This window comes from Polypterus senegalus, chromosome 4 (genome assembly GCF_016835505.1).
Source record: "Polypterus senegalus isolate Bchr_013 chromosome 4, ASM1683550v1, whole genome shotgun sequence".
NCBI classification, from domain to species: domain Eukaryota; kingdom Metazoa; phylum Chordata; class Cladistia; order Polypteriformes; family Polypteridae; genus Polypterus; species Polypterus senegalus.
This window is the reverse complement of record NC_053157.1, coordinates 251,949,686-252,014,603: the sequence shown is the minus strand read 5'-3', so window position 1 is coordinate 252,014,603 and position 64,918 is coordinate 251,949,686. Positions and strand designations below refer to the sequence as shown.

At 42.8% G+C, this 64,918-nt stretch overlaps 2 protein-coding genes across 2 annotated transcripts; both read right to left on the bottom strand.

Moving 5' to 3' along the window:
* Positions 1 to 17,601: 17,601 nt before the first annotated feature.
* LOC120528493 (E3 ubiquitin/ISG15 ligase TRIM25-like) lies at positions 17,602 to 19,457 on the bottom strand. Its single transcript, XM_039752672.1, has one exon. The coding sequence runs from the start codon at positions 19,337 to 19,339 to the stop codon at positions 18,905 to 18,907; it is 435 nt and encodes a 144-aa protein (XP_039608606.1). The 5' UTR covers positions 19,340 to 19,457; the 3' UTR covers positions 17,602 to 18,904.
* A 15,297-nt stretch (positions 19,458 to 34,754) lies between these two features.
* LOC120528461 (tripartite motif-containing protein 16-like) lies at positions 34,755 to 64,634 on the bottom strand. Its single transcript, XM_039752620.1, has 6 exons — positions 64,006 to 64,634; positions 44,971 to 45,066; positions 43,371 to 43,604; positions 40,757 to 40,916; positions 37,573 to 37,638; positions 34,755 to 36,327 (listed from the first exon to the last, which is right to left on the bottom strand). The coding sequence occupies exons 1-6, from the start codon at positions 64,582 to 64,584 to the stop codon at positions 35,780 to 35,782; spliced, it is 1,683 nt and encodes a 560-aa protein (XP_039608554.1). The 5' UTR covers positions 64,585 to 64,634; the 3' UTR covers positions 34,755 to 35,779.
* Positions 64,635 to 64,918: the final 284 nt, after the last annotated feature.

The window sequence follows — 64,918 nt, the reverse complement described above, 5'->3', positions numbered from 1 at the left end:
TATCCACAACCTTCTAAATCAGTCCTTATTATATAGCGCCATCCTTTCACTGACCAAACATAAGCCACTTTGCTAAGCACACATATGAATGTGTTAATGTGCTGATCAGCTCCATCATGGTGTGGTATGTGGACTGTAGTGCTGCGTATCACAAGTTACTACAGAGGACTGCTAAGACAGCTGAGGACGGACTTCATCGGTGTGTCTCTGCACTCCATACAAGACACCTACAGCACACACACCTTCACAAGGTGTCCAGCATTGTGGCTGACCCCACACACCGATCACATGGGCTCTTTGAGCTCCTGACGTCTAGCAGATGGTATTGCAGTATCCGAGTCAGTTCATCCAGACTGTGTGACAGTTTCTTACCCCCCCTGCTGTCCGACTCCTTAATGTCTGAGCATCTCCCACTACTCAAAATTGAACTCTGAACTGTGAACTTTACACTATTTGCACAATTGAAAACTTTCTAAATGAAATGTACACATTGCACTTAATGAGTGATAAACAGTTACTAGATGTTTAATGTGTATTAGTCGCCTGCTTATATTTCACCTTTTTAACACAGTAATGTCGCCTCTTCTGTTAAGCTGTTACTGATCCCGTTAGAACTGATCTGCTGGACGTTATCCTACCGTTATCATGTCAGTTTACTTCACACTGTCTTGTCTTGTTGCACTACATGTTGAATATTTGTACGATGGTCCTAAAGACACCCAATTTCATATCAACCTGTATGATGTACTGTATTTGGATGGGATGACAATAAATTATAATTTTACCATTTATAATTAAAGGGAACTGCGGTACTCCAGACATCAGGGTGGGACAGGTGTGTCATTGAAATGACGACCAGGACAAGGACAAGCAGAACTGTAAGGGCAACAGACCCAAAGTGACTGAGAATGTGTAGAATGTGCTCATCGACTTTAAAATGAGATTCTGACCTGAATCACTGCTGATGTGCAAATGTGATATGCATGTGAGTGACCACAGAGACCAATGGCTTTATGAGGTCAGACAATAAAAACTGACACAATGGCTGAAGTGAAATAATGAGATATATCGAGAGAAGAGGACAGCAGGGTTTGGGTCAGCAGTGAAGAGCACATCGTGTGACGGCCTGTCTGATGACCAAGTGATTAAAGATTTTAGACATCAGTCACACATCAGAACACAGATTTGATCAACAATGAATACAATCTGTGATCACAAGATGGCTATCAGAGTGTGCCTAGTTAAAGAAGAAAATGTCATACAGGAAGAAATAATCTCAATTCTTTATTTATCAAGTTTTTTTTTTTTCAACAGCACAGACCCACAAGCAGCACACTTGTAGCGGTGCCACATAGTTAGTGTTTAAATGTCAGTTCTGTGTGTGTCTCGTTTCATTGTCCCATTGACTGTGTGTATGTGTAGCAGTTAATGTTGTCCCCGTAAAGGAGGACGGATGATGGGAGGAGTTCACAACCATTAATCTGGAAAGCACCTGTGTATCAATCAATCAATTATTGCCGTCACGGACTATTTAAGGAGACGAAAAGAGAACTAGCACGAGAGAGAGAGAGAGAAAGAGGAGAACCAATATCGCATTCACGACTACAACTTGCTTGCCGATTCATTTTCATTGCGCTTGGACCCAGTTTGTTTTTCATTCATCCGGACTGCCTTTCAACCTGCTTGCTGCTGAAGACCCCGGGGTCGAATCATCATTCGCCACATGCCGAGGAATCACGGTGAGGTTGTTCCAAACGCCGGGAAATACAAACGCTACAATTGCCGCTAATCAGTATCCGTATTCAGGACATTTACTCACGTATCGGACTCAAGTTCACAATCATTCTGTTTGCTAGTCATTTGTCGTTTGTGTGGTGTGTGTTATATGTTACGTGGACAAGGGAGGGGACTTGTATATATATTTTCGGTGTTGCTTTGGGATTGTTGGGGTGGAGGAATATTTGGGTGTGCATTTGTCTTGTGGCGTGTCTTGTCTCATTTAATACATTTATTCCTGTTTAATTTTACATTCTGCCTACTGTGTCTTTGCATTACAAACCGTCGATTGGGGGAAAAGTTTATCTGTGTAGGAGTACGGCTGGACAGGAAAGGCTTCTCAGTAAATTATCCAGGCCACAGGTCTTGGAGGTGTAGCTGCTGGCTGGGAATAAGGGGTCGGCCGTTACACACTCACGTGATTCACTCAGCTCCTTGAGGTTGTTCATCTTGCCCTTTCTCCCCAGACACCCTCCTCTCTCACTATTACCCCTCACTCCTTCTCTAATTTCTCCACTTCCTTTTGACCCCCATCTGGCTCCAAGAAGATGACAGATTTAGAACTCACAGTCTCCATCTGCTGCTTAGGCCCGTAATACAGGCGGACAACCGGGACCTCAATCTGCCAGTTTATACAGACTGACATCAGGTGACATGCAGAACATTCAGGGGTCCTAAGGGAATTGTGAATTAGGGTTAGATAAAAGTGTTCAAAGGTATGACATGTGATGGGTACTTTAAATGTTGACAGTGATGGTGAAGTTAGTCAGCTGACTCAACTCCTTAAGTTTAGGTGACTTTGACAAACCTGAGAGCAGGAAGGAGGAGGTGCAGTTTAATGTCTACTGTGACTTCAAGTGCCTCAGTAAAACACCAAACTCCATCAGTGTGCCTGATACCTGAGAGACCAGTGAGTCCTCATCTTCAGATATTCAGAGGTGATGGTGTCCTTGAGTGACCAATTGAGGGGCAATAAATGTCTGGTGACAGGACAGCAGTCCAGATACCTTTGTCACTCGTACACATGTCTGTCAATAGCTCTTTATACTGAGGCCTTTATAAAGCCTTTCATTTGTGTTGCTCCAGCAGGTACTCGTGTTTGTCCTACCTAACCGGTGATATTCAGGGGACACAGCAGTTATTGATGTCTCAGCCTTTAATATATGTACTTTAGCAAGACAAAGTAAGTGACCCCTTTGGATTTCCATGAATTTGATTTCTACTAAAACGTGCTCTGATCTTCATCTAAGTCACAATTCAAGACAAACACAATCTGACTAAATTAATAACACACACTTACCTTGCCTTGTAAATGTAGTTGTAAATCAACAGTGACCCCTGCTGGTGAGACTGTTATGTGTATGTCTGAGGGGGCACTGCATCTCACAATGACACACACACCTCATTGGCTACCCAAAGATTAAATCAAACCCAAAAATAATGGAGACCCTGACAGCAGCACTCACCCCGAATTCTCCTCCCCAAATTCTGTCACATAAGGGCTTATCCCCACCCATCCTCTGAAATAAATTTTTTCACTAAACCACAAAAAGAAGAGGACCTGCACTTGTGGAAACATCAGATGACGATTGGAGGGTACTGGTCAGTGGTCACCTTGTGTCAGATGGCTGATTGTTACACTGGAGACACAACCAACCCTAAACCCTGGATGGAAGGGCTCAGTGGAGGAGGTGCTGAACCTGTGCAGGAGGGTCATTGTGTGTGAGACGCTATAAAATGACAGAGAGCCAGCAGGCCAGTCCAGATACACACCTATTCTGGAGCTGTAGGGGGCGCTGATTACACTCTGTTTGTTACTGTGACACACAAAGTACTGGGAATGAGAACATAAACTCCAGGACTTCTTGTTGTGCCCAAGGCAGCAGTCCAAACCCCATCCTTTCCTTCTCATTTCTTTATATGTGACTCCTATCCTCAGACCAGTACACTCCACCTCCCAGTAGCAGTGAGTCCCAGTCAGCGCATCTCTGCACAGAACTTGAGGCCAGCAGTCAAACCTCTCAAGATGATCAGCATATTTGGCATTTGTCCCCTCACATGTCACCTCCTTGTTCTCATCAGACAGACGGAGGTCTCTGTGTGCCGTGTTGATGTCCAGTGTTAGTGAACAGAAGTCTGAAAGTCGAGAAAATAAAATGAGTGAGAAAATCTGTGAGTCTGTAACAGGACTGGGGGCAGAGCACAACATAGAAAATTAACAAGAACCAATCAGGAGCTGTGCTGACGAGACTCCAATGGGCTGTTGATAGCAAAGAGCTCATCTAATTGGACAGAATCCTGTGGGGATTAAAAAGAAAAAAACAAAAAAATGACAACAAAGGCAAAGACAGGCAAGCCGTACATTTGGAAAGAAGTCTCAGTCGTCTGGAATTACGATATTCATCATAAGATCACCATTGAGGACAGTTTTAATGGACAAGTCAGTGAGGAAAATGTCTGACATTTTCAAGCTGCTACACTTACTCAATGTGTTCTCAAAATGACCACAACACTTATTTGAGTTTCTGCTATTTTCAATAATAGTCAAAATTCACTTTAATCTTTATTTTAACATTGATTATCTTTATGAATATGTATACTGTATGTTAATGGCAGTGGATTTTGAAAATTGTGTTTCTAGCACATTGGGTTTGATTCATTGGATAAAATTCACAACATAAATAATGATTACAGTATTACTATTAATATCTTAATTAATAAGATTAATAATCACCTAGACAAACCAGGAGTAACTCTCAGGATTATGTTCTACGATTTCTCATGTGCCTTTAACACCATCCAGCCAGCCAGCCAGACTGGGGAGTAAGCTATTGGAAATGCAGATGGATGCTCCCTTAGTTTTGTGGACCATGGACTATCTGACTGGAAGGCCACAGTTTGTGCGGCTACAGGGCTCTGTGTCTGACACTGTGCTGTGTGGCACTGGTGCTCCACAAGGGACAGTTCTGTCACCATTCCTCTTCACCCTGTACACTACAGATTTTAGTTACAACACAGAGGGCTGCCATCTGCAGAAATTCTCTGATGTCTCTGCAATAGTTGGTAGTATCAGACATGGAGACGAGACGGAATACAGGAAGGCAGTGGACAGGTTTGTTAACTGGTGTTAGCTCAATCAAACTAAAGAACTGGGAGTTGATTTAAGAAGATTGTGATCTCCAGCCACTCCCCTGTCTATTAAGGGTGTGGAGGTGGAGATCGTTGAGGAGTACAAGTATCTAGGGGTGCATATGAGCAATAAGCTAGACTGGTCCAGGAACTCACTGGCCATACACAAAAAGGGTCAAAGTAGGCTGTATTTCATACGCAAGCTCAGATCTTTTAGTGTCAGCAACCCTATGTTGCGGATGTTCTATAACAGTGTGGTTGCCAGTGCTATTTTCTTCTCTGTGGTATGCTGGGGGAGCATCATGAAAGTGGCAGACATCAGGAGACTAAACAAACTAATTCAGAAGGCTTCCTCTGTGGGAGGAGAGAAACTGGACAGCTTGGAAACTGTGGCAGATCAGAGAATGTTGTCTAGGCTTTGGTCTATTGTTGAAAATGCTAATCAGCCACTTCATGGTGTTGTGGTTGGACAGAGGAGCGCTTTCAGCAGTAGACTGACTAGCATCAAGTGCTCCACTGAACGTCACAGGAAATCCTTCCTCCCCACAGCCATCAGACTCTAGAACTCCTTTTCCGGTCGCTCACCCACACTTTAAGTTATTACCCTTTTTTCTTTATTGGATATTCAGGTACATTTTTTCAAGTACTTGAAATGTGCAACATACTATCTGTTCTTGTGCAATAAATTGTCTGTGCTTCACATGAGGATAACCTTATTTGTTTTCAGAATGTGCAATATTAACTGAAGGTGCAACACTCTGTACTCTAGTTTGATATTTACATTTATTATACTTTATTTATATTTACATGATTGCTTTATACTTGGTCTTAGTTTAACATGTCCCTTGTCTGTTGTTAAGTTGTAACATAAGTAATTTCCTTCAGGATTAATAAATTTTTTATGATTCAGATCTGATTAAAGGCAAACAAGCAAAACAGTTGTTTGTAGAAACTAGAAAATTAAAAGTGTAAAGGAAAATGTGCTAAAATAAAGAAAATAATAATGCATTTCTTGAACAGCTCAGGGAATGTCTCAGTGGGCTTTAACTGGCCTTGTTTCTTCACTGAGAAGACAAGGAAAATAAACGAATGTAGGACTTGGCGTAGTCGGCAGGATTTCATTTCATGTTTTGTGTTTTTAACCTCCTGTGAATTCAGTTGACTCTTAAGGTTGATTGATTCAGTACCAACAGACTGCTTTGCTACATCACAGTCCTGAATCTGACATTCCCATAATGCACCTGTCACAGGACCCCCCATCACTTTCAGCTCATCAGTCACACAACATTCACAGCACACGTTCTGCTGGTTACACTTTCATATCATAAGCCTGGACTGACATATTAAAGAGAAATGATTTCTATTGTGATGATCCATTTAATCAAAGTACAGACTCACATTGTAAAAACTCCTCTCTGCTCTGATGTTCAGGAGGCTGGAGGGTGAAAACTGGAGCTTCACAACCTGAAAATACAAAGAAAAGAGAAGAATGGAAACTGTGAAGATGACATTGTGTAATGTTAGTAAAATTTCTAAACACACTTTACAAATGAACGGCAGGGAAATAAAATGCAAAAATGATTTGCAAATAAAATTCAAAACAAATTCATGCAATGACAATGGATCTTTGTGAAATTAAAAATAAATAATTAAATAATTAATTTAATTATATTTTATTGCATGTTAATGTAGTTTTTGTTATTATTATTATGAAAGCCTCAGTCTCACTAGCGATCGATGCAGATCAGTGATCTTCTTGTTACAGTGCTTTTTGATATGCCTTTGCTAGAAGAAAGTTAGCTTTGTTGATTTGACCTCGATTCCCTGCACATGCGTGACTAGTGAAGAGCAAGCAGCTTCTAAAATGGCATGTGGGGAGACACCAAAGTGAATGTTCAAAGCAAAACTTTTATCGTGCTATTGCTGAATTGGATTCTGACTTTGATGCAAGTGATCTGGAGATGGAGATCGAAAACGATATGAATCACCAATGGCAACGTTTGCCTGGGAAGACAGACACTTATGAAGACAGCAGGTACAAACAATACTCCGTCTCACAAAGACAGCCAGGCAGCCAGCCCACCGTACATTCCTGCTGGTCGTCGGGCCGCCCCCGCGCTGCTGCTGCAGCAAACTACAAAACAGGCACCGACAGCTGGCACAACAGGTAAAACGGGCAGCAACAGACATTTAATGTTGATGTATGTGTGAAACCATTGCTTTGTATGCTTTTCAGAAAACTGAGTGTTTTGGAAAAAATGTTAGCCCTCAAAGAGTTGGTACCGAACATACGACTGCTTATGCTGCTCCCTGGTAAAAGAAAATGTTTCTGCTGGTATCTTTTCAGATAAATAAGAAAACAAATGTAGAAATGTTCATTTGCTGTTGCTCGGAAAGTGCCTGTTATAATGTTGTGATCGCGGCTCTGGACTCAGAGGGTGACTTGTTTTTCTATAACAAACTCGATAAAACGTTAATGCCCTGGCAGTGGCAAATAGCTTGGGTTTTATATTTGATTTGATTACATTAATGAGATTTGCAAACCAAATACACGCAATACACTACTTTTGATTTCATTATTGAATTTTGAGTATAACAATGTGATTATGTGATTAATAGCGATTAAAAATTTTAATCATGGCAAAGCACTGTTATGTGTATTACTCACTATAAATGTAGTATAAATATATTTAAATTACTTTGTGTTCCGTTTTCTTTTTATGATTTAATTTTAATTCCCACAGATGAGCTCTTTACTATTAGTATCTCGTCAGCGCAGACTCTGATTGGATCTTGTTAATTGTCTGTGTTGTGCTCCGCCCCCAGTCCCGTTACACACTCCCAGATTTCCTCACTCGTTTTCTTTTCTTTCCTTTCAGATTTCAGTCTCCTCAGACTGGACATCAACACGGCACATAGAGACCTCCATCTGTCTGAAGGGAACAAGAAGGTGACATATGAGGGGACAGATAGTGAATATCCTGATCATCCTGACAGATTTGACCGCTATTCCCAAGTTCTGTGCAGAGAGGCTCTGATTGGGACTCGCTGTTACTGGGAGGTGAAGTGCAGTGGACGTGGATTGGAGTCGCATGTAAAGGACTGAGCAGGAAAGTAGAGTAGAGTGCATCTTTGGAAACAACGACAAGTCCTGGAGTTGGCAGTGTTTTAATTTCCAGTACTCTGTGCATCACAATAACAAGGGGATGGTAATCAGCGGCCCCTACAGCTGCAGAATAGGTGTGTATCTGGACTGGCCTGCTGGCTCTCTGTCATTTTATAGCGTCTCACACAAAATGACCCTCCTGCACAGGTTCAACACCTCCTTCACTGAGCCCCTCTATCCAGGGTTTGGGTTTGGTCTTCACTGGAGTGTAACAATCAGCCATCTGACACCATGTGACCACTGACCAGTACCTTCCACCAGTCACTTGATTCCCCACAAGCACAGGTCCTCTTTAAGTTTGTAGTTTGAGGTCAAAACAACTTTTACAGGATGGATGGGTGGGCAGCACCTCTGCGACTATATTTGGGGATGAGAATGTAAGTCAAGTGCAGCTGTCAGGGTCTTCATTATCATTAGATCTGAGTAGCCAATCAGGTGTGTGTCATAGTGAAGTACAGTGAGTCCTCACACCTACAAATACCAGACTGACCAGCAGGGGTCACTGTTTTTTCACAACCACATGTCCTTCAGGCTGACACCCAAACAACTGTTGTGGCCTCTGAGTGTCACTGAATGTCACATGTTAAGTCAGTCAATATAGCGCCTTTCAGTAGTGCTGCTCCAGCAGGACCACATGCCTGTCTAAGTATCAAGAGCAACATTCCAGTGACTGTTTAAGAGCACAGAGTGACAGAAGTGACAGGAGTGCTGGCCTCTGAACAGACATTGTCTGCCCCTTTATTAGTTATTCAGGTGGTCTGTCACCTCTGAATGAATTCACTGTGAATGTCTAAAGACAAGATGAGACATTAAACTGCACCTTGTTTTTCCCACTGTCACCCAATCTCAAGGAGATGAGTCAGCTGACTGACTTTACCTTCACTATTGGTGTTCAAAGTGACAATCAGATTTGACACTTGTGACACTTTTATCTATCAACTTGCATACAAATTCCCAGGATTAATTTACAATTTCAGGACCCCTCAAGGAGCGGCATGTCAAGTGACATCAGTCTGTGTGAAGAAGTCAATGAAGAGCCCAGGTTGACAGCCCCTCCACTGTGTATTACAAGCTTCACCCGCAGATGGCAACTATGACTTCTAAATCTGTCATCTTCATAGAGCCTGAGGGGTTAAAAGGAAGAGAAGAAGATGAAAAAAGAGTAAGGGGTGAGGATGATAGAGAAGAGCGTCAGGGTGATAAAGGGTAAGATGAATGACCTGAGACAGAGTAAGTCAGACAAGTGTGTCAATTGTGTGTTTGTGAGTTTCGTTCCTCCCACCTGATTTTCTCCTCTTTGACTTGCCACACGCTGATGGCTGCCCTGTGATCACAGATTGCATTCCTCGTTGATCCAATCCGTATCTCGATGTGTGACTGACATCTAATTCTTTAAGCACTCGTTCATCAGATAGGTTGTCACCTGATGAGCCCTTTATTGCTGACCTAAGCCCTGCTGCCCTCTTCTCTCTCCTGTCACCTTGGCCATTGCTTCAGTCCCCACTGTGACCACATAAAGTCACTGGTCTGTCTGGTCACTCAGGTCTTCATCACTGCTTTACACTGGCAGTCGTTCAAACTCTACAGGCTGACAGCTGTGTTGTCCTGTCATCTGGATGTTTGTGTTGGTTGAGATTGTCTTCTGCTGACTTTGCGGGCTTTTAGAGCTCATGATTAATGAACAGACTGTCAGGAAATGGAAATGTCAGTCAGCAGTGTAGGCAGGTGAGCAGGTAGGCACATACAAGGCATAATGCCATTTAAAAGTCGATGAGCACACTGGACACATCGTCAGTCACTGATTATTGACTCCATGTCCGTTCCTGCAGCCCTCATCATGAGCTGTCAACTCAGACAAACACCAAGTGTGAGCCGACCCACCAAATGTCGTGCTCAGGAACCCTCGCAGCTCCGCACCGATCAGTGGATGCAGCTCCACAAACAAGTCGACCTCCTCTACAAAGTCAACGATGCTCATGGGTGCACACTAAGGGACAAGTTTAGGGAACTCCATTTGCGGTATTGCAACTGACAAGAACGACTGTCCCCAGTCATTCCCCACTTTTTCAGTGGCTGCAAGACGGCATGCCAGCTCTCCTGCACCTGTCACCTGAACTCCTCTCTCATACTCATTACCAGGTACTGCACTCTCACAGCCTCCTCACTGGATACTCGGGGCAGCCGTGGCATCGACAAGGTTGTGGACGGTCTCGTCTCTGTTGATAAAGCTTGTGGGTGAAGTCATCCACCCGCGCCTCCAATTGCTCTAGGCACAGTGTCAGGTCTCCCTCACTGGTCTTGGGCTGCTCCGGAGTGGAGATGCACCAAATAGTCAGCAGGCTCAAGGTTTCCTTGAGTGGGGCTCTGACAGTGATGTGGCATGGCCTAGGCACCGGATGAATATCCATTAATGGTGCACTAAGCTCAAGCTCCTCACCCTCTACAGAGATGACTTCTGTGTAAGTGAAAGTGATATTGGAACTTAAATTAATCCTGGCTCCTACCTGGCTTGCCAAAATTTGTAGACATCTGAAAAAGACCCAGCTAAGATGCACACCGCCTAGTGATTTTTATTTTTTTTTGGTGGGGACCCCAGGAATGCACTCAGCCTTGGCCCCACTCACACACACTCACTTACAGAGTCAAAGAAGCAAATGACAATAAAACAGAAATTGATGAATGTATTAAACAATAATAAATGAAATCTAACCACACAAACTAAAACCATCCCACCCCAGTTGCCTTTCCAGCGAGTACACAATAAACATGAACTCAGAAACATCAAACAACTAACAAAATCTACACACAATGAAGTCCATAACAAAATCCATAGGAAACGGCAACCAATATAGTGAAAGGATGAAGAATAGATAATCCAGAGATCAGCTCGCTGCAAGTGAATGTAAAGAACAGTCCTACTGGTATATCCTGATGATGAAGAGTGAAGGGATCGGGAGCACTCCTTCTCTGAAGGTCGCCGAACAATCCAATTCAGTCCTCGTGCAGCAGGCACACACCAGACAGTCCATACACACAAACAGGAGATCATCTAGGACAAGAACAATAATCCACAGGCGAGGAACGGGAAGACAAAACAGACAGGTAACTCCGGACACAACACGGCCTCCTCTCTCTGTATAACTGGCCTCCTTGTCCCCAGCAGCCCCTGCACCTTTGGCAGGCGTCCAATCAGAGCCACTGCAGGGACTGCTGGCAAATGAAGTTTTTATTCTCCGGTAGCACTGCTACAACGCAGTGTTTCAAAAGGAAAGAAAATGTTCAAAGGCACAATCAAGCCTGGAAAACAAATCATCAATCTGTGTGATAATGTTGATAACAGTGTCTATCGTTTATTGGAGAAATGGCCGCTGTGCTCTTCGGAAATATGTTCTTTTGAAATTGCGGCATTTTAAGTAACCGAAAAATATAGAGATATGATATTAAAAGGCGATATCCCTCCCATAGTGATACGGCAGAAAAAGAATCACATAAGAGAAAAAATATAACTTAGCTTTCTTTACTGACGATTTACGCGGCATTACAGATGGAGGAAGAGATAGCATTACAATACCAAGGTGGGAACTTGATGCATACAGTCGGCAATTTACCGTCACTGCACTGAAAGGATTTTCGGGACGAATGACAATATCACCCATTCGGCCGTTGGCTTCAAAGTGTCTGCTCCACATGCAGGCTCTCTCTGGTCTCCAAACAAGGAAAGGAAAGGACTCAACCCCACCTCCAAAAATACAGGAATAGCACAATGCCTACTTGCAGTTGTCTCATTCTCCAAACCGCTAGACTAGTAGGTTCTAAATGCAGCCTAACTCCGGTGTACCATACTTGGCGTGCACGTGTGAATGAATCCATAAAACATTTTGCACAGAGCATAGTGACATTAAACTTACATTCATGTTACAGTGTGCTATATGAATCATTGGCTCGTTTAGCAACAGACATAAAGGTGTGCAGATTTTAGTAAACTTTATCGAGGAGATATTATGTCCTCGGAGTGATCATTTAAAGACATAAAGTACCTCTCGAACCCAATTTTATTCATTTTTGAATCTGAACACACACCTGTAGAGGAAATTCAAACAGCTTTCCAAACATTGTATAGGCTGGAAAGTGTGATCTTAAAAGATTGTGCAAGTTCTATATGACTAAAACAAAGAAAGGTTACCTCATAACATACTTTTAAACAGGGCCCAAAATATCAAAAATAAATACAAACGGTTATTAGCTTATCAGAAAAGATGGCTGAAATGATCCACGTGCCAGCAAGACAACCTGCAGCTGTTAAACCTTATTCTGAAATTGTATGAGAATCTGAAAGACAAATGAGGAGATTTTCGAGCCACAGAACATAACTTTGAATTCTGATTGATTAATTTGGATAGAATTAAGTCATACACACATGTCCTAAACATTATTAATTAAAGTATACAGGGGATTTTAGACACATTATCTCCTAATATCGGTCCAAGTGTGGTCAGTTGCACCGTACTTCACCGAGTTTGCAAAATAATCTTTATTCACAAAAGAACATCTTAATCGTTTTGATTCTGTTAGGCTTTTAAAAGATGTGTCTCAGATGCTACAAAGTAATAATTACAGATTTGTCTCTCTGATTTTAGTAACCAGTGTATAAAAACATGCATGGTGTGGGAAGGATTAAAATTAACACCAAATGGGGTCTGTTAGTCGATTTCTCATACCGGGGCAATCGCTGTTTTGCAAGGGTTGGCGACATTTTACAAAGGGCTAATGAACTGTATAAGCATTTGGGAATTTTAAGAAGAGAAGAAAATATCAGATGTGAAAAATTTTGAGTGTCTTTTAGAAGTTTCTATAAAGGTTCTATACTTCACGACGGGTCCAACACCACCACACTCTAAAGTGAATTTTCTTCTATTACACAGACAGCATTATTTTGGACATGAAATAGTTTATAGGAGATACTTATTATTGTGATATCGGTCATGCAGCTCATTCTCACAAACAGAGCCATGCGTGTGTGAATACACTCCGGGCCTGCCTTGATGCTTCTTGTGTTGAAGTCAATAGGGAGAGAATTTGATGTCCTACATCAAAATATCTTCTGTCAAACAACGGCGTGCCTGGAGAAACTCAGAAGTAGGCCGGTCCACGAGATAAGAGAATATTGTAACAGCCGCAAATGTTGCACAAGGCCTAGCCACAGCTATAGACGAAAGACATGTCCGCCTTACAAAGAAGCAGATGTACCCCCAACAACCACTTATGTTATATGCAACTGTTATTAAAGAGTGCTGTATCAAAAAAATATATATATTTAATGATTTTGAATGTCAGCAAGATTCAGGCATATGTGAACCAAATTACGTTTATGCTTTACATAAGGATAGTAAAAAGAGAGGGGAATTTGCTGGAAATGATTGTGTAGAGAAATTTATATCGATGTTTATCGATAGGAAGTTTAAAAATGACACATTTATTGCATGTAATGCAAAATCCTGTGACTGTTATTTTGTAATCAATGAATTAAAAGAAAAAATGAAAATCGAATTGTTAACTCTCGGTGGAAAAATTGTCACTAAATGTGAAAGGTTTAAAAATCAGATTCATCGACTCTTTGAACTTTTTAGCATCAACAAGGTCTGCGTTTATGACCATAAACAGAGGTCTGGCAGTCAACTTGTCCTTGGGTGGTTTATCTGAAGGGAATACATCCAGAAAATGGACTCATGTCAGCGGCCCCACTGCAAGAATGTTCCTGAGTTCCTCAGTGTCCAGTGGCTGCATATCTGAACTTGTCTACAGCTTAACTGTAGTCGTAAATAACTTGATGTTAATTTCAATGATGTTGTCAAATACGTCATACACAATCCTGTTCACTGTATCTTGCAGTGGTTCAGCAAATCTTATTTCAGCCCTGAGTTTACCTGTTTTAATGAGTGAATCGTGTCCTGTTGATTTCATATCACGGCTTAGGCTGAATACAAAAAGTGAATCTCTCTAGCAAACTCTTCACGATCGACTAACAGTGCCTTATCTTTCATCCTCTTGTTGGCAGTTTCCACCAGTTAAAAATATTCTCTGACATAGTGACCATTAGCAAAATCAGGTGGCAAAATTTGAGTTAAGAGTCATACAATGGATGTTGTTACGTTTAAAGTTAAGGGGTTGTGTGTAAAGTTGCTTCTGAAGGCCGCGTTGTCAACAAATCCCAATACAACCAATTCTGCCAGCTGTCCCAGAAACAGGTTTTCCTGTTTGCAGACACGACTACCAGTAGGTATATTGAACTCCTTCATTTGAACTCTGCCAATTGGGGATTTCACATTACTGGTCATCAATGCCTCAGCATGGCCCAGTCTGACTCCAGGGTTCACTTGAACTCTTTTCACAAACAATGATGCTAATTATATGTTGACCTTAAATTCATCACCATTGCTCCTCAGGCAGAAGGCATCCTTATCTTACCAGCTTTATTTTTACATCAACCCCATTAATTAATAACTTGAAAGAACAGATCTGCATGGCTATGGCCCAACAAATCAAGTCCACGGCTTCTGGATGATTAAGCAGCCCTTTTTCTGAATCCCAAATTTAGTCCATCCAGAGCAGTGACTGTAGTGATGACCGAGTGTGTCTTTATAAAGCAACCCTTTTGAAAATTGTGTCTTTGATATAACAGTTACTGCTCTGACTGATCAATCTGTCCCCAACCGTGATGTCCACCTGACTGAGCAGAGAAGCAATCGGGTAGTTTACAAGGGCTACACATTCATTTGCGGCAGTTGTTGAGGTCCAGGAATCGATCATTTCCGACAATAGAAAACTCAAGTATTGCACTTTCTGACAAAGCTCTGAGAGGTGGCACTTCGACATAATAACTTTATTCAGTGCTACTTTGTGTTGCTCAAGCTGAAATACAGTGGTGTGAAAAACTATTTGCCCCCTTCCTGATTTCTTATTCTTTTGCATGTTTGTCACACAAAATGTTTCTGATCATCAAACACATTTAACCATCAGTCAAATATAACACAAGTAAACACAAAATGCAGTTTTTAAATGATGGTTTTATTATTTAGGAGAAAAAATCCAAACCTACATGGCCCTGTGTGAAAAAGTAATTGCCCTCTGAACCTAATAACTGGTTGGGCCACCCTTAGCAGCAATAACTGCAATCAAGCGTTTGCGATAACTTGCAATGAGTCTTTTACAGCGCTCTGGAGGAATTTTGGCCCACTCATCTTTGCAGAATTGTTGTAATTCAGCTTTATTTGAGGGTTTTCTAGCATGAACCGCCTTTTTAAGGTCATGCCATAGCATCTCAATTGGATTCAGGTCAGGACTTTGACTAGGCCACTCCAAAGTCTTCATTTTGTTTTTCTTCAGCCATTCAGAGGTGGATTTGCTGGTGTGTTTTGGGTCATTGTCCTGTTGCAGCACCCAAGATCGCTTCAGCTTGAGTTGACGAACAGATGGCCGGACATTCTCCTTCAGGATTTTTTGGTAGACAGTAGAATTCATGGTTCCATCTATCACAGCAAGCCTTCCAGGTCCTGAAGCAGCAAAACAACCCCAGACCATCACACTACCACCACCATATTTTACTGTTGGTATGATGTTCTTTTTCTCAAATGCTGTGTTCCTTTTACGACAGATGTAACGGGACATTTGCCTTCCAAAAAGTTCAACTTTTGTCTCATCAGTCCACAAGGTATTTTCCCAAAAGTCTTGGCAATCATTGAGATGTTTCTTAGCAAAACTGAGACGAGCCCTAATGTTCTTTTTGCTTAACAGTGGTTTGCGTCTTGGAAATCTGCCATGCAGGCCGTTTTGCCCAGTTTCTTTCTTATGGTGGAGTCGTGAACACTGACCTTAATTGAGGCAAGAAATTTCTTTCCCTGTCTTGGCCTTTAATGGCACAACCCAAGCATATTTTGAGAGCACATCGATACATGTCAGGATAAATTGATATCCATCATGAAATTCTGAGTTATAAGACATCTCTACCAAGTCTGCTAGCCACTGGTCATCGACCATTGAAACAATTGTTCTGTTTCTCCTGAACCTCCGCCCTGCTGGTTTGTGCCCATTGTAAGTATGTCGTCCACTCATCCATTCCAACACATTTTTTCACTTGTCATTTTCTCCACGACTTGATACATTTCTCAAGAGGCTGTTAACGCCCCTAAACTGCCAGGCTCCTTGGGAGTGTAATAGATTTTCTCTTCATGTTCATCCTCTCCCTGGGTCTGTCACTCATGGGCTCTGTACTGTTTGTGCAGACACACACTGTGGCCACCTAGGACTAGGATGTCTGCTCCATCACATAAATGACTTACCTTGCTTCCTTACAGGTTCAAAGTCGTCTTTATCTTCCAAAGCTGGCCGCGCCTTTTCAGACTATGACTAAAATGGCCGCTCCTCTCAGACTACAGCCAAGATGGCTGCTCACTTCCATTCAGATGACAGCCAAAGTGCCCGCTGCCTATCAAACCACACACAGCAGGTACAGACGAGAGGACAGAACTTCCAATAACTACGCTACATCACAGGGGTACAGGAAACGGTAAAGGGGGTGGGACTTACACCTGTCAAATTTTTGATTGATAATGGTGCCATTTTATAATACTAACATTCATTCATTCAGGACTTGCTTTTAAAAGTTATCATCAAAGTTCTGGTCTTTCAGGAGGTTAGATGGATCGGTTGTTGACTAGTTATTAAGTATCTAGAGCCTACACTTTCATAGCGACATGGATTTGAACACAGATCAGTGGCACTCACTTACAGCTCCTCTGTGTGTGTGTGTGTGTTTGTGTGAGACACTGCTCTAAAGTGACACAAGCCGACTTTGGTTTTCTTACTGAAATTCTCAAGAGACCCTTACAACAGCTAAAGCTTTCCCCTTCACACAGGTCATTACTTTCAGTTATGGTAACACCAATACCTCAAAATCATTCACTGGCTTTATTTAAACTACCGAGTTCCAGCCAGCAGTTCTCAGAATCAGATTAGGTGAACCTATGGCTTGGTTTATGATCACTTCAGGTGGATGGACTTTCAGTGCACTTTGACCTTCTTCATCCTGATACTTTTCTCTCTCTTGGCCTTTTCTCCTTGTGGCTGTGGACGTGTACTTCAGGTCACAGTCTTTGAGGTTTTACACACACACTGGTCCTCTTTTGCTGGCAGTAAAATTTACAACTACTGGTAATCTCTGATCACTTGATTTCCTTCTTCAGTCATTCTATTGAGATACTTTCCCTATCACCTCTCTGTCCTTACCGTCTACTACCACATTAGTCTTAGGATTAAAAGGGATCCTTTGAGCAGGCCCGCACCTAGGAAATTCTGGGCCCCAGGCAGCTGGCAGAGCTCGGGCCCCTTTCGTGTTTCAAATTTGTGCGTATATTTCAAAACGCCACTTAAAGGGCGGGCCCCTATCTAGCTCGGGCCCCTGACAAGTGTCATGGTTGTCCAAGAGATTGGTTAACATGTGACTATAACGCCTCTTAAAAAGGCCAATACAAATTCTTTAAAAACACACAAACAAGACAAAGGCCAGCAGGCAGCTGAAGACACTTGTGCTGTGTGTGGCGATTGTCTCATTCATGTGGTCAAACCCGGGGTGTTGAATGATGACACAGTATGGTGACTTACTACGCTTACACCAGCCAGCTGTAGCTTCATCTTAATAAGATGTCAGAGTGTGAGATATTTCTACAAACAGCTGAAGTGAAGCTCACACCCAAGTCAGGGCACAGTTCTAGTCTGCAGGCTGTAGTTTGCCCACCACTGCCTTAGATACTCAAAATAAAGAAACTGATTAGAGCCCAGAGAAACTCGGCTCAGTGTAACGAGGACTCTCAGCTCACTCCACTGCTCATGGATATACCGGGTGTCCCATCCTGGGCTGTTTCACGTCTCGCACCCAATCTCACCAGGACAGGCTCCATCTCCCTACTCTCTAAACTTATAAAATCAGGTATAAGAGATGGAAGAACAGATTTTGTGTTTAACTTTACATTTATAAATCACTTAACTCCTGTTACTTATGTTGTTTGCTTTAAACAGTAAGCCCCACTCACTTTGTTTTCTTCTCTTTCTGTCTCCAGCTCAACCATTTCATGATTTTTATGTCCAGTGTGGTTTTGTGAGAATTTTAATAGTTATGACATTTAAATTTTATTTCTTAAAATAATTAAACACATTTAGCAACATGTACTCTGTAATGTAAAGGCGTTTCCAAGTAGCCTGGGTCATATGAGACAGGATGCAGGCAGAATGTCTTAGGCTGTCGGCAGGAAACCACATTTTGTTTGCTGAATGAGGACAGAAGCTGCCATCAACGTTTGTGCTGACAAAGGAAGGAAGTTAAAATGGAAAAACACACGCGATATGCTGGCAATCAGTGATCTGTTTGTAGGACAAATGTGTGTGTTTCTCCTGAGCATGCTAAGTTATAATCTGCTGAGGCTTCTTTTGCCCTGTGCTCGGCTACCAACTGGACGCCACCACTGATGATAAGAAACTTTGTATGAAAGAAGTAATCGAATTTTGTAACTTTTCCTTGTGTATAAAAGACCTGAATTAGCAGAAATGTTGTGTGCATCTTGTTACAGCATCCTGTAATCTGAGTGCTCCCTCGTCAAAGAGAATCAATCATATGTGATATAAACTTCCTCCTCCCTGCTTTCTCTTAGAGGTTCTGGGTCACCCAGGGTGTGATGGTCATCACTGCCACACCAGTCACCACACACATCATGCAGATACACAAATCATCAGTTTTACAGAATATTTCAAGGCTCTTCTGATGTTTCTCACAGAGTTTTTCCTTCAGATTTCTATCAGGATTAACCAGCTTTGGGGCTTCAGGGCGTCTCCTTTATAGTGAGGTTGCAGGTGAGTCTGACAGTAGGAGGCCATGCAGGTTAGACAGGACTTGACTGCTCTGAACTTCTTCCCAGTACAGACATCACACTCCATGTCTCCAGGGCCAGCATAATTCTGAGGAGGAGGAGAACTGAGTGCCGTCTTCTTTAATTTCTTGATGACTTCATTCAGCAGAGTGTTTCTGTTCAGCTCAGGCCTTGTGGTGAACTTCTCTCTGCACTGAGGACAGCTGCATTCTTGGCTCTGATCCCAGTAGTCCGTGAGGCACATCAGACAGAAATTATGACCACAGGGGATGGTGACGGGGTCAGTCAGGGTGTCCAGACACACCGAGCAGGTGAACTCGTCCTGCAATCCACACAGCAGGGCTTCAGCCATTGTCAGTCTGAGGAGAGGCAGGCAGAGAGAATCAGTCAGGAAAACAAGGAAGTGACTTGTGAAGAAACAAAAGTGAAAGTTCTACTTTCCACTAACCACTGCTTTGATTAAAATGGCCACCAATTCTTCATACTTAACTCAACTTGCATGTTCTGTATATCAAAATGAAGGGCAGACATTTGTCTTTCTCATATTTACAGTACATCTGGATAAGAAATTGTTTTGTATATTGTAGTGACCCGGCAGCCAGCGCTGGCGGCAGGATGCATTGTGGGTAATTTATGTAAAGTTTACTGTTGTGTTAAATTAGCAAGGCAATCGAATTTTTTTTCCTGTTGTAATTGTTGTATGTGTTTGTGTTCAACTGGTGGAGTGGGTTTGGGTCATTGCCGTCCGGGGTTATTAAATTGTAAATAGTTACCATCAATGAGAAAGATGGCTTCATTAATGACCTTCGCAATGGCTTTGCAATGAGATTGAGCTTTGTTGTCTGACTATCTGCTCTAATAAAGAGATACAACAAGACAGAGCTGTGTATTGCTAAGATTTCATCTAAGCAATTATTGCCGAGACACTCTGAGTCGTGCGGTGTATGAGACACGAGTGCTCGCTACTTAAAGAGCTGGGTATAGCTGCGTGCATAACGCTGGCAGTCCGCTAGCAGTCCGCTAGCCGACAGCTTGGGAGAAGCGCACGGCAGAGTTCAGCTCTGAAAACTTTAAGACTCAACCACGGGTCGCTACATTGGTGTCAGAAGTGGGAGACCAGGCTGTTTAGAAGATGCCGTCATGGAACAGAGTCTTGAAGAATTAGAGTATGTCATCTTAGAGAACAGCGTTACGTTAGAGCGCCTGATCAGCGGAACTGTGCGGAGAAAAGAGGCAAACTGGCCTGATGGTGCCAGTATTCCCCGGACAGTGTTACGATCTTCTAGGCACAACCAGAATGAACCTTCAACTACCGCAACGATACCTCAGGTTACCAGTTGGCCGGTCCTCTTCTCACGGTCACCTGCTAAACTAAGCGGATTGACGCCCTTAGAGCCCTACCTTGCACAAGTAGATCTGGCCGCCCTACACAATGGATGGAGCTGCGAGGAAGCTGCGACACACTTGGCCCTTGCCTTGGAGGGTCCCGCACTTCAAGTACTCATTGGTCTGCCACCGGAGGAGTGTCGTGATCTTCAGGCTCTCACCGCTGCTCTCACCCGTCGCTTTGGACAGAGAACCTCAGCAGAATACAGCAGAGAGAAGCTGACTAACCGACGTCGGCGTGAAGGTGAGAGTGTAGGAGCCTTTGCAGCTGACATCAGGGTATATACACGAAAAGGTTACCCTACTTTCTCGACAGCAGTGAGGGAGAAACTCAGTCTTCATGCTTTCCTGCGGGGCCTCACACCAGAACGTCTTCGCCAGCATGTCTGTCTATCGTCACCCCGAGATTTGAGCGAGGCACTGCAAGAGGCTGAGCAGGCTGAAGAGGTGCTACAGGCTGAGTCACCGACAAGACGAACGCCACGACCGAGTCGACTTACGAGAGCAGTTGAACGAAGGGTGGAAGAGGACCTGTCTGAGGTAGTGGAGGTCAGTCGCGCCCAACCAACATCAACCCCCCGACAGAGACAACGAGTAGACCTCTGTTTCCGATGCGGAGAACCAGGGCACTTTGCCAGGGACTGCCCTGCTCCAAGTCCTTTGCCTCGTACAACATCACTGCCGGGAAACGACCTCGGAGTGAGGCCATGAGGGGACCCTCGCTCCGTTTTTCAGCACCCCTCCACGATGACTGCCCTAAAGTGGGGCGCTGTGGGTTTTCCACTGGACTGTACCTAGACTGCACTATTGACGGGCGGCCATGCAGTGCTTTAGTGGACACGAGTCCACTATTTGTTTGCTACAAAAAGGAGTGTTGCCCGAAACCGCTGGTCCACTTCCCAAGGACTGGACACCCACCAATAGCGAACTGCGCACTGTTACGGGTGAACGGACAGTAATGCCCGGAAAGAAACTGTTATCTGTGTTGGTAGGGACGAGCCAGACCAGCCACGAATTCTGGCTTGCTGACATTAAAGACAAGTGCATTATTGGGTTGGACTTGTTGGCCCACTGGGGAGCACGTGTTGATGTGTCAAGGGCTGTCCTTTGCCTTGGTAATGAGACTGTGCCGCTCCGGTCGGGCTGGAACCATCCTGGAAGGACTGCCAGCGTGGATTCACCTGGACACCACTGCTCACCGGCTCCCAACCGTTGTTCGGAAGTTGCAGGGATTCAAGAGAACCCCCAGGAGAGTATTGCAGCTCAGACAAATGTTTCCAAATTGCTTTCATTACACGACCCCCCGTCAGCTGAGACAGTTGCCGCTGTAGAGGAATTGGGCCGTCGAAGTGGTGAACATCTGAGCACGCCACAGCAAGAGCAACTTCAGCACCTATTGAAAGACTTTGTGGACATTTTTGCGGCTTGAGAGGAGGACTGCACCAGAACCTCTTTAGTAAAACATCACATTGACACTGGCCACGCCGCTCCCATTCGTTTGCGCCCCCACCGATTGCCTCTTGCGAAACGACAAGCTGCCGAAGAATTGATTTGCGAGATGGTAGCTAACGACATTATAGAGCCTTCGGACAGTCCCTGGGCCGCACCCATGGTCATGGTGCGGAAGAAAACGGGGGGTTGGTGCCCTTGTGTGGACTTTCATAGATTAAATGCAGTCACTCGCAAAGACTCATACCCACTGCCACGCATCGATGATGCATTGGATTATGTGGCTGGATCCTGTTGGTTCAGCACCTTGGACTTACGCAGCGGATATTGGCAAGTAGAACTGGCATCAGAGGACCGACCCAAAACTGCATTCACCATCGGACAAGGGCTGTGGCAGTTTAAGGTAATGCCGTTTGGACTTTGTAATGCACCGGCCACTTTTGAAAGACTAATGGAGCGGGTCCTAAAAGACATTCCCCGAACCCGCTGTGTGGTCTATTTGGATGATCTGTTGATCCATGCCAGAGACTTTGTCCAGGCTGTGCACAATTTAAGGGAGGTCCTGATCGCCATTCGTAGCGCCGGGTTGCGGTTGAACCCCTCAAAGTGTAACCTTCTTGCCCGACAGACCCAGTTTCTAGGACACGTAGTTAGCGAGAGTGGGGTGGCTACAGACCCAGCGAAGGTGGCTGCCGTGAGCAACTGGCCCCCACCAGCCAACATCACCGAACTGCGGAGCTTCCTGGGTTTAGCCTCATATTACAGGAGGTTTGTAAAAAACTTTGCAACCATTGCCAGCCCCTTGCACCGGCTGACGAGTAAGGGCCAACAGTTTGGGTGGACGGAGGACTGCACAGACGCTTTCCAACAACTAAAAGCTGCCCTCGTCAGCGCGCCGGTCCTGACTTACCCTGACCCCAACCAACCTTTTGTTGTGGACACTGACGCTAGCAATTTAGGGGTTGGGGCCGTACTCTCCCAGAAGGGGGAGACCGGGGAGAGAGTGGTAGCCTATTACAGCTGCAGCCTCTTTCGACCGGAAAATAATTACTGCGTCACTCGGCGGGAACTGTTGGCAGTGATCCTAGCAGTACGGCACTTTTGGCCCTACCTATTGGGCTCTAGGTTCACGCTTCGGACTGACCATGCTAGCCTCACCTGGATGTTAAATTTCCGGCAACCAGAGGGCCAGGTGGCAAGGTGGATGGAGATCCTCCAGGAATACGATTTCGAGGTACAGCACCGACCAGGACAGCAGCATGCCAACGCTGATGCCCTCTCCAGGCATCCATGCCTCATCAACGAGTGTCGATATTGCCGTCGACAGGAAGAAAGAGGTCTGGGGCCATCATCAGCATCAGCAGGGCTAGATGACACTGATGGAGTAGGGGAGCCGTTCACCACTGACCAATTGAGGCAACTGCAAGCGACCAAGTGCTAGAGAAGGTAAAGGGCTGGCTGGAGACCCAAGAATGTCCCGACTGGCAAACCGTGTCTTCCCAGGGGCCTGAACTCAAGCTACTACACTCCCAGTGGGGCAACTTGGAGTTGCACGATGGCATGATCTACAGACGGTGGCAAGCATCAAGGGGGGGAATTGACCGTTTACAACTTCTGGTTCCCCAGGCTTTGCGCGCCGAGGTCCTCCGATGGGTTCATGGAGCAGCTGGATCCGGACACTACGGAAATGCTAAGACAGTGCGTCGGCTGCGGCAGCGGTTCTATTGGCCCGGGTGTCGGCAAGATGCAGAGCTGCATATCCACTGCTGTGACATCTGTACTGCGCAGAAAGGACCTGGCCAACGCTCTCACGCGCCATTGCAGCAGTACCTTGTCGGGGTACCCATGGAGAGAATTGTGGTGGATGTACTGGGTCCTTTTCCTGTCACCGAAGCCGGAAACCGTTTTGTTTTGGTCGCGATGGATTATTTCACCAAATGGCCAGAGGTATGCAGTTCGGATCAGAGTGCCTCCACAGCAGCTCAAAGATTAGTGGATGAAATGTTCACTCGATTTGGGGTTCCGGAAGAACTGCACAGTGATCAAGGGCGGAACTTCGAGAGCCGTTTGTTCAGGGAGGTGTGTCAGCGACTGGGGGTGAGAAAGACCAGAACCACCCCCCTTCACCCTCAAAGTGATGGACTGGTCGAGCGTTTTAATCGCACCCTGGCCACTCAACTTACAATCCTGACCAGTCAACACCAGCGAGACTGGGACCAACATTTGCCTCTGGTCCTGTGGGCATATAGGACAGCCGTACAAGAGTCAAGCCAGTGCACGCCAGCGGGGCTGATGTTCGGGAGAGAACTTCGCACGCCAGTGGATTTGGTGTTTGGCTCGCCCCCTGAGCCTGAGATTGTTGGTGGGCCCGAACTGGACTATTTTAGGCGGTTGAAAGAGCGTCTGGACACCGTTCATCAACTGGCCAGGGAGGCCCTAGAGGGAGCTGGAGCTCGCCAGAAATGGGCATATGACACCCGGGCTCATGGTCCGACGCTGAAACAAGGGGACAAAGTGTGGGTGTTTTGCCCACAAAGGAAGCGGGGACTGTCTCCTAAATTGACTCACCATTGGCAGGGACCTGGAGAGATTTTGGACAAAATTTCGGAGGTAGTTTTCCGAGTCCGAATGCCTGGACGGGGCAGACGGGTGGTGCTGCATAAGGACCGGTTGGCACCATACCACCCATTGACCCCAGTACAAGAAAGACCTGAGAATCAAAGCGGCTCTCCAACCTCCACCCTCGGTGCCGAGACAGACATTGACAGTCTCAGGACTGAGCCTGACACGAGTGAGGGTACATCAGGCAGGCCGAAGCGTGTCCGTCGCCGGCCAGGACATTTGTTCGATTTTTACTGTGAAGATTAGGGTTGTGGGGACACTAACCCTCTTGGGGGGGGCTGTGTAGTGACCCGGCAGCCAGCGCTGGCGGCATGATGCATTATGGGTAATTTATGTAAAGTTTACTGTTGTGTTAAATTAGCAAGGCAATCGAATTATTGTTCCTGTTGTAATTGTTGTATGTGTTTGTGTTCAACTGGTAGGGTGGGTTTGGGTTATTGCCATCCGGTGTTATTAAATTGTAAATAGTTACCATCAATGAGAAAGATGGCTTCGTTAATGACCTTCGCAATGGCTTTGCAATGAGATTGAGCTTTGTTGTCTGACTATCTGCTCTAATAAAGAGATACAACAGGACAGAGCTGTGTATTGCTAAGATTTCATCTAAGCAATTATTGCCGAGACACTCTGAGTCGTGCGGTGTATGGGACACGAGTGCTCGCTACTTAAAGAGCTGGGTATAGCTGCGTGCATAACGCTGGCAGTCCGCTAGCCGACAGCTTGGGAGAAGCGCACAGCAGAGTTCGGCTCTGAAAACTTTAAGACTCAACCACGGGTCGCTACAATATAAAGGACAGTACATTAAGTTGCAAATTTCAATCATGTTTTAACCAACAAATACATTGTGAATAAAATTCTTTTAAGTCTAGATTTGATAAATAAACATAATAAAGGTGATGAACAATGTATTGTAATGACCAACAGGATGGGAGTAGTGAGGGACTCGGAACTGGAAGTTTTATTTTGAAGAAACAAGACAGCACTCCAGCTACACCCCAGACTTTTTTGTTGTTGTACTCCTTCCCAAAAGTCCTTTTTGTGCCAGCTCCTAATTAATTCCCGCTGCACTCTGCCTCTTCTTCTTTCATTTTCCTGAAAGTTCCCTAAGGAGTCTTCCTTTCTCTTGCACATCTCACCATTCTCTATCTTGTCCCTGGACCCACCTACTCACCTCAGCAGCCAATTGGCTGCTACGCTGCTCACCCCTCAGCTCCTCGTCCCCGGAGTAATACAAATCTTCATAGCAGCCGAGCAGGCATGTTCACCGCATTGATCTTTTAACTCTTTGGGGGCTGAATATTTTTTCCAAAAAACAGTTTCTGAAAAGCAATGGTTTTACACAGAAATCAATATAAAACATCTGTTGCTGCATGCTGTAGCAGCCAGTTTGCCAAGAATATGTGTCAGGCTTGCTGCCAGGCTGTCTTTGCGTGGCTGGGTCAAAGTCACAGTGCATTGCAATCTGGTTTCTACCTGTTATCATTGTTAAGTGGCAGTCCTCCCTGGCGAACGTTGTCAGTACAACGATTAGCTGGGGACCAATCAGCTGAAGCTGGAACCTAACATTCGTTTTCAGTCACTTGTATCAAAATCTAAGTTCGACAAGTCATAGTCCAGTTCAGAGATAACAGGCAAAATGTTGTCCACGGAGTGTTCACTTTGATCTCTTGCCAAATGTCAGTGCCATTTTTGCCATTGTTTGCGCTTTGCTACTCACACGAGAGCAGGAAATCTCAGTCAAACCAATGAATCTAACTTTCCTTCTAGCAACGAGAGTCCAACTAAAACAGAATGGTTGGTTTTGTCAAAGTTTACGGTTGATTACCATTGTCAACTCCTCCTTTTAACAAAAGTCGACATCAGCCCTGAAAGAGTTAAGAGCTGAAACAGATGGGGAGGAGATTCTGGACTGTGCAAAAGCTAGAAGGCCATCAGGGGGTCTGACGGCTCTGGACAACACTGGAATAAGACCCTGGGAAGATGCCTCATCTATTGGTTTGACCGACTGTGGCTCCCCACTTTGGTATGAAGTTAAGCAGTCCTGATGGAGATAAACCCTATTCCCACCATGCAGCAATTTGCACCCACCACACACCAAACTTTCACAAGTGCCCACCCAAGAAATGTCCAGCTTAAGGGATTTTCCTTTCCTTCTTTCAGGGCTCTAAACCCAAAATACAATCCGCATTCTCAAAGGCTGCTCCTTGTGGTAGAAATTTAATATCCACTGACAGATAAAGAGCTTTATGTTTACTTGTGATGTTTACCCCTCGGTATTTAAACTGATCTGCGATGATAAAAGGGAAGGTATCCAATCTAATATTGTGTGCTTGAGAACTAACTGGAAAGAGTAAACTTTTAGTCAACTTAATTCTAAGACCAGAGATCTTTTGAAATTCTGTTAGTGCTGTTAGGACTGCAGGTACAGTATCTATCTATCTATCTATCTATCTATCTATCTATCTATCTATCTATCTATCTATCTATCTATCTATTTTGTGGGTCTGATATATACAGTACAGTAATATCATCTGCATTGAGAGAAACTTTCTGTTCAAGTCCTTCTCTAATAATCCCCTTTATTTCATAAGCATTTCGACAGTGAACTGCCAGTCACTCAATGGCGATTGCAAAAAGCAGTGGTGACAAGGGGCATCCTTGTCTGGTACCACATTCTAGTTTAAAGTAGTCTGAATTAATGTTGTCAATACAAACTGAAGCTTCTGGATTGGTATACAGTAGTTTGATCCATGCACAAATGTTCGGGCCAAACCCAAATTTCTCCAATGTAGTGAAAAGGCAGTTCCATTTAATCATATCAAATGCTTTTTCTGCATCCAAGGATAATAATATCTCTAGGGTGTTTGACTTTGAGGGTGAATTTATTAGATTAAACAGGCGTTGAAGATTGTAAGCTAAATGTCGGCCTTTAATAAATCAAGTTTGATCTTGTCATATTACCGAAGCTAGCACTTTCTCCATCCTTCTAGCTAGGACTTTGGAGAGTATCTTAACATCATTATTCAAAAGTGAAATTGGTCTGTATGATGCACATTGTAATAAGTACTTATTTTGTTTAGAAAGACAGTAATTCATGCTTGGCGAAACGTTTGAGGTAGAATTTTATTTTTTCTAGCCTCTATAAATGTTGCTAATAGAAGGGGAGCAAGCTGAATGGAGAATTTCTTATAAAATTCAGCAGAGTAGTCATTAGGGCCTGCTGCTTTCCCACTCTGAAGTGACTTTATAGCATCTAGTAATTCTGATAGTGCCAGAGGTTTATCCAATTCCTCTGCACTGAGAGTATCTATTTGTGGTATGTGTAATGTATCCAGAAATGCATTAGGTTGTTTCTTGCCTTCTATAATCTCAGTAGAGTATAAGGATTTATAGTAATATCTAAATGTGTGCGTTATATTTTTATGGTCAATGATTTTTTTCTCTGTTTGTTCTGGTGATTGCTGAGATTGCATTACGAACTTCTTGCCTGTGGATTTGTTGTGCTAAAAGCTTATTAGCTTTCTCTCTGTGTTCATAATAATGATGTCTTGATTTATAAATGAGTTGTTCAGTTTCTTTACTTGTTAACAGGTTCAGTTCTGAAGGCAGAGCCTGCCTTCTCATTTGAAGTGCCTCACTTGGACACCTGCAATGTTCTAGATCTATTCTAGTAATTTTGTTGATTAGCTCTAATACCTTCTTGGTTTAAATTTTTGTGGGAAAGATATAAGATAATCTGTCCTCTTAAGAAGGCATTCAGGGTTTCCCAGAGTGTTCCTGCAGAAACCTCTGATGGTGTATTTGTCTCTAAAAAAATTGATTTGCTTCGATAGAAATTCTGTACAGTTCTCGTCTGCTAATAAAAGTGAATCTGCGAGATGAGTATGTGGGGCATAGTGCTTTTAGCTCAAAAATGAAGGGGGCATGGTCAGAAATAACAATAGTATCATACTTACATGATTAAAACGTAGGCAAGAAGTTGTTATATATAAAGAAATAATCAGTTCTTGAGTAGCGATGATGCACTGGTGAGTAGAAGGAATATGTTCTTGAGTTTGGGTTTAGAAATCTCCAGGGGTCTAATAAGCTGTGGTCAGTTACAAACTTTGTAATTGTCTTTGCCAGTGTTAGACATCATGGTTCATTCTTCACAGTCTTCTGTATTTTCCAGTCTCCTCTGTTATTATCACCTGTTCATTTATTTTTGGCAATTCTTTAGCCCAGTGCTCTGATGATAATGCATTTTGATCTCCTACCATATTTGTCTAACAGATTACTGCCTGACAATGGTGACATCTTCTGGCTGCGTTGCAACTGCCACTTGTTGTGTTGTCTCTGACTTGTAAAATACGCAGTTTCATGTGTGACAGTAATGCCCATTCTTACCAGACTTGCCTTTTCTCCAAAAATTCTCATTAGCGCAAAAGTAAGTGCCATCCATGCTGTTAATGCCAGCTGCCTTTGCTTTGTATATAAACACACTTAAGTGTCCAGCAGCTTAAAATCTTACACAGCATCAGGAAGGCCATTTTAGATCTACACATGCAGGTCACTCCATGTCACATCATCACACTTATGGACCTCATCATCTCAGATTTTAACGAGACTTGGCCTGCTGATTTGTTCATCTGAGTAACCCATGGAATTGAAATTGCACGTGTCTTGGATCAACAATAATAAGGAGATTTAAGATCCCAAAGTTTGAACACTGTGCTGGATTAGGACTTTGACTGGCTATTTTTACCTAAATATAAGTTGATCAGAAATGCTTCACATATTCTTTTAAAGCTCTTTTCCAGCTCTGTATTTTGTGAAAATACTATGCTATCCCGAAAATGGGAAAATGACCATGTTATGACTGATTATAATGTTAGAATTTGAAAAGTAAAAAAACCCTATATTTCCCTATGTGCAGGATTTGACCCCAGGACACCTGAGCAATAAAGCAGCTGTGCTAAACACTGTGCCCCCCTAACACAAGGGGATATATTTGTATGTTTATTTTTAGGCCAGATTAGGTTCTAGAGGATGTAAATCTCATCACATACGTTACAATTAAAAAGGGAAAACCAACATTCAGACACATGATTGGGTAGGAAGGCTCTGATCGGAGTCTTTAGAGCTGATATTGATCACCCATTCCATTCCATTAGGATCTGCTGATATCAAGAATAATAATACCGTTTTTGTTTTAATAATAATAAATATATTTTAGCCAATGTTGTAAGGCGCCTTGGATAAACAGGTCAGGAATGTTATTGTCAAGAATGTGGCAAACAGTTTTCTGACAAACATAGTTTTCAGAGGTACACACAAATTCATAATGGAGAGAACCCATAGTGCTGTTCTCAATGTGGAAAAAAGTTTTTCAACATTAGCAGTTTAAAAAAGGCAGGCACAAAACTTACACTAGAGAAAAAAGCAGTATGTATGTTTTGAATATGGCAAATGTTTTGAAAGACAGAACATTATTCATACACATGTTGAAATCCATAATGAAGAAAAATCTAATGGCTGTTCTGAATGTGGGAAATGATTCTTATATTTAACAACAACAACACTTATTTATATAGCAAATTTTCATACAAAAAATGTAGCTCAAAGTGCTTTACATAATGAAGAATAGAAAAAAAAGACATAGTAAGAAAAATAAGTCAACATTAATTAATATAGAATAAGAGTAAGGTCCAATGGCCAGGGTGGACAGAAAAAACAAAAAATCTCCAGACGGTCGGAGAAAAAATAAAATCTGTAGGGATTCCAGGCTATGAGACCGCCCAGTCCCCTCTAGGCAATCTACCTAACATACATGAAACTGTCCTTTTTGGATTTAGGGTTTTCATCGAAGGACCTGATGATGATGGTCACGTAGACTTCTGCCTTTCAGTCCATCAATGTTGGTGCATCATGATGCTTTGAGTAGGTGGAGGTGGCACAGGCCACCACCACAAAGAAACCGGAAAAAGAAACAGAAGAGAGAGTTGGCGTCAGTACAGATTTTAGAGCCACCATGAATAGTTATTATGATGAATTGAACATACAGAGTATCAGGATTAAGTTAAAGTGAAGTTATAAAAAGGCCATGATAAAGTAATGTGTTTTCAGCAGTTTTTTAAAGTGCTCTACTGTATTAGCCTGGCGAATTTCTATTGGCAGGCTATTCCAGATTTTAGGTGCATAGCAGCAGAAGGCCGCCTCACCACTTCTTTTAAGTTTAGCTCTTGGAATTCTAAGGAGACACTCATTTGAGGATCTGAGGTTACGATTTGGAATATAAGGCGTCAGACGTTCCGATATATAAGACGGAGCGAAATTATTTAAGGCTTTATAAACCACTAGCAGGATACCCGCGCTTCGCAGCGAAGAAGTAGTGTGTTAAAGAAATTATGAAAAAGAGAAGGAAAAATTAAAAAAATAACGTAACATGATTGTTAATGCAATTGTTTTGTCATTATCATGAGTGTTGCTGGCATATATAAATATATATATATATATATATATATATATATATATATATATATATATATATATATATATATACATGTGTACATATATACACACACACATATACCATGGGGTGCCAAACAGGCAAATACATTATTTTGTGAATATATAAAGTCAGCGTCGGTATACATAAAGTCAAAACTTTTTTCTGAATATATAAAGTCAGCGCTGGAATAAATAAAGTGAAATAAAGTGAAAACTTGAATATATAAAGTCAGCGTCAGAATATATAAAGCTCTGACTTTATATATTCCGACACTGACTTTATATATTTAAGTTTTGACTTTTTATATTCCAGCGCTTACTTTATATATTCAGAAATATTGCAACGCGTCTTTATATACTCAACTTTTGACTTTATATATTTGGGAATGACTTTAGGCTATACAGTATATTCAACTTTTGACTTTATATATTCCAGCACTGACTTTATATATTCAAGTTTTGTCTTAATTCCGACAGTAACTTTATATAATCAAGGTTTGACTTTATATATTCGGGAATGACTTTATATATAAAACTTTTGACTTTATATAGTTAAATTTAGTCAACATTGCATAACTTTTTCTTTACCATAGAAATTTAAATACTAAATTCAACTTCCATTCCTACCAAAGATATTTCTGGCGACTAAATAGAACCTACTTATATCCAAATTCGAGCTATTGAGCTGTTGCCCGCCTGCCTGAATAAGTCACCCTCGCTTCGCTCTTACTTTTTTACCGTTCATTTAATCATGGCTAGTGGCAGAAAATTTATAACATGGAAGGAGGATTACACGGAGTATGGCTTTACCAAAACAATTATTGATGGCGAATCGATTTTTCATAAAGCTTCAATTGGTGATCTCATATTATTTCATACTACTTCTCAAACCAAGGGGGTGCGAGGATAAAATGAATCGGGAAGCGCTGATCAATATAATCGGTGTACCAGGAAATCATGCATTGACAGAAGTTCCCCTTTGTTTGTAATGCAAAGTGTGATTAAATGCGTTATTCTTTAACGCGTGATGGAGCACATGCATCGAAGCTTCTCAGCTGTGCTTGTGCTAAGAAAAGGAAACATTTTAAAAATAAAGTAACACGATTGTCAATGTAACCTTTTGTAAGTAGTGCCTGGAGGATTCAGTGTGGAGAAACTCTAGTGACAGCATGTGTATTAACTTGTGAATTTTTCTGTGAGTATTTGGTGGCAGCGTCACAAAGTCATTTCCGTAACACTGCGTTAGCTGTGGAGCTCAGCTCAGAACGAAATGAGGTGAATGGGAGGGGAGATAATGACGTGACTTCCCCACCCGCGTTAACTGTCAATCCACCACAAACACAGTCTCTCGGAATTTGCATAAGCACAGCCATTCACCAGCAATTTTAACTTAGTTACAAAGTGATCAAAACTCTCGTTTATATCCTGCGTCCTCTCATTAAACTTGTATTCCGCATTACCCGTGGGCATGACAAACACCAGCGGCAGCCTGTCTATGAACTTAATTTAAAACTTTAGGTTTACATCGTGCTTTGTTTCCGAGGTAGCAGCACTCATGAATATGGTTGTATATGTCAGTCGCTCGCTTCTTATTGTTTTGCTGCCCTCTCAATTATATAATGCATGTTTTCTTCAGCGCTTTTTGGAGCTCTTCCTGGTTTTCTACGTAATGCGTTGACAGTCAGTTCACGTGATTACGTGGGAGGCGTGATGATGTCACACGAAACTCCGCCCGCCACGGCTTTCCAGCTCAACTCCATTACAGTATATGGAGAAAAATAGCTTCCAGTTATGACCATTACATGTAGAATTTCGAAATGAAATCTGCCCAACTTTTGTAAGGAAGCTGTAAGGAATGAGCCTGCCAAATTTCAGTCTTCTACCTACACGAGAAGTTGGAGAATTAATGATGAGTCAGTCAGTCAGTCAGTCAGTGAGTGAGTCAGTGAGGGCTTTGCCTTTTATTAGTATAGATAAGCAGAATTTTAAACTCAATCCTGAATGACACAGGTAACCAGTGTAGTGACATCAAAACTGGAGAAATGTGTTCGGATTTTCGTTTCCTAGTCAGGATTCTAGCAGCTGCATTCTGCACTCGTTGCAAGTGATTTATGTCTTTTTTGTGTAGTCCTGAGAGGAGTGCGTTACAGTAATCTAGTCAACTGAAAACAAACGCGTGAATTAATTTCTCAGCATCTTTCAGTGATATAAGAGGTCTAATTTTAGCTATGTTTCTTAAGTGTCCTAGTGGTCAGATGAATATACGATTTAAAATTCAGATTACAGTCAACAGTTACCCCTAAGCTTTTTACCTCCGTCTTGACTTTTAATCCTAATGTATCCAGTTTATTTCTAATAGCCTCATTGTATCCATTATTGCCAATCACTAAGATTTGAGTTTTCTCTTTATTTAACTTGAGAAAGTTACTATTCATCCATTCTGAGATACAAGTCAGACATTCTGTTAGTGAATCAATAGAATCAGGGTCATCAGGTGCTATTGATAAGTACAGCTGTGTGTCATCAGCATAGCTGTAGTAGCTCACGTTGTAACCTGAGATAATCTGACCTAACGGAAGCATGTAGATTGAGAAGAGCAGCAGACCCAGGATAGAGCCTTGAGGAACACCATATCGGATATCATGTGTCTTCGAGTTGTAATTCCCATAACTCACAAAGAATTTTCTCCCTGCCAGGTAGGATTCAAACCAATTTAAGACCCTGCCAGAGAGGCCCACCCATTGACTAAGGCGATTTCTAAGAATATTGTGATCAATGGTGTCAAATGCAGCACTCAGATCTAAGAGGATGAGAACAAATAAATGGCCTCTGTCTGCATTCACTCGTAAGTCATTAACTACTTTAACGAGTGCAGTTTCTGTGCTGTGATTTGTTCTAAAACCCAACTGAAATGTATCAAGAATAGCAGGTTTATTGAGGTGGTCATTTAACTGCCTAATGGCTGCCTTCTCTAGAACTTTACTTAAAAAAGGCAGGTTAGAGATGGGGCTAAAATTTTCAAAAGCCGAGGGGTAAAGATTATGTTTCCTAAGTAGGGATTTAACTACAGCAGTCTTAAGACAATCTGGGAAGACCCCCGTATCTAATGACGAATTTACAATGTCAAGAATATTATCAATTTGCACGCCTGATACTTCTTTGAAAAATCTTGTTGGTATCGGGTCAAGGACGCAGGTGGAGGGTTTCAGTTGAGAGATTATTTTTTGTAAATCAGCTAAATCTATCCTAGTGAAAGAGTTTAAGTGGACTTCAGTCCCACTTCAGAACTCTCACTTGCGAGAAACCTTATTGTTCTCCAGATTGTGAAAAGCAGTTCTCACAACACAGCACCCTACACAGTCACATCAGACTTCACACTGGAGAGAAACCTCACCATTTCTTGGAATGTGGCAAACAATTCTCATGCCTTAATTCTCTTTATAATCTAACTGGAGAGAAGCCTTACAGTTGTACTGAATGTGAAATGTGATTGTATAAACTGCTGCGTAATATTTAAAGTGGCCACAAGAGGCAGTAGTTTGCTGACTGACCAATCAGTGACCCCTTCTGTCCATTCGTTGTTTTTCTTATCCACTTCTCAATTTCAGGTGGGTCAACCCTGGACGGGATGGCAGTACACTTCAAAGCCACACAGGTGTTTTATTCTTGTGTTTTTACTTTATTCTTATTTCTTTTACACTGCACTGTATTCTCTTTTCCCCCCTCACTGCTGACCTTTCCCATGTGTGTAATATGGCGGGTGTCCACTAGAGGGCGCCACTGCACTTCAGTCCCACCCCTCAGTCCTCCTGTTAAAGTCTCCATTCGTCGGACTCTCTGATTGTTTCTCATTTTCTCCTTTCATGTTTCACTGCTCAGGATGTCACTGAATGCTTTCTGCTTTTATCTTTTAGATTTCCTTTTTGTATAAATTGCTGTGTTAAATTTAGAGTGGCCACAAGATGCAGTAGTTTGGTGACTGACCAATCAGTGACTCCTTCTGTCCATTCCTTGTTTTTCTTATCCGCTTTTCAATTTCAGGTTTGTGGACAAGGTGGGTCAACCCTGGACGGGGTGCCAGTCCACTGCAAAGCCACACGTGTGCACCCATGTCAAGTGTGTGCCAACTGACCAAGAATTCGTGTGAAGATGTTGGAGCTTTCAGGGTACCAAGAGTGACAAATCTGGGGACAAGGAGGAGGTGCAGTTCAAAGTTTAATGTGACATCAACTAATACACCAAACTATGTCAGTATGGCTAACATCTGACTGACCTGTGAGTCCTCATCTTTAGACATTCACAGTGAATTCATTCTGAAGTGAAGGACCCTTTGAGTGACCAATGGAGGGTCACAACATGTCTGGTGAGTGGACAACACTCCAGTCCCATCTGTCACTCTCTGCTACTACATATAGTCACTATACAAGAGCTCTCCATACTGAGTCTGTATAGCGCCTTTCAGTTGTGCTGATCCAGCAGGACCACATGCCTCTCTTACTTAACAGGTGACATTCAGTGACACTTGCGGGCCTCAATAGTTTTTGGGGTGTCAGCCTGAAGGACTTGTGGCTGTGAATCAACAGTAACCCCTGCTGGTCAGTGGGGTATTTGTGGGTCTGAGGTGTCACCGCCCATCACTATGACACACACACCTGATTGGCTACTCAAACCTAATAATAATGGAGACCCTGACAGCCGCACTCACCCCACATTCTCATCCACAAATTCAATCACAGAGTTGCTGCCCCCAAACACACCCAAACTGTAAAATTAATTTCACCCCAACCACAAAGACAAAGAGGACCTGCGCTTGTGGGGACATCAAGTGACCGGTGGAGGGTACTGGTCAGTGGTCACATGGTGTCAGATGGCTGATTGTTACACTGGAGTTAAGACCAAAACAAAACCCAAACCCTGGATAGAGGGGCTCAGTGAAGGAGGTCTTGAACCTGTGCAGGAGGGTCATTGTGTGTGAGACGCTATAAAATGACAGAGAGCCAGCAGGCCAGTCCAGATACACACCTATTCTGGGGCTGTAGGGGGCGCTGATTACAGTCTGCTGGTTATTGTGACGCACACAGTACTGGGAATGAGAACACCACAAACTCCAGGACTTGTCGTTGTATCCAAGGCTGCACTCCCTGCCCCGTCCTTTCCTTCTCAGCCCTGTACATGCGACTCCAATCACCACACCATCTCCACTGCACTCCACCTCCCAGTAACAGCGAGTCCCAGTCACAGCCTCTCTGCACAGAACTTGGCACCAGTACTCAAATCTGTCAGGATGATCAGGATATTTAGTTTTTGTCACCTCACGCGTCACCTTCTTGTTCCCTTCAGACAGACGGAGGTCTCTGTGTGCCGTGTTGATGTCCAGTGTAAGGGGACAGAAGTCTGAAAGGAGAGAAAAGAAAACGAGTGAGGAAATCTGGGCGTGTGTAACGGGACTGGGGGCGGAGCACAACACAGACAATTAAAAAGAACCAATCAGGAGCTGCACTGATGAGACTCCAATGCTGTCTTTCAGAAGTGGGGTCTTCTGCCATGAAGCCCCCTTTCATTCAGTAAGTGATTAATGGTGCTACTTGAAGCTTTTGTACTTTGATGGTGGTGGTCAGCCTGAGTCTGTCCTGATGTCTGCCTTGCATTGTTCTTCACCTCTTAAACTGTCCTTCTGGTCATTAAGGGGTCCATTTTTCATTTGTAGTGACATCCAGTAAGTTTGGCTACATGGACCTTGAACTTCTTGATGTTAGCTCCTGTGGCCACAGGATCATGAAGCTCTTTGTAGGTGGTCTTGAAGTCTTCACCTTGACCTGCTCAGCTGTGATCTTTGTCCTTTCCTCTTCTTCTCTTGTCCATGTTCAGTGTGAGGCACACAATGACATATCACAGCTAACTGAGGACTTTACTGAGTGACTGAAGACCCCTGAGATTCTCATTAGAGGGCTGATTCTCATCCAATGATGTCTTTTAACATCTAAGGTCTCCCAGTATTCTCTTCTTGTAATTTTCATTTAGTTTTATTCTTACAATATTTGAAGTTCTGAATCAAAATCAAACTGTCTGCTCATGTACTTTAGTCACCTGTAACTTATTTCACAGAAAAGCTGTGATTCTTTAATAAAATGGTCATTTTGTCTTCATCTTTACACACATAGACCGTATATGTAGATATTAATGGGAGTGGACGTTGTGTTTTTATGTGAATCACACTGAGCTGCTTTCATTGTGTGACTTGTGCTATTTAAATAAATAATTCTTATGAATATTGTAAGGGAGTGACTGAAATAAAAAACAGAAAGGAGAAAAGGAAAAGAACAGAAAGTGAAATGATAAAATGAGACAAAGGAAAAAGAACAATGGAGGTAGGACTGGAGTGACAGGAAGACATGGCGTAGTCAGCAGGATTTCATTTTTATTTCCTGTAAGGTCACTTGACACTTGACTCAAGTCCAACAGACTGCTTTGGTGCCTCCCTGTCCTGAATCTCAATATCCCATAATGCACCAGTCACAGGACCACCGTCACTTTCAGCTCATCAGTCACACCAAACTCACACAATGCTTTCATATCATAAGCCTGGACTGAGATATTAAAAGTGAAATGATGATAAACACCATGAATTTACAGACTCACATTGTAAAAACTCCTCTCTGCTCTGAGGTTCAGGATGTCGTAGGGTGAAGATTGGAGCTTCACAACCTGAAAATACAAAGAAAAGAGAAGAATGGAGAACGTTAAGATGGAGTTTTATAATGTTACATTCTTAGACACTTATTACAAATGCAGTGCAGTAGAATTAAACAACAAGACATGCAGATCAAGTTTGTGTACTGAGCCCACCGGTGTGTGGATGATGAAGTGAGTTTTATTTACCAACAACTTGATCAGTAGGACAGATGTGAGGGTCTCTATTGTGGACTTGACCTCTGCTTTAGACACCAACATCTCAAAGCTCCATGATAAGAAACTGACCGAGTTCAGCCTGCCCAGTCCAATCCACCATTGGATCTCAGACTTTCTTCCAGGTAGTAAACAGTGCCGGTGCAGTTGGGCGCACACATGTCTGACCTGTTAACCCTCGTCACCTCACTTTCTGTTGTCCTCTCCTGTGTTGTCAGTTGGCCACAGCTCAGCAGTTCTGTTCATGACAGACATTGTTAGGTTCCATTTATGCTCATCAGTACAGAACTGGTTTATCTTACTGTGTGTTTAAACAAATCTGCACAGCACTTTATAAACCTCCACAGATGTTGCACTAAGTCAGGTCAGGTTTGGGGGTACAGTGAGTTACCACACCCACCACACGATGAAACAGCTACCTGGCTGGCAACCCCTCTGGCAGACACACAGTCCCAGCCTCTGGAAATGACCTTCTATCTGCCTCACCCAGGTGTTACTTGGGCGCCCCCTTGGCCTGGTGCAGCCACTCAAGTCCTCAACAATGAGAGTCACCCTTGTGTAATTGCACCACATGGCCGTAGTGTCGTAACTGATGCTCCCTCACAGTGCAGGTCATGTGCCTCATTCAAAGTCAGACCAGCGGTACCCAAGGATTCTCCGAAGAGACACAATATACGTTGTACTAACAAAAGGTAAATTTGGCCTGTCGTTTAAGATGGCTACTCTATGCAGGGCAGAAGTCGTTTTTTCCTCCAGTGTCCACACACCCCTGAGTATTTCACTTTTTATTGACTGTATCACAATTCCAGAGGGTCACAAGTTTACAGACACAGAGATAAATAAAAAAAGACATTTTGCTCTTACAAACTTGGGTTTTGGTTGCCGCTTAGGAAAACCGTATAGGAATTTGTAAAAGTTTTTCCCTTTAGAAGGATTTTTTTTTTTTTTTTGCCCACTCAAGAGCAAAAGTATCAGGGTGGTTGGAGGTGCGCTTGGAAAAGTTACTTGTACTTGTACCTGTTCTTGTTCTTCTTATCTGTATTTGAACTAGCAGAGAGGAGACAGAAAGCAGCAGTAACTGATATTGGCGTCTGTAAGTTAATAACCGTCTTGTTCTAACAGAGATTGCTTAGTTTATAAGAAAAGAAAAAAGGCCATGGCTGACGTCAAAGCAGTAAAGGTGAAGGCTCAGCGGTGCGAAGGTCAGCAGCCAGCATTAAGATCCCCAATCAGGCACAAGGGGCTGTAGGAGCAGATAAGGTAGTAAATTTTTATTTAATTGGTTATTTTAGATTGAAGGTAGAACATTTAAGCAGGGGACAGCGTATCGGTTCATTAATATGGGGGAATGCAAACGTATAAGCTTATAAGTAAGAGAAGTGCAAAGTTAGGAGAAGAGACAGAGAAAAGTAAAGTTAACCTCATAGAAAGACAAACAGCAGGCAGCTGAGAGGGACAGCAGTAGAGGAGCTTAAGGGGACAGAAGGTGTAAAATACTTCTAGCAGTTCTTAGTGTTACCATTTAAGCTGAATCATTTAATTTTAAGAAAAGAAAAAAAAGGTTAAGACAGTTTTACTTTTCCTAAATCAAATTTTAATAATGAGGTCAGTGCAATGCAAGTCCTGTTGGATGTTGGACGTCTATGAAGGCCACATCTGCAGGAGATGCCAGATGATCCAACACCTCAAGCTCAGGGTCACTGAACTGGCCTGCGTTGTAATAGAGAATTGGCGGACCTGCCCAGGTGTCCTTTAGAGAGATAGTGTGCACCCCCAAGGTGGCACGGGAGGAGATTCCAGACCAGACAGGTAGGAATAGGTGGGTCACGGTCACAAGGCATAAGGTAAAGGGTGCACACTGTCTGGGGGCATCAACTCCAGAATTAGAAGAATCACGTCCTTATTCATCGAGTGTCCAACAGATTGCAGCAATGTCTGATGAATAGAGGAAACAAGGGCACACAAAAACTGATGGCTGTAAGGCCTAACATGTCTGCTGAACAAAAGGAGCACAAATTAAGAGGGACGTAAGAGTGAGCATGTCAGGTGAACAGACCTCCATAAATGTGTGACATGATCAGAACAGATGGACTTACTGTTGTACTAGTAGCCAGTTTTAATGAGCGGCTGTTTCACTCTGCTAGGAAGAGATATATGGTGAACAGCAGGGGGCACTACAGCTCCCCAAACACCCAGCACAAACAGGCATGGACACAGGTTAAAAGGCAAAGAGTCCTTTACTGTGGGGAAACTCTTCTTTTATAAGGGTTTCCCACCACCATGGCCACAAGTACATTACGATCAATAATCTCTCTCTCTATCTCTCACTGCCTCCTCCATTCATCACACAAGATTTCTCCTCCTTCCTCCTGACTGCGGCCCCCTGATGCGAGGCAGACAGTCCCTTTTATTTTAGCTGACGCGGAGGTGGTCTGCCAGCGCTTCCATGTGAGGCAGAAACCCCATGACATAGGGATTCCCCAATCCTGCAACTCCCCCTGACGGCCCCCAAGGGACCCAACAGGGCTGTCACCTGGGACTACAATATCCAGTATGCCCTGAGTGTGCTCATGTGGGAATCTGATCCAGGGCTCACTGCCATCTAGTGTCCTGGGGGAGATAAAGCCCTGTGTAATCTGTCTCCCCCGTCCTTCCATCCTAAGGGTGTCCTGTCTGGATAAAGACACTGGCCGTCCTTCACAATATCAAGAATTCCTAATTAAAGCAGCTGCTTACTGTGAGAGTGTGATATCATTCAGCTTGTCATTGTGAACAGCACTACAAAAAATGACTAATAGAGAAAATAATTACATCTTAATGAACAGGCCTTCTTCATGCATCTCACTGTCCATGTTATTGTCACTCTGGTCCTCCTAATGGACTTTAACAATGAACACAACATGACCAGACGCTGTACCTGATGGAGTCAAAGGCAGGATGTCCCACTGGCTGATCTCCTCCAGAAACGTTTTCAGACCTGACAGCTCCTTTAGCAGGTCCTCAGAAGAGAAATCGGTGGTGACAGTGAAGCTGAGCGAGTCTTCATCATCAGGAAGGACACAGCAAGATGAGAAAGTCTGCATCAGGAGAGAGAAGGGGATGAGGAGAAATAAAAAGTAACATTAATAAGAAGGACCTCCTCTCAAGTAAGGATCAGCATGGTGAACAGAGAGTTTGGATTTAGACAGATTACTTTTCATTCATTAATTGGTTATTTATAGGAGAATATTTCTTTATAATGGACCATAAGATGTCAGGTGCCTTGACTTTCAAAAAACGTTCACACAGAAGTCCATGAGAGGTCAGACTGGACTGTGGAGTTTGAGCTTTGAGGAAATGCTGCAGGATTTGAATGTCATCAGTTAAAGGACAGAGACATGAGGAGGTGACATGACAGGAGTGTTTAAAGATATGAAGGAGTTGGTGCCTTCTTTTGTCAGGTGGCGTCATTTAAAATGAAACTTATTAAGAACAATTAATGTATAGGCAACTATGAAGGCACACAAGGGCACCTTACAGAATACATTAATAACAACAGCGACAATTTAAAATTAATAAAATTCATAAAAGTAAATGAAATAATATAATAAAATTTTAATTTATCAACTAAAATTCATATCAAACAGAATAAGCCATCTTAAAAAGATGTGTTTTAAGATGAGATTTAAAGATAGAAAGATAGTCAATATTACAAATATCTTGTGCAGAAAGTTCCAGAGGCGATGGGCCACTCAGCTGAAATCTCTAAACCTCATGATAGTCAGGTGAGCAGGAGGTATAATAAGTTAAAGAGAGGAAGAAGATCTAAGCATATGGGAAGGAATGGAGATGTGAAGAAGATCAGAATGATAAGGAGGTGTGAGATTATGAAGGGTCTTGTAAGTAATTAGCAGAATCTTAAAATCAATGTGATATTTAATAGGGAGCCAGTGAAGCTGCTGAAGGACTGGAGTGACGTGTTCAATGGAAGGTGTTCTGGTAACAATACGAGCTGCAGCATTCTGACCCAACTGAAGTTGTAAAGGAGTTTGGGAGGAAGACCAGAGAGGACAGACTTACAATAATCAATATAAGATGTGACCAGAGCATGAACGAGAATAGCAGTGCTGGTAGCTGAAAGAGATTGGCATAAACAGTTGATAATATGTAGATGGAAAAATGCTGACCGAGTTATAATATTAATATGCACCTCTAATATTAAGGCGCTATCAAGAATGACACCTAAGCTCTTAATCTGGGAGGAAGAAGAGTTTAGAAAATTATCAATAGTTGATGAAATATCACATTTGTCCAAAACAGATTTAGTTCCTACCAGAATCTCTGTTTAATAAATACTTAATTTAATAAGATTAGTAGAGAGCCATGATTTAACTTCCTGAAGACAGTCAGAGAGGGAAGAAGGTGGAAGAGAGGAATGACGCTTAGTAGGCAGAAAAAGCTGGGGGTTGTCAGCATAACAGTTAAATTGAATATTAAATTTCATAAAGATTCGAAGGGAGGCAAAATATAACTAATAAATAGAAGGGGATCCAAGACAGAGCCCCGGGGAACACCACTAACAACTGGGAAAACGTGGGATCTGAAATATTTTAGTTGTACAAACTGTGTACATCTGAGAGATAAGATTTGAACCAGGCATGTGGAGTGCCAATAATGCCAATTGATTTTCATCTCTCAAGGAGAATATCATGAGATATTGTATCGAAGGCAGAGCTCAGATCAAGGAGCACAAGTGCGGTGAACAGCCCCGAGTCAGCGGCCATCAGCAGGTCATTGGTGATTTTAACCAGGGCTGTCTCTGTACTATGAAATGGACGAAAGACACACTGAAATTGTTCAAACAAATGGTTGTCAGTAAGGTGAGAGTCATCCTACATGGCAACAGTTTTATCAAGTGTTTTTTAAAGGAAAGGTACATTTGAGATTATATGATAATTATTTAATTTGTAGGGATCCACACAAGACTTCTTGAGAATTGGAGTTATCACAGCAAATGTAAGAGATAAAGGAACAAGACCAGAGATAAGGGAAGAATGCATGATGTTAGTTATTAGAGAAGAAAGAGAAATCAGTAGGAACTGCAACCAGCAGACAGGTAGAGCGCTTGGAATTTCTAATAATATCAGATATTTCAACCACAGTTGGGAGTTTAAAAATAGTAAGAAAAGAAAAAGAAGGGGGATCATAAAATGTTCCATGTACAGAGTTTATAAGAGAAGTCAGCTGCAGGTGGAAATTTCCAATCTTCATATTAAAAAAGGTCATAAAAGAGTTAAATTGATCAGTGCAGTTAAATTGAGGTGGGAGGTTGTCAGGAGACCATTTGATGTTGTTTGAAGGCCGTAGATAAAGGCAGGAAATTTGAGAGTTCTGCATATATTGTGGAAATATTAGGCAAATGTGAAATTGGGCTGAACGGCCTGTTCTTGCCATTTGTAAAAACTCCTCAAATCTTTTGAATTTGACTTTAAAGTTTCTCTGGTCTCACACACCCCAGTCTGATCAGAATCCCTGTGAAGTGTCACTCTCACCTGCAGGAAGTGGAGATGGTCCTTGGTCTCTGAAAGCTCCTTCATTTCATCTTCTCTTCTCTTCAGCTCCTCAATCTCCTTCTCCAGTTGCTCCATGACTCCTTCAACCTTCTCCGTTTCTCTCTTTTCTTGTTCTCTGATCCTCTCAGTCAGTTTCTTGTGGGCTTCCTCAATGCACCGTATCAGAGCAGTGAAGCTCTTCTCATATTCCTCCATCACTCCTTCCACAGAGATCTAGTTGGATAGGAGAAAAATATAAAATTGAGTCACCAAATTAAAAAAAAACAGCAGTCCTAAGACACATTTGTTGGTATTCTGATGTAGTGATGAATAATTTGAATTAGGATAAGGGCCGTAGCAGACCCTTGGTACTCTGGGTTGCAATATCTTCTTAAGGCACATTTTAGACCGTATGGAATGTACCATCTTAATAAGGAGTTCTGTATGATCTGTGAGAGTCACTGTCAGGACAGCTCTATTGTCCAGTGAGGACTCTGGTAGTGTTACAGAGGTGTGTCTTTATAAGAGCCTCTCCTGGTCAACCTAGGATTGAGAGTTGAGAAGTAAGAAGCAGAAGAAAAGCTGATCTGTTGTAATTTAATTACATTAATTTTGTCTTTACTTATTAACCTTCACCCAACTGTATTCAATTGTCATCCTCAGAGTTGTGAGTCTTTATATTCCAGGTTACTGCATTTCTATTTCCTTTATTTAACTTTTCATTATTACTAATAACTGCCACAGTGAATTACTGTATATTTGTACAGCTCACTCGAGTGTCATTGGGGTGAAGGTTAGTGTGCAGGTGGGTCACAGTCAGACATAAGTGTAGGGTATGAGGTGCACACTGTCCAGGATCATCAGCCCCAAAGCTGGACGTGTTCAGCGGTTTTCAGTACCTTCCAGAGCTGCACAATGACTCTGATATCTCTGAGATGGTAGGCAGGGATGAGGAGCCCCAAAAGTAGCCATAGTCAGGGATTCAGGTATTATGGAAATTGAGATGAAGTTTTGCTCCAGATACATAGAGTTTCACATGCTGTGTTTCCTTCTGGGTACGCAGATAGAAAACCTTTATGGATTGCTGGATAGGCTCCTGGTCTGAGCAGTGAAGGATCCAAATGTCATCATCAAGCTTGTCTAGTTGTCATTGTACATTTGAAATATGGAGATCCGACTGCCAGTTCTGCAGGACAAATATTTGAGTGCAAAACTGAGAAGCGGAACTGACAAAGTGGTCATCTCAGGATTTCCACCTATGCCCCCCACACACCGGTACACATGGGGTTAAATAGATTAGAAGGCTTAATGCATATCACAACATCAGAACATCAGCACCAAAAATCTTTATTAGTTATTGTTAGGGGGAGTTAAGTAATCTTTAAGTGGTGGAATGAGAAACCTGAGGATGTTAAGATGTCGGTGTCTGAATTTCTAATGATTAATACATGAAATGCTGTCAGCAATGAAATGCCATGAAGGACACAATAAACCATCTTCTCTCCTTCTCTATCTCCCTGTCCTCACATGTCATCACCAGAAACACCTTTTTACTTTTTTTCCTTACTTTCATATGAAGTGTTATCTTGGTTTCACTCACCTTCATCATTTCTATTGTCCTCCTCGTCTCCTTCATTTTCTTCTCTTTCTTCTCAAGTCTCCTCCTAATTTCACTCAGTGTTGCCCCCATCTGTTTCTGTTTGGAAATACAAGAGGACACATGGGGGTCTCATCAGAATTCACTTTCGGTGTCATTCTGAGTGCACACATTTATTTTACATTCCATGACACAACTTACTGTTCCTGTCACACTTGCCTTCATAATGTCACAGTAGGTTACACACAAATATTTGATAAAATAAGTATAATAATACAAAAGATTTGAAATAAAGATTTAGTTTAACAGTTCGATTCAAAATGGACTTTGGGCTTGAAGAGTGCGTCAAATAAAGAAGATAGTCTGAAGGTTCACTGGTGTACGAGTCAGTCCTTGATGTTTAGATGATATTGGATTGAATACCAGGATATCAGATGTTCACTCATAAAAAGACTGGACTGTGCTGGATGAAGAAAAGCTAGCAGACCCAGGAGAACTTGGACACATAACAACTACAAGTGTCGGATCTACAAGGCCATTGTGGAGTTCAGACTTGTGAGAACTTTGTCAAGTGTTTGGCCATTTTAGGATTCAAGAGAGATAACTGAGGCAGAGAAGACAGTCTGAGAAATTAAGCAAAAAAATTAAATCTAAAGAGGAGTTTAATGAGCTCAGATAAGTCCAACCATAAAAAGAATGAGTAATTCATGGTAATATTTAAAGAAAACATTATAACTGAAGTGTACGACAGCAAGGAGCAGACAAGGTGAAGGTAAGACATTTTAAATATTTGGGTTCAACAGTCCAAACCAATGGAGAGAGTGGCAGAGAGGTGAAGAAGAGAGTGCAGGCAGGGTGGACTGGGTGACGAAGAGTGTCAGGAGTGATTTGTGACAGAAGACTATCTGCAAGAGTCAAAGGGAAGGTCTACAAGATGGTGGTGAGATCAGCTATGCTGTATGGCTTGGAGATGGTGGCACTGACCAGAAGGTAGGAGGCAGAGCTGGAAGTGGCAGAGTTGAGGATGTTTCAATTGTCACTTGGAGTAATGAGGGTATCCAGGATTAGGAACGAGTATATCAGGGGGACAACGCTGGAATGACAGATTGATGACCAAGTGAGAGAGGCGAGATTGAGATGATTTGAGCAGAGGAGAGATGAGGGGTACATCAGGAAAAGAATGTTGGGGATGGAACTGCCAGGCGAGAGAAACAGAGGAAGGCCAAAGAAGAGGTTTAATGGATGTGGTGAGGGAGGACATGAAGGCAGTCAGTGTGGCAGAAAATGATGTGAAAGACAGGGAGAGATGAAGACGGATGATCCACTGTGGTGACCCCTAAATGGGAGCAAAGAGGATTATAACTGACGCTGGTGGGTGCAGAACAGTGCTGTATCAGTGCATGATCCCTCCTTAGAGAAACTGGACGACATTTAAATTTTAATTTTATAAATAAGAAGGCAAGTGAAAGTAAACATACTTAGAATTCAATAATGAAAATGAGAAAATAAGGTGCAACATGGTGGGCTGCTTAATGGCTTGTTTGTCAACAACAACAAAAACAATCACATTTATTTCTGTCGCACATTTTCATACAAATAATGTAGCTCAAAGTGCTTTACATGACGAAGAAAAGAAAAAAATAGACAAAGTAAGAATTAAAATAAGACAACACTAATTGACATAGAATAAGAGTAAGGTCTGATGGCCAGGGAGGACAGAAAAAACAAAAAATCTCCTGACGGCTGGAGAAAAAACATAAAATCTGCAGGGGTTCCAGGCCACGAGACCGCCCAGCCCCCCATGAGCAAGTGGTTTGGTTATTTTACAGAGAGGTGCAGATCCAGTTGTCATTGTCAACGTCACAGTAAATGACAAAAGTGAGAGCAGGCTGGCAATTGTGTAAGAAAAGTGTAAATATGGAGGATCTAAGATTAGGAGAAGAGGAGACAAGGTGGTCTTATCAGAAGTGCTGTATGTGACACAAGCCACTCCTGGGAAGACTGGATAGATCAAAGAGTTTAACATGAGGATAAGATTTGGTTTAAGGTGGAGCGTCACAGGGCTAAGGGGTATCAGGGTGATTTTTAGATCAGATGGCAGCTGCAGTCCCCGGCACGGGTTACACTGGAACACAGGGCAGTGATGTTTAGGGGGTCAGTCATTCACCAGGAGTTTAAGAAGTCCGGGGTTACACACTCATGAAAAGAAACAGGCAGAGATGTTAACAAGAATAAGGGATAAGCTGGGGTGGATATTAGTATGAAAGTCAACAAAGTAAAAAATAATATACACTACATCCGGAAAGTATTGACCGCGCATCACTTTTTCCACATTTTGTTATGTTACAGCCTTATTCTAAAATGGATTAAATTCATTTTTTTCCTCAGAATTCTACACACAACACCGCATAATGACAATGTGAAAAAAGTTTACTTGAGGTTTTTGCAAATTTATTAAAAATAAAAAAAACTGAGAAATCCCATGTCCATAAGTATTCACAGCCTTTGCTCAATACTTTGTCGATGCACCTTTGGCAGCAATTCCAGCCTCAAGTCTTTTTGAATGTGATGCCACAAGCTTGGCACACCTATCCTTGGCCAGTTTCGCCCATTCCTCTTTGCAGCACCTCTCAAGCTCCATCAAGTTGGGTGGGAAGCGTTGGTGCACAGCCATTTTAAGATCTCTCCAGAGATGTTCAATCGGATTCAAGTCTGGGCTCTGGCTGGGCCACTCAAGGACATTCACAGAGTTGTCCTGAAGCCACTCCTTTGACATCTTGGCTGTGTGCTTAGGGTTGTTGTCCTGCTGAAAGATGAACTGTCGCCCCAGTCTGAGGTCACAAGCGCTCTGGAGCAGGTTTTCATCCAGGATGTCTCTGTACATTGCTGCAGTCATCTTTCCCTTTATCCTGACTAGTCTCCCAGTTCCTGCCCCACAGGATGATGCTGCCACCACCATGCTTCACTGTAGGGATGGTATTGGCCTGGTGATGAGCGGTGCCTGGTTTCCTCCAAACGTGACGCCTGGCATTCACACCAAAGAGTTTAATCTTTGTCTCATCAGACCAGAGAATTTTGTTTCTCATGGTCTGAGAGTCCTTCAGGTGCCTTTTGGCAAACTCCAGGTGGGCTGCCATGTGCCTTTTACTAAGGAGTGGCTTCCGTCTGGCCACTCTACCATACAGGCCTGATTGGTGGATTTCTGCAGAGATGGGTGTCCTTCTGGAAGGTTCTCCTCTCTCCACTGTGGACCTCTGGAGCTCTGACAGAGTGACCATCGGGTTCTTGTTCACCTCCTTCACTAAGGCCCTTCTCCACCGATCGCTCAGTTTAGATGGCCGCCAGCTCTAGAAAGAGTCCTGGTGGATTGAACTTCTTCCACTTACGGATGATGGAGGCCACTGTGCTCATTGGGACCTTCAAAGCAGCAGACATGTTTCTGTAACCTTCCCCAGATTTGTGCCTCGAGACAATCCTGTCTCAGAGGTCTACAGACAATTCCTTTGACTTCATGCTTGGTTTGTGCTCTGACATGAACTGTCAACTGTGGGACCTTCTAAAGACAGGTGTGTGCCTTTCAAATCATGTCCAATCAACTGAATTGACCACAGGTGGACTCCAATGAAACACCTCAAGGATGATCAGGGGAAACAGGATGCACCTGAGCTCAATTTGGAGCTTCATGGCAAAGGCAGTGAATATTTATTTACATGTGCTTTCTCATTTTTTTTATTTTTAATAAATCTGCAAAAACCTCAAGTAAACTTTTTTTTGCGTTGTCATTATGGGGTGTTGTGTGTAGAATTCTGAGGAAAAAAATGAATTTAATCCATTTGGAATAAGGCTGTAACATAACAAAATGTGGAAAAGTGATGCTCTGTGAATACTTTCCGGATGCACTGTATGCTAATACATATATATATATATATATATATATATATATATATATATATATATATATATATATATATATATATATATATATATATATATTGTCTCAGGTGGCTTACGCCCACCTCAGACCATGTGGGGGCAACCACACTGGTTTCTATGGGGACCACAGGTACATGGCTTTGAGGCTCAACCCTGTAGGGGGCGTGGTCTCTTCCAGGGGACGCCCCGATGCCTTGGGAGCCCTGGACCTCAGCACTTCTGCCACACCTGGAAATGATGGGGGGAAGAGAATAGGTGACACACGGAGCGCTTCCGAGTGCGTAGCCGACACTTCCGCCACACAGGGGAGTGCCGGTGGAAGATTCTGGTGCGCTCATTCTCTGTGTATATTGAGTGGTTGGTTTGTGGTTTTTGTTGACTCAAGAATTACTTTTACTTGTGAAGAACTTTTGAACATACAGGCCTTAGTTCCATCTGATTTTTTCTTCTTTTTGTTTGTTTGAGGGAGATTTACCGCAGAAGTTGTCCCCATCTGCCTACAGGAATGGCGCCCGTCAATCCCACTTCACCAGGCGGTACTGTGGTACGCAGTCTGGCGCTCAGGTGTGCTGGAGATGAGGAAGCTTTCGTGCTTCACGCTCGACAATCTGCCTTTCAGTTTTACTTTCAAGTTTTATTTATGTAGCGCCTTTCATACACTCAAGAACACTTTACAATTCAATACACACTTAAACAAGACAGTAGAAATTACAGAAGAAAAATACTCATTGAAAATATGCATTTTTAACAGAAGTTTGAAATTAATAATAGATTTTTTCTTGCGAATTTGCGAATAAATGTAGATTTAGAAGTATAATCAGTCGACAGAGAAGAGGAGTGGTTAGCAGAGAATCTCTGATATATGGTCATAATTTTTGACTGAAAATAGTCTAGAAGTAGATTACAGTGCTCAACAGAGAAATAAGGATTTTTACCAGCAGGTTGACAAAGTCTGTTAAATGTATTAGAAAGAGATCCAGGGCGACAAGTACCAAAGTCAATAAGAGTGGAATATTACTTTGAACATGCAGCAGATAAGGTGCATCTGTATTCCTTCAGGTGTTCAGTGTAAGACAGGGCGTGAATAGCCAGACCAGTCTTCTTCCAGAGCCTTTCCAAATGGCGACCAGTTTGTTTCATGGTATGCAATTCTGCTGTATACCATGGAGATGACCAGATAGTAAGAACACTCAAGGATTTAATAGGTGCAGAATGATCCAAGACTTGTGGCAATGTGGAATTATATAGAGATAAAATCTTCATAGGGCAAGACAACCCAGAAACATCAGGAGACAGGAAGCACCAACAGACATAGAGAAGGATAACTGATCAATGTTCTTGATATTACGATAGGTTATTTTAGATTTTAGACTTATTTTAGGGAGAGGATAAGTGAAGTTAAATTCAATCAGCTTATGATTGGAGATACCAATAACAGTACCAGATTTACAGACATTCTGCAGACCAGTGGAACATACAAGATCCAGAATATGGCCCTTAGCATGGGTTGAAAAACCAACATGCTGCACAAAACTGAAACAATCTAGTACTGAAAAGTAGCTCACAAGCAGATTGACAGTCAGAATTCACATGAATATTAAGGTCAACAAGTAAAATAACAACAGTAGACAAGCCACAGAGAAGAATGAGTATTTCATAAAGTTGAGAGGAAAAAATCCAGTTTAAGCTTAGGAGGTCTGTAGATTAATGCAAAGTGCAGTGAAGCCTTCCAAGTGATTTTAACAACCAGGTATTCAAAGGACATAATGTTGTGAAAATCAACAGTGGTTGCTTTAAGATAATCACGCTGAATCCACCACCCCGGCCTATCAGATGAGGTTTAGACAGGTAACTGTAGCCAGCGGGGTAACCAGATTTAGTTGTAAATAATCACCTGGGACCTCATGTATAAATGGTGCGTACGCACAGAAATGTTGCGTAAGAAATTTTCCACGTTCAAATCGCGATGTATAAAACCTACACTTGGCGTAAAGCCACGCACTTTTCCACGGTACCTCATACCTTGACATACGCAAGTTCTCCGCTCGGTTTTGCAGACTGGCAGCACCCAGCGTCAAAGCAATGCTACTGTTACTGTGTGGTTACTCTTTATTTTCATGACGCGGCTTTATAAATACACAGAAACTAACCGCATATTGTTTATTAGTGTAATGCATCTGATTGTAATTAACTTGTAACAATATAATGGTCCAGGGAACAGCCATAGTATTCCAAATACCAGAACTGCTTTAGTGTTGTTACCCTCACTTCTACTTCTTCTTCTTCTTCTTTCAGCTCCTCCCGTTAGGAGTTGCCACAGCGGATCATCTTTTTCCATATTACTCTCACTGCACCACTCGGAGTATTTATATCACTGTATCTGAGTGTGAATCACAGCAGCAGCTGATCGGAAAGAGAATTATCGGTATACGGCATTAAGGACACGCTGTCTCGGCCACTGCAAAACGTTTTAAAGCCATTCCTGTACGGACCTCGCGGTTCAGAAACAGTTTCATCCCAAGAACTTTAAATGCACTCAATCAAATGCTCCTTGTAGAACTGTTTGTACTTATAAGTACAATCACCTCACTGTAAACTGGCACTATAGTTATAATATCGCACAACCTGAGCCACTTTATAAAGCGTGTATTTACATATGATGACGATATCATTTTTAAGGTGAAATGCAGCAAAATATGTTTATTAAATTATACAGATAAAACTTTAACTTCATTTAAATAATCTATATTCTTCACTGGGAGTGTCGTGAAGGATAGAATAATTAAACATGTACCACAAAGATATTTCAATGTTCTTTAAACGTTTTGAAGAATCGGCGCTAAGCTTACAGATGGCTTAACGTCTATTACAGAGCACATTGTGTGGCGATCGGTTACTTGGGGAAAGAAAAGCAAGGACTCTTGGGGCGGCCACGCCAATATATATTGAATATAAAACAGAAAGATAAAATAACAACACAGCTACAAACACAGAGACAAACTTCGGCAAAAGTTAAATGCTTGTGTCATGAGCACGAGGCTGCTATGCAGTGTCTGCAATGGACGTGGCCATCCACCGTGCATAAGATACCATATTGACATTGGCGGGTGAAGGAGACACCGATTCTTCCTCTGCCCAGTGCCACCACAAGCCTAGAGCCGCCCCTGAGTACTGCTGCAATAAATTATTTAATCGAAGTGAAACATGTTTAATAACATGCTTTAACTCCTATCATCATGAAAATGATATCACGTATACATCTCAGTATTTAGTTATTCAGAGAGCTGTAATATCACGAATGTAATGGATTTTGTGTACGGTCGGAGGAAGAGAGCCGGATTAAGAAGCAAGTAGTGATTCACACACACAGAGCACATAGAAGATCAAATACAAAATAAAGCATTTAACGTGCTACTTTAATTACGATGTGATTTGAGAAACTGGTTAATTAAACGATTTTAAGATGAAGTTTATGATGTTCTACTTTAAAGACAAAATAAACTACGTGATTAAAGTGGAAATGTCGAGATTGAAGTTGACATTTCGTGCTTTTTTCCCCCACTGTGTGCCTTTTTTCTCTGTACCTAATAAGCTTTCATATGACACTCAGACGGTGGGCTTACATGCCTTTTCACGGCAACTGATATCTGAGCTTTCAAGTTTCTCCAACACGCTATGTCACTCGATCAACTTCCTTTTGTTGATTATACCACGGTTTAATTAAACAAATAGTATGTTTTTCCTTTGTTTCCACTTGGTATTCACTGAAATTGTTATATTTTCCCCCGTGCTTTTCCCATTGTCTTTTCAGAGAAGGCTGAGCTTAAGGGCGATTTATATTGATTTGCATATTCAAAGAGGCGTAATTCTGGGAGGAGTTGGGGCGTTACATAAAGCGCGTGCACGAGCGTTAGTTTTCACGCTAATCGGGATTTATGTAGCGGAAGAACGTGGAAGTTGGAGTACGCACCGTTTCTTGCAACTGGATTTTTCTGTGCGTAAACACATTTCGGCTTTTTTGCTTACGCCATGTTATAGTGCGAGTTCTATGCACGGCGTTATACATGAGGCCCCTGGATTTTTCCACGTTTCTACAAGAAACAGCATGCCCAGTTTTTTAGAAGTTGATAAGTCGTTAAGGAAAGTACTTTTATTGGTTACTGATCTGCAGTTCAAGAGCACACAGTGGAGAGTTAAGTCAGATTGTAATACTTGGTTACTCTAGTCCAGCATTTGTGGCAGGTGTCTCAGCCAATTCGTCTGCCTACTCCATCGTCCTGCAGATTGTCTTTTTGAAAAAACAGGTCTGACAGACCAAATCATGGAAATAGTGTCGGTGGTGGCAGAGGTGATATAAAAATGATGCAGAGAGGAGCGGCGTATATACCGCAGACAAGCAATGCCAAGCTCCATGCATAAGCCGTAAGTCACCGTATCCAGTCTGGAGTGCATACGCACGCGCATAATTGTGTTGTAGAGTAGATAATCATCTTCAGAAAAAGCAGTAACAGCTACCACCACGTTAGCCAGAACCCATCAACTAACTTCAACTGAGCAGAAAACAAAGTCAGCTAAGAAAGTCCTAATCCTAGTCAACTAAGAAAGAAAAGACTTACTCATCAACCATGCTGACTCAGGGAGAGTACAGGGAAGAGGGCTTGTGGAATATAGGAAGCGAACGGAATAAAACTTTACCAATGGACCAGTATAAATCCGGTGACAATCCATCCATAAAACATAAAAAGCACGAGCAATGCAGAGGATGTAGTAGCAGCAACAAAGCAAAACAGAGCAAAAGACACTGGTGAGAAGCGGCAGCCAAATCGCACACAGTGTACTCTCATCCGGAACCAGAAATGATCCACAATCACTCTGAGCTTTGATTCTTTCTTGTTGCTAGCTGATAACATTCATGATTTGGAAAATTAATTCCCCAGTTCTTTCATTTTCATTATGACGGATTTTCACTTCAATAACATGAAAGACGATCTGCCCAGATACCACCAGCTGAACAACTGGCCCACATGTGAGGGCAGAACATTGGATCACTTTTACACCGACATTAAAGGGGCATTTTACCATTTCTCCTGTGCACCTCTTGGTCACTCTGACCACGCCATGATTTGTTCCCAGTGTGGTGGACAGTCGGTGCCCTTACCCTTATGAATGGCCTGGGGGAGAGAGTACTCCCAGGACAGTTTCTCCCACGGAGCAACTGAGGGGGCAGCTCACTTGGTTTCCAGAAGGGCCTCAGGCCACTAGCATAGAAGCTCAACCCTGTTGGGGCCAATGGCCAACGTCAGGGGGCACATGGACATTTGCAGGGCCGTATTTGGCAGCACTTCTGCCACACCCGGATGTGCTGTCAGAAGAAGCTCATTGGGCACCTGGAGTCCTTCCGGGTTGCATATAAATAGGTGCCAGTCGCCAACACCAGGAGGAAGAGGACAGAGCCTGTGTGGAGGATTGAAAGGGTGGCAAAGGGACTGTGGTGGTGCTTTGCTGTACTGCATTGTGTACTGTGGGGAGCAGAGAAAAGTGTTACCCGCTGTAAATAAAAGTGTGTGTTGTGTGCTGAACCCGTGTCCTGCCTGTCTGTGTCGGGGTACGCACCCGGGCATCACACCAGCTGTAAACAGAAAGTGGAACCATTAAAGCCCACCCGGACTCTTAGCTGCAGATGAACTCCTGAGACTGTTGAAAGGCTGATGGACTGTTTAGGCTCCATGGTTTGGAAAGTCATGGAAGGCTGGTGTAGCAGCAGAGATGAATATGCAGAATTGTAACATCTTACATCTCCTTCTGTGAAGATGTGTGTCTCCCTAAGAAGTCCATTGTGAGATACACCAATGATAAGCTGTGGTTCACCAAGGAGCGAAGGTTCTCAGAGCTGCTAAGGTCCAGGCACACAGGTCTGGAAACAGGGATGAATATAACTCTGCAAAGCGGCAGTTTAATAAAGTTCTGAGAGCTGCAAAAGTCACTTCTAAAGATCAGCTGGAGAAAAGCTTTAGCAGTAATAGGCAGGCAGTGTGGGGTTCTCTGGTAAAAACATACAAATCCAAGGCAGAAGAGCTCCCAGGCCTCATTCTCCTTCATTTTAGCTAATCAGCTGAATGAGTTTTATTGCTGGGTGTCCCCTGCTTGGACTCGGTCCCTCTCAAGTGCAATTCACCTTCTTCAGCTTCCCTCCCCCCAAGTCATTCCTCTCCACCCCACCCTGGAGGTACAAAAACCCTTTGAGGAAATGGAATATCAGGACGGCAGCAGGCCCTGAGGAGTCCCACTTGCGACTCTTAGACCAGTAAGCCCCTGTCTTTACTGACATATTTAATATTCTCTGATACTGGGCAAAGTCCCGGACTGCTTTAAGGAAGCTATTATCATTCAAGTTCTCAAGAAGGATAAAATCTCGAACTTAAAGAGGCCTGAGGTACTCGAGACACAAGTGATCAGAACATAAAGAACCTCCACTCAGTTTAATGAGAGCACTCAGCCCACTCGACTGTCCATGGATCACACTGGGTATCTCATCCTGGACTGTTTCATGTCTTCCACCCAGTCTCACCAAGATAGGCTCCAGCTCCCTGCTGTCCTACACAAGCATGTTAGGGGTCAGTCATTCACCAGGAGTTTAAGAAGTCCGGGTTACACACTCATGAAAAGAAACAGGCAGAGATGTTAACAAGAATAAGGGATAAGCTGGGGTGGATATTAGTATGAAAGTCAACAAAGTAAAAAATAATATACACTACATCCGGAAAGTATTGACCGCGCATCACTTTTTCCACATTTTGTTATGTTACAGCCTTATTCTAAAATGGATTAAATTCATTTTTTTCCTCAGAATTCTACACACAACACCGCATAATGACAATGTGAAAAAAGTTTACTTGAGGTTTTTGCAAATTTATTAAAAATAAAAAAAACTGAGAAATCCCATGTCCATAAGTATTCACAGCCTTTGCTCAATACTTTGTCGATGCACCTTTGGCAGCAATTCCAGCCTCAAGTCTTTTTGAATGTGATGCCACAAGCTTGGCACACCTATCCTTGGCCAGTTTCGCCCATTCCTCTTTGCAGCACCTCTCAAGCTCCATCAAGTTGGGTGGGAAGCGTTGGTGCACAGCCATTTTAAGATCTCTCCAGAGATGTTCAATCGGATTCAAGTCTGGGCTCTGGCTGGGCCACTCAAGGACATTCACAGAGTTGTCCTGAAGCCACTCCTTTGACATCTTGGCTGTGTGCTTAGGGTTGTTGTCCTGCTGAAAGATGAACTGTCGCCCCAGTCTGAGGTCACAAGCGCTCTGGAGCAGGTTTTCATCCAGGATGTCTCTGTACATTGCTGCAGTCATCTTTCCCTTTATCCTGACTAGTCTCCCAGTTCCTGCCCCACAGGATGATGCTGCCACCACCATGCTTCACTGTAGGGATGGTATTGGCCTGGTGATGAGCGGTGCCTGGTTTCCTCCAAACGTGACGCCTGGCATTCACACCAAAGAGTTTAATCTTTGTCTCATCAGACCAGAGAATTTTGTTTCTCATGGTCTGAGAGTCCTTCAGGTGCCTTTGGCAAACTCCAGGTGGGCTGCCATGTGCCTTTTACTAAGGAGTGGCTTCCGTCTGGCCACTCTACCATACAGGCCTGATTGGTGGATTTCTGCAGAGATGGGTGTCCTTCTGGAAGGTTCTCCTCTCTCCACTGTGGACCTCTGGAGCTCTGACAGAGTGACCATCGGGTTCTTGTTCACCTCCTTCACTAAGGCCCTTCTCCACCGATCGCTCAGTTTAGATGGCCGGCCAGCTCTAGAAAGAGTCCTGGTGGATTCGAACTTCTTCCACTTACGGATGATGGAGGCCACTGTGCTCATTGGGACCTTCAAAGCAGCAGACATGTTTCTGTAACCTTCCCCAGATTTGTGCCTCGAGACAATCCTGTCTCAGAGGTCTACAGACAATTCCTTTGACTTCATGCTTGGTTTGTGCTCTGACATGAACTGTCAACTGTGGGACCTTCTAAAGACAGGTGTGTGCCTTTCAAATCATGTCCAATCAACTGAATTGACCACAGGTGGACTCCAATGAAACACCTCAAGGATGATCAGGGGAAACAGGATGCACCTGAGCTCAATTTGGAGCTTCATGGCAAAGGCAGTGAATATTTATTTACATGTGCTTTCTCATTTTTTTTATTTTTAATAAATCTGCAAAAACCTCAAGTAAACTTTTTTTTGCGTTGTCATTATGGGGTGTTGTGTGTAGAATTCTGAGGAAAAAAATGAATTTAATCCATTTGGAATAAGGCTGTAACATAACAAAATGTGGAAAAAGTGATGCTCTGTGAATACTTTCCGGATGCACTGTATGCTAATACAATATATATATATATATATATATATATATATATATATATATATATATATATATATATATATATATATATATATATATATTGTCTCAGGTGGCTTACGCCCACCTCAGACCATGTGGGGCAACCACACTGGTTTCTATGGGGACCACAGGTACATGGCTTTGAGGCTCAACCCTGTAGGGGCGTGGTCTCTTCCAGGGACGCCCGATGCCTTGGGAGCCCTGGACCTCAGCACTTCTGCCACACCTGGAAATGATGGGGGGAAGAGAATAGGTGACACACGGAGCGCTTCCGAGTGCGTAGCCGACACTTCCGCCACACAGGGGAGTGCCGGTGGAAGATTCTGGTGCGCTCATTCTCTGTGTATATTGAGTGGTTGGTTTGTGTTTTTTGTTGACTCCAAGAATTACTTTTACTTGTGAAGAACTTTTGAACATACAGGCCTTAGTTCCATCTGATTTTTTCTTCTTTTTGTTTGTTTGAGGGAGATTTACCGCAGAAGTTGTCCCCATCTGCCTACAGGAATGGCGCCCGTCAATCCCACTTCACCAGGCGGTACTGTGGTACGCAGTCTGGCGCTCAGGTGTGCTGGAGATGAGGAAGCTTTCGTGCTTCACGCCGACAATCTGCCTTTCAGTTTTACTTTCAAGTTTTATTTATGTAGCGCCTTTCATACACTCAAGAACACTTTACAATTCAATACACACTTAAACAAGACAGTAGAAATTACAGAAGAAAAATACTCATTGAAAATATGCATTTTAACAGAAGTTTGAAATTAATAATAGATTTTTTCTTGCGAATTTGCGAATAAATGTAGATTTAGAAGTATAATCAGTCGACAGAGAAGAGGAGTGGTTAGCAGAGAAAATCTGATATATAGTCATAATTTTGACTGAAAATAGTCTAGAAGTAGATTACAGTGCTCAACAGAGAAATAAGGATTTTTACCAGCAGGTTGACAAAGTCTGTTAAATGTATTAGAAAGAGATCCAGGGCGACAAGTACCAAAGTCAATAAGAGTGGAATATTACTTTGAACATGCAGCAGATAAGGTGCATCTGTATTCCTTCAGGTGTTCAGTGTAAGACAGGGCGTGAATAGCCAGACCAGTCTTCTTCCAGAGCCTTTCCAAATGGCGACCAGTTTGTTTCATGGTATGCAATTCTGCTGTATACCATGGAGATGACCAGATAGTAAGAACACTCAAGGATTTAATAGGTGCAGAATGATCCAAGACTTGTGGCAATGTGGAATTATATAGAGATAAAATCTTCATAGGGCAAGACAACCCAGAAACATCAGGAGACAGGAAGCACCAACAGACATAGAGAAGGATAACTGATCAATGTTCTTGATATTACGATAGGTTATTTTAGATTTTAGACTTATTTTAGGAGAGGATAAGTGAAGTTAAATTCAATCAGCTTATGATTGGAGATACCAATAACAGTACCAGATTTACAGACATTCTGCAGACCAGTGGAACATACAAGATCCAGAATATGGCCCTTAGCATGGGTTGAAAAACCAACATGCTGCACAAAACTGAAACAATCTAGTACTGAAAAGTAGCTCACAAGCAGATTGACAGTCAGAATTCACATGAATATTAAGGTCAACAAGTAAAATAACAACAGTAGACAAGCCACAGAGAAGAATGAGTATTTCATAAAGTTGAGAGGAAAAAATCCAGTTTAAGCTTAGGAGGTCTGTAGATTAATGCAAAGTGCAGTGAAGCCTTCCAAGTGATTTTAACAACCAGGTATTCAAAGGACATAATGTTGTGAAAATCAACAGTGGTTGCTTTAAGATAATCACGCTGAATCCACCACCCCGGCCTATCAGATGAGGTTTAGACAGGTAACTGTAGCCAGCGGGGTAACCAGATTTAGTTGTAAATAATCACCTGGGACCTCATGTATAAATGGTGCGTACGCACAGAAATGTTGCGTAAGAAATTTTCCACGTTCAAATCGCGATGTATAAAACCTACACTTGGCGTAAAGCCACGCACTTTTCCACGGTACCTCATACCTTGACATACGCAAGTTCTCCGCTCGGTTTTGCAGACTGGCAGCACCCAGCGTCAAAGCAATGCTACTGTTACTGTGTGGTTACTCTTTATTTTCATGACGCGCTTTATAAATACACAGAAACTAACCGCATATTGTTTATTAGTGTAATGCATCTGATTGTAATTAACTTGTAACAATATAATGGTCCAGGAACAGCCATAGTATTCCAAATACCAGAACTGCTTTAGTGTTGTTACCCTCACTTCTACTTCTTCTTCTTCTTCTTTCAGCTCCTCCCGTTAGGAGTTGCCACAGCGGATCATCTTTTTCCATATTACTCTCACTGCACCACTCGGAGTATTTATATCACTGTATCTGAGTGTGAATCACAGCAGCAGCTGATCGGAAAGAGAATTATCGGTATACGGCATTAAGGACACGCTGTCTCGGCCACTGCAAAACGTTTTAAAGCCATTCCTGTACGGACCTCGCGGTTCAGAAACAGTTTCATCCCAAGAACTTTAAATGCACTCAATCAAATGCTCCTTGTAGAACTGTTTGTACTTATAAGTACAATCACCTCACTGTAAACTGGCACTATAGTTATAATATCGCACAACCTGAGCCACTTTATAAAGCGTGTATTTACATATGATGACGATATCATTTTTAAGGTGAAATGCAGCAAAATATGTTTATTAAATTATACAGATAAAACTTTAACTTCATTTAAATAATCTATATTCTTCACTGGGAGTGTCGTGAAGGATAGAATAATTAAACATGTACCACAAAGATATTTCAATGTTCTTTAAACGTTTTGAAGAATCGCGCTAAGCTTACAGATGGCTTAACGTCTATTACAGAGCACATTGTGTGGCGATCGGTTACTTGGGGAAAGAAAAGCAAGGACTCTTGGGGCGGCCACGCCAATATATATTGAATATAAAACAGAAAGATAAAATAACAACACAGCTACAAACACAGAGACAAACTTCGGCAAAAGTTAAATGCTTGTGTCATGAGCACGAGGCTGCTATGCAGTGTCTGCAATGGACGTGGCCATCCACCGTGCATAAGATACCATATTGACATTGGCGGGTGAAGGAGACACCGATTCTTCCTCTGCCCAGTGCCACCACAAGCCTAGAGCCGCCCCTGAGTACTGCTGCAATAAATTATTTAATCGAAGTGAAACATGTTTAATAACATGCTTTAACTCCTATCATCATGAAAATGATATCACGTATACATCTCAGTATTTAGTTATTCAGAGAGCTGTAATATCACGAATGTAATGGATTTTGTGTACGGTCGGAGGAAGAGAGCCGGATTAAGAAGCAAGTAGTGATTCACACACACAGAGCACATAGAAGATCAAATACAAAATAAAGCATTTAACGTGCTACTTTAATTACGATGTGATTTGAGAAACTGGTTAATTAAACGATTTTAAGATGAAGTTTATGATGTTCTACTTTAAAGACAAAATAAACTACGTGATTAAAGTGGAAATGTCGAGATTGAAGTTGACATTTCGTGCTTTTTTCCCCCACTGTGTGCCTTTTTTTTCTCTGTACCCTAATAAGCTTTCATATGACACTCAGACGGTGGGCTACGACATGCCTTTTCACGGCAACTGATATCTGAGCTTTCAAGTTTCTCCAACACGCTATGTCACTCGATCAACTTCCTTTTGTTGATTATACCACGGTTTAATTAAACAAATAGTATGTTTTTCCTTTGTTTCCACTTGGTATTCACTGAAATTGTTATATTTTCCCCCGTGCTTTTCCCATTGTCTTTTCGCAGAAGGCTGAGCTTAAGGGCGATTTATATTGATTTGCATATTCAAAGAGGCGTAATTCTGGGAGGAGTTGGGGCGTTACATAAAGCGCGTGCACGAGCGTTAGTTTTCACGCTAATCGGGATTTATGTAGCGGAAGAACGTGGAAGTTGGAGTACGCACCGTTTCTTGCAACTGGATTTTTCTGTGCGTAAACACATTTCGGCTTTTTGCTTACGCCATGTTATAGTGCGAGTTCTATGCACGGCGTTATACATGAGGCCCCTGGATTTTTCCACGTTTCTACAAGAAACAGCATGCCCAGTTTTTTAGAAGTTGATAAGTCGTTAAGGAAAGTACTTTTATTGGTTACTGATCTGCAGTTCAAGAGCACACAGTGGAGAGTTAAGTCAGATTGTAATACTTGGTTACTCTAGTCCAGCATTTGTGGCAGGTGTCTCAGCCAATTCGTCTGCCTACTCCATCGTCCTGCAGATTGTCTTTTTGAAAAAACAGGTCTGACAGACCAAATCATGGAAATAGTGTCGGTGGTGGCAGAGGTGATATAAAAATGATGCAGAGAGGAGCGGCGTATATACCGCAGACAAGCAATGCCAAGCTCCATGCATAAGCCGTAAGTCACCGTATCCAGTCTGGAGTGCATACGGTACGCGCATAATTGTGTTGTAGAGTAGATAATCATCTTCAGAAAAAGCAGTAACAGCTACCACCACGTTAGCCAGAACCCATCAACTAACTTCAACTGAGCAGAAAACAAAGTCAGCTAAGAAAGTCCTAATCCTAGTCAACTAAGAAAGAAAAGACTTACTCATCAACCATGCTGACTCAGGGAGAGTACAGGGAAGAGGGCTTGTGGAATATAGGAAGCGAACGGAATAAAACTTTACCAATGGACCAGTATAAATCCGGTGACAATCCATCCATAAAACATAAAAAGCACGAGCAATGCAGAGGATGTAGTAGCAGCAACAAAGCAAAACAGAGCAAAAAGACACTGGTGAGAAGCGGCAGCCAAATCGCACACAGTGTACTCTCATCCGGAACCAGAAATGATCCACAATCACTCTGAGCTTTGATTCTTTCTTGTTGCTAGCTGATAACATTCATGATTTGGAAAATTAATTCCCCAGTTCTTTCATTTTCATTATGACGGATTTTCACTTCAATAACATGAAAGACGATCTGCCCAGATACCACCAGCTGAACAACTGGCCCACATGTGAGGGCAGAACATTGGATCACTTTTACACCGACATTAAAGGGGCATTTTACCATTTCTCCTGTGCACCTCTTGGTCACTCTGACCACGCCATGATTTGTTCCCAGTGTGGTGGACAGTCGGTGCCCTTACCCTTATGAATGGCCTGGGGGAGAGAGTACTCCCAGGACAGTTTCTCCCACGGAGCAACTGAGGGGGCAGCTCACTTGGTTTCCAGAAGGGCCTCAGGCCACTAGCATAGAAGCTCAACCCTGTTGGGGCCAATGGCCAACGTCAGGGGGCACATGGACATTTGCAGGGCCGTATTTGGCAGCACTTCTGCCACACCCGGATGTGCTGTCAGAAGAAGCTCATTGGGCACCTGGAGTCCTTCCGGGTTGCATATAAATAGGTGCCAGTCGCCAACACCAGGAGGAAGAGGACAGAGCCTGTGTGGAGGATTGAAAGGGTGGCAAAGGGACTGTGGTGGTGCTTTGCTGTACTGCATTGTGTACTGTGGGGAGCAGAGAAAAGTGTTACCCGCTGTAAATAAAAGTGTGTGTTGTGTGCTGAACCCGTGTCCTGCCTGTCTGTGTCGGGGTACGCACCCGGGCATCACACCAGCTGTAAACAGAAAGTGGAACCATTAAAGCCCACCCGGACTCTTAGCTGCAGATGAACTCCTGAGACTGTTGAAAGGCTGATGGACTGTTTAGGCTCCATGGTTTGGAAAGTCATGGAAGGCTGGTGTAGCAGCAGAGATGAATATGCAGAATTGTAACATCTTACATCTCCTTCTGTGAAGATGTGTGTCTCCCTAAGAAGTCCATTGTGAGATACACCAATGATAAGCTGTGGTTCACCAAGGAGCCGAAGGTTCTCAGAGCTGCTAAGGTCCAGGCACACAGGTCTGGAAACAGGGATGAATATAACTCTGCAAAGCGGCAGTTTAATAAAGTTCTGAGAGCTGCAAAAGTCACTTCTAAAGATCAGCTGGAGAAAAGCTTTAGCAGTAATAGGCAGGCAGTGTGGGGTTCTCTGGTAAAAACATACAAATCCAAGGCAGAAGAGCTCCCAGGCCTCATTCTCCTTCATTTTAGCTAATCAGCTGAATGAGTTTTATTGCTGGGTGTCCCCTGCTTGGACTCGGTCCCTCTCAAGTGCAATTCACCTTCTTCAGCTTCCCTCCCCCCAAGTCATTCCTCTCCACCCCACCCTGGAGGTACAAAAACCCTTTGAGGAAATGGAATATCAGGACGGCAGCAGGCCCTGAGGAGTCCCACTTGCGACTCTTAGACCAGTAAGCCCCTGTCTTTACTGACATATTTAATATTCTCTGATACTGGGCAAAGTCCCGGACTGCTTTAAGGAAGCTATTATCATTCAAGTTCTCAAGAAGGATAAAATCTCGGAACTTAAAGAGGCCTGAGGTACTCGAGACACAAGTGATCAGAACATAAAGAACCTCCACTCAGTTTAATGAGAGCACTCAGCCCACTCGACTGTCCATGGATCACACTGGGTATCTCATCCTGGACTGTTTCATGTCTTCCACCCAGTCTCACCAAGATAGGCTCCAGCTCCCTGCTGTCCTACACAAGCAAATTCAGACTCCTCAACATGAAGGAATAGATTTCTCTGACAAACTACATTTATGTATCTCTTAACTCCTTTTTTATCTAGCTTCCACTAAACGTTAAACTCCACTCACCTGTTTTTCTTCTCTTTCCGTCTTCAGCTCGACCTTTTCATGACTGTTGTGTTCAGTCATTCCACACATCATGCAGATACACGTCTCGTCAGTTTTACAAAACATCTCCAGACTTTTCTGATGTTTCTCACAGAGTTTCTCCTTCAGATTTATTCCAGGATCAACCAGCTTGTGTCCCGTCCAGGCCGCTATTTCATAGTGAGGCTGCAGGTGAGTCTGACAGTAGGAGGCCATGCAGGTTAGACAGGACTTCACCGCTCTGAACTTCATCCCAGTACAGAAGTCACACTCCATTTCTCCAGGGCTAGCATAATTCTGAGATGGAGGAGGACTGAGTGTCGTCTTCTTTAGTTTCTTGATGACTTCATTCAGCAGAGTGTTTATCTTCAGTTCCGGTCTCAGCATGAAGACATGTCTGCAATGAGGACAGCTGCACGCTTGGCTCTGATCCCAGTAGTCCATGAGGCACGTCAGACAGAAATTGTGTCCACAGGGGATGGTGACGGGGTCAGTCAGGGTGTCCTGACACACCGAGCAGATGAACTCGTCCTGTGATACAAACAGCTGGGCTTCAGCCATCGTCAATCTGAGGAGAGGCAGGCAGAGAGAATCAGTCAGATAAACAAGGAAGTGACTTGTGAGGAAACCAAAGTGAAAGTTTGTGGTCAGTGAGGAGGAAGAGGAGGAGGAGATTTCAAGAGAAAGCTGAGAGCTCACAGAGAGAACATCTGAGGAGACACTGAGGGTGAACAGTTAATGTGAGACAGGAGCTTAGAGAGTGAAGACCACAAAGTGAGAGAAGAGATGACCTGTCACAGGGGGGTCTGCTAAAGTGTAATTCACGTCAGTATTTCTTTTTTATTTATTAAACACTGCATTCCACTTTAGACAGACTCAGAGCTCAGTACACATT

Excerpts from the sequence above, each read along its gene's own strand:
- LOC120528493 (XM_039752672.1), bottom strand. The coding sequence starts at position 19,339 with ATGGCTGAAGCCCTGCTGTGTGGATTGCAGGACGAGTTCACCTGCTCG.
- LOC120528461 (XM_039752620.1), bottom strand. The coding sequence starts at position 64,584 with ATGGCTGAAGCCCAGCTGTTTGTATCACAGGACGAGTTCATCTGCTCG. Across the intron at positions 45,067-64,005 it reads CGGAAAGAGAAGAAAAACAG|AAACAGATGGGGGCAACACT; the intron begins GTGAGTGGAGTT and ends ATTTCCAAACAG. Across the intron at positions 40,917-43,370 it reads ACCATCTCCACTTCCTGCAG|ACTTTCTCATCTTGCTGTGT; the intron begins GTGAGAGTGACA and ends CTCCTGATGCAG.